The 72,089-nt window shown below is 37.9% G+C and overlaps 1 protein-coding gene and 1 long non-coding RNA gene across 2 annotated transcripts; one reads left to right on the forward strand and one right to left on the reverse strand.

The window, feature by feature from the left end:
• On the forward strand, window positions 233-33,918 carry LOC110262121. Its single transcript, XR_002346694.1, has 2 exons — window positions 233-560; window positions 32,896-33,918. It is a non-coding gene; the product is annotated as an uncharacterized LOC110262121 (long non-coding RNA).
• GC (GC, vitamin D binding protein) lies at window positions 2,848-36,817 on the reverse strand. Its single transcript, XM_003356971.4, has 13 exons — window positions 36,573-36,817; window positions 26,042-26,111; window positions 25,347-25,479; window positions 22,986-23,197; window positions 21,669-21,801; window positions 20,978-21,072; window positions 17,270-17,399; window positions 16,036-16,238; window positions 15,186-15,315; window positions 14,641-14,738; window positions 12,369-12,501; window positions 7,140-7,191; window positions 2,848-3,005 (listed from the first exon to the last, which is right to left on the reverse strand). Exons 1-12 carry the CDS (start codon window positions 36,628-36,630, stop codon window positions 7,165-7,167), a joined length of 1,422 nt encoding a protein of 473 aa, XP_003357019.1. The 5' UTR covers window positions 36,631-36,817; the 3' UTR covers window positions 2,848-3,005; window positions 7,140-7,164.

Consider the following 72,089-nt stretch of genomic DNA (forward strand, 5'->3'; position numbering starts at 1 on the left):
TTTATCACTGAATGGAAATAATTCAACTATGAAGTGATTATGTTTTCCCCTTATGTTTTAAAATTTAAATCTCCACAAAAAGAAGCTTCGTTTTTCAAGAATTTCCAAGTGAGGTAGTAATACACTAATCCTTTGCGGACCATTTAAGGTGCTGGTTCCCAGGGCATGGTTTAAGAACCACCTATGGGATGACGTAGGCATCCAGGAAAATGCAGGATGCTAGTATTGCCACTTGGAAGACTTTATACCTTGTAAAGGACAAGGAAAAGAAAAAGGTTCGTGTGATGGTTACAATTTTAGGTGTCAACTTGGCTAGGCTATGATGCCTATTCGTTTAGTCAAACATTAGTCTGGATGCTTTTATGGGTAATTTGTAGAGGTGATTAACATCTACCACCAGCTGACTTTAAGTAAAGACGATTAGCCTTGATGACGTGCGTGGGCTTCGGCCAATCAGTCAAAGGCCTTAAAAGGGAAAAGTCAGGTTTCCAAGAGAAGCTCACCTCAACGTGGAGGCTCTTTGAGTTTTCGGACTTCAGACACGCCAGCTCCACCACTGTGTAAGCAAATTTTAATAATTAATCTCTCTATTTCCTATTTGCTTCTTTTCCTTGGAGAACCCTGACTGATACAGTTTGGAAATTCCATTTTTAGAAACAAAGTATCATTTTGTTTGTTTCTCTTGTGAGGACCAGTGTTTTTGAAGGAAGGTCACTTGTAAGGGATCCAAGACTGAAAACTGCTTATAAAATAGATGTTAACCGGTAGACAGTAAGTGGAAATTCAAAAGCATTTCTTTAATGTTGGAAGCACTTGGGAAGTAGCCATAAATGTTGGCAATCTTGTCTCAAAAGCTCTCTGTTTCCTACAAAATGGAATAAATGCAGGCATAATTATACAAGGAAAACCTAAAATTAAGACTTGTACTAGAATGATGGGAATATTTGGGTCAGTGATTCTTAATATTAAAAAAGTGGTGGAGGGTATTCAGTTTGTTGGAAAATATATCCAGGGGGAACAATGCTATATCCAGGTTGAACCACTTCAACCAATTTTGTCATATTATTGAATACTTAGTGACAAAAAACACCTGTTCTACCTGGCCAGGCATAAAAATGCTTGACCCAGATGGACAAGTTTTTAAGTAGTTGGTGAACAACTTGTAGCCTCTCAAAGACGGAGCAGAGCAGTTTTTTTTTTTTTTTTTTTTTTTTTTTTTTTTTAATTAATTTCACAGAGCAAGAATTCTAAAGGAAAAGAAGTCTGTGGTTAAATTTAGGTGGAAATTTACCTTATGACTCTTCAATGGACTCATACCATATTATGATTCTGAGACGAATTTGATTGGGGAGCACATGTTAAATGTCCTTGGGTCTAGTGTGGCACTGCTGGAGGTGACAGCTGAGTCTTTGTCCTTCCCTAAGTCTGCTAGCTTGGGCCACTTACCCACTTTTACAGAGTTGTGTTCCCCTCCTATTTTTATCAATGATACTTAGCTTCTCAGAGGTGGTTTTGAAGCTTTAGTAAGGGGATTTTGGAAGTGAAAATAGAACTTTGCAAAATCTAAAATTAATCTACCAACCCCAAACTCCCCATTCATCCCCCAAACCCCCACCGCAGCAACCGCAAGTCTGTTTTCTCTGTTTCTGAGTCTGTTTCTGTTTTGTAGCTAGGTTCAGTTGTGCCATATTTGAGAAAGGATAAGCAAAGAGGCCTTACTGTACAGCACAGGGAACTATATCCAGTCTGCAGGGATGGAACATAATGGAAGATAGTATGAGGAAAAGAATGCATGGGTATATATGTATATATGCATGGCTGGGTCCCTATGCAGTACAGCAGAAATTGTCATAGTACTGTAACTCAACTACAATAATAATAATAATAATAAAACGGTGCTACCTATGTAGTAAGGAGGTTGTTGCTCTTCTACTTCATGGCGTCCTCTAAAGAACTTTCCTATTTGGAGTTAAGTTCCCTTTTTGGGATTTTCGTGGGAAGAAGCTGCAAGGGACAGGTGTTTGATTTCCCAGTTCTTGGCAGCCTTGGGCCCCTGACCCAGGCTTCATTAAGGAAATGTTCATTGTTGGACTTAGCAACCCAAAGCATCCTGGTCCCTTTAAGATTCTATGACTCCAGTTGTACTGGCTATAAAATATGTTTAATCTCTACCATAACACTCTACATCTACCATGAGATGAATTCCAATCCCTCGAAAGAGTTAACTATAAGTATAGAAGGTTTTTTTCAGCTTATATTGCTTTCAGAGCGGTATTTACTCTGAAAATATAATCTTTCAAAGCAAAATCTGTTGAGTTAGAACACCTTCAGTTTCCCTGGGCAAAGCAAGCATTTAGAAAGAATATCATGCAGTACATATATGGTAAATTGAATTAAGGTAGAATCATTGTTTTTAGAACTTTGACTCAATAAATTGCTCTGAGGAATCCTCTTTAGTAACAGTAAACTTATTCAGGCCACAAAGATTTTATTTTTGCAAGGCAGATACTACCTAATTCCATATAACCTGCAGCTGGGAGTAGGACAGTACCCTCAGGAGGTTCCTTTTCCTTTAATTAAAAACAGATTTTGTCTTTTAAGAAGTGAGCTATTCCAGGCTATTGCTGGTGGAAGGCTGTTAACTTTCCTTAATAGTATGTAGTAAGCCTGAGAAGCAATGGAGCTCAGGGTGTTGGGAATTGCAGAGTGGATGCTTAATCCTCTGAATCTTTGAGAAGGTCACAGAGAGATCTAGAAAAAAGTAGGGGCTGCCTCCCATAGTGTCTTTGTCAAGGTCACAGGAATGGTGCTGAAGATTAAAACATTGTAACATCATGCTCAATAGCGTTTATGGTTTGCATTATATTTCAATTTATTTTATGACAAATTGTTACACTCATCATCATATCAGGATACTGTAACTGATAATAAGCAGGGAGTATCTGGTTTTGCTCAGGTTAGGCTGTCCAATGTCATTCCCAGGGAGGTTCCAGCTCTAGAACAATCTGTGAGAATAACAGAAATAAATGTTAGAACAACAGAGCTAATGGGCAACAATCATCATCCAGCTCAGCAGTTTCATCTAAGGTCATGTTTTTCTGTATAAAGATAGACCTGTCTGGTATAAACCACCTATCCACTATGGCCCACCTGATAGATCCAGTATAAAAAAATGTAAGAAATTTCCAAGATCTGAATATAAAGCCATCGCAGTTATGCCAAAGTATATTACACAGCTTTTTTTTTCCCCCCTTGGATCTAATGCTGTATGTAACTTTATGATCTATGAGTCTGAATAATTGCCACCAGAGCCACACACGCACACATACAAATAAAGGAGGCAGCAAGCAAGCAAAGGCATAGGAGGCCCCTCAGTCATACGACTGAGCTAAGGGTTTGGTACTTATTTCAGTAATGCAGTGTGGGTTTTTATCAAGTCACCTACTGCTTGGTGATGAGGCATATGTCTTGCCCCTCTTCTTTTATAAGACACTACCACAAAGTTTATCATAATTCTGTTTGCACGGTACAAGAAATGCCATCCTTCATTGTCCTCACTGAGTCAATGCTTTGGGGTGAGGATGAGGTGGGACTCTACATTTCCCCCATCTGTTTCTAATAGTAGCTTCCATCCAACCCGATTCTCCAGTGAGAGCCAACGCCTCTATCTGTTAGCAACCCAAGGAACATGAATCATTTCCAATGCTGCAGGCAAAAGAGAACTGGCTGTGTGGGATTTATTAACAGACAGAAATTCCCCCACTGATGGGACATACCTCTGTGGCCACAGTCAGTTCGGGGGCTAGAAGAAATTGGTCAAAGGGACCAGTAACTGTCAAGATGACAACTCAAGTTTATTAAGACTTGTTGAGTGGAAAACATGAATTGCATGTGTTCCTAAGGATGGGAATTCCTTGAGACAAAAGCTTCAGCTTCAACAAGCTGTTCAAATCCCTAAAGAGGGGTAAGGTTTCACTGAACAATACCTAGCCAGCCAAAGTTGGTTTAATAATTTTAGGAACTGCATCACATTAAATAACATGCCCCTTCTGTCATCTGGAGCATAACTGTTATAGTAAGAAAAATCATAGAAGAAAATGGATATATTCTAGAGTAAAATATGAAGAAAAGGCTGGATAATGAGGGTGGGGGAACAAGTGCTGGATTCAAAGCAGCTCACAACTTGGACCCTTGTTGGGGGGGGGGGCAATGCTGCTGATAATCGAGTGAAAACAGGGCTGTCTTAAAAACAACAGAATTCTCCCAGGAACCACAATCTGCTGGCTGTGTTCTGGAAACCTAGAATTTTTAGGTTGTGGCATCATTATTTCTAGATGTCAGGTGTCCCATGCCCACAGCCTCATGGACAAGGTATACTTTGCTCTTTCAAAGCCACATAACCGCTTCTGATATAACAACCCTTTATAATTGCAGATAGTGACTATAATAAATAGGCAGTGCATAAAATCAAGTTCAAAAGAATCAATACATGTTGTTGAAGCACATGGAAGGATTACGAGAGTGATTTTTTGGGGGGCTCTCTTCCAGAGGATCAAAATGTTTCAATGGCCAAACAATTGAGTGATGCAGAAATTGAAGGACTGATTAAGGCCATAGAAAAAATAATTGACTTATATGAGAGAGACAAAAAAAACTTGCTGTAGAGCATGAAGTTAATGATTAGAACCAGAGGAATAGGTATGTTAGAATCTTCATTAATAGTCACTAAAAGAAAAAAAACTGTTTACCTGTTGACTTAATTAGCATTAAAAGTATTTCTGAAAGTTGTTAGGTTAAAAAAAACTCTTAATCCATCAAAATAATGTCACCTCTCCTTTTCTTAAAATATCCTCTTTTTCAATATATTCACATTCTTTCAGCTTCCAGAGACTGAAAGAATATGAGTATACATAAGACACCAAGAAAATGCACTGAGTTCCTAGAGAACAGTATAAGCCAGTGAAAACAAACCCAAGGTTGAAGTTATCACATAGCTTTCCAAACAACCCTGAATCTTATTAAAGCTAGAGATACCTTGGAGGGTGGGAGGTGAGGTAACTGTTGTATATTCGGGTTTTAACTCAGTAATGATTACATGTAGATTGAGAAAGGGAGACTGGATTAATTTAAATGAGGAGAAAGGATCATTTCAGCAGCAACAGAGACCACACACTATTTATAACTCTAGAATATTTACAATCAAGTAACTTGGCTTTTAACTTTTTTAAAAATTTTATGGCCATACCTGTGGCATACGGAAGCTTCCCCACCAGGGGTTGAATCTGAGCTGCAGCTGTGGCAATGCTGGGTCCTTAACACACTGCCTGGGCTGGAGATTGAACCGGTGCCTCTGCAGCAACTTGAGCCACAGAAGTTGGATTCTTAACCCACTGTTGCTACAGTGCGAACTCTGGCTTTTAATTTTTTAATCAAGGAATAATTGCTATAACAAATGAGTTGCAGATATGGCTTTTAGCATTTTTTCCCCCCAGAAATTATTCAGTGAACTTACTTTCTTTCCCTTTAGGACTTTGCTAGTATGATTGCTGCTACTTTCTGGGAATTTCCTGTGTATCATATTATAATCATTCCTACGATGCTGAGCAGTATATATTAGGATTTTCTTCACCCAAAAAAGGAAACTGAGCTTTTGGGAGTGCAAGCAACTTGCTCAAGTTCACAAACATAGATACATGGGGGTGGGGTGGGGAATTCTAATCCCAATTGGGTGGTTCCCAAAATGAGTTTCTTTGATCACTCCCATTGTACTGTCTCTTAGAATGTCAATTTTCTTTACTCTTTCTCATGATTCAGATGGTTGATAGTTGAAAGCTTAAATATGGTGAAATGATTTAATGTCATTGGTCAATGGCTTTTGCTGACAGATCATTTTGGGGAAAGTCAGTAAGTTGGCAAAATTAAAACTTTATATCATTGAAAGGCCTCAGTTCAATTAATATCTGAGATAAACCAAAACCATAATTTAAAAAAATCTAAAAACATCATTAAAAAATCTTGGCAGTATCTCTTAAAATACAATTAAGTCTGGAGAGAATTTTTGAATAAATGTGCAGAATTGAAGTCACCTTCAGTTTAAAAAGAGAGGAATGTCTGAAATATTTTATACCTTTAACATCTTCATCAGACATTTTAAAATGGGCAAAAATGCAATATCAAAGAAAGTGATAACATTTCAGCAGTGATTTAATTTGAGGAATGCCTCGGGGTTCTCCTTGTGGCTCAGTGGAAAGGAATCCGACTAGGAACCATGAGACTGCGGGTTTGATCCCTGGCCTCGCTCAGGGGGTTAAGGATCTGGTGTTGCCCTGAGCTATGGTGTAGGTTGCAGATGCAGCTCGAATCTGGCATTGCTGTGGCTCTGGTGTAGGCTGGCAGCTGGAGCTCTGACTCAACCCCTAGCCTGGGAACCTCCATATGGCGTGAGTGTGGCCCTAAAAAAAAAAAAAAAGGCAAAAAATAATAATACTAATTTGAGGAATGCCTTTTTTTCTCTCCTGTGAATTCTGCTGTGTTTAAGACTTGATGGAGTCTATCTTTACACATTTTGTTTTTATCTATTGAATGCATCAAAATTCTTGAAACGTGGAGTTCCCATCGTGGCACAAGGGAAACATATCTGAACCGTGAGGTTGTGGGTTCAGTCCCTGGCCTCGATCAGTGGGTTAAGGATCTGGCATTGCTATGAGCTGTGGTGTAGGTCACAGACATGGCTCAGATCTGATGTTGCTGAGGCTGTGTTGTAGACCAGCAGCTGTAGCTTTGATTGACCCCTAGCCTGGGAACATCCATATGCCACAAATGCAGCCCTGAAAAGCACCCCCCCCCAAAAAAATATTGAAATGATCTCTATGCAGTTGTTACTTAGATGTGAAGTTATGGTGGATATGGTACCAGGCCGTGGATATGGATTCTAGTCCTAAATATATCAGAAGTTGGTTGGGTAATACTTGTATAAGCTCCTTGATGTTGCCATATGCTTAATATTAAAATCTCAAAAATGAGTTTGACTAGATAATAGGTAGAATAGATACCTTGGAAAAAAGTCTCCTTCCCATTATGATTTTAAAAAAACATTGTACAAACCTGAATTCTTTTGCTGCCTTTTAAAAACTACTTACCTAAAATGATACACATGCAGCAGGACTATAGGGTATTCATTTCAGCATCAATCTGAAAGAAAAAAAGTCATTTGAATTATGAAGTATTTTGTTTGCAGACTAGTAGATCATGCAGAAGGTGTAAACAATTTTAGTCTTATTTGGAGGAAAAGATTCTTAGCAAATGCAGTTTTATGTTGAACTTTTTATTGATCATCCTTCGCATTTATTTTTTTATACTATCCCTGCCCTTGAAGTGTTTACAGTGTTCCAGCACAAATAGACAAGGAAAAAAATGACAAAAATTACTATGTGCCAATTATTGGGTGTGAACAGAATATTAGGAATAATCGAAGAGCTTGAGTGCCAGGGAAGGATTCCCAGGGGAGGTGATGTCTAAATTGAATCTTAAAGCTTGATAAAAGATTTAGCCAGGTTATAGAATACAGATAGGGCCATCTGGGATGTTATGTACAAAAGCCTGGAAGTAAGAGTGAGTTTAATGTACTTAAACAACTGCAAATAGTTTAAGAAACCAGAAGTAATTATCAAAGGGTCCACATTCTTTGATTAAAACAACAAATAAGAAAAATGAACTGGACTTAAATTTAGAAGTAATCGAGAACAGTTAGAGTGTTAGCCTGTTTGGGGCTTTACAAGGTTATTTTGCCCTCAGTGGAGACAGGATTAGGTGTGAAGTGGGGGGGGGGGTAAGACTGGAGATGGGAGATCAGCTTGGGAGGTTGTAATCCGAGTAGAAGGCTGCCTAAATTTAAGTACTGATTATGTAGAAGACAGGTATCTACTGAGAGGTTGAGGAGTTAGAATTGATAAGATTTGGAATTTAGGTGAATGTATATAGAAAAGAAGAAATCATGGGTCACTGTTTCCATTTTGGATAATGGGTGAATGGTGGTGATGTTTATAAACTCGGGAAATAAGAAAAGAGAAGGTTTTAAGGGGAAGACTTTAGGTATGTTGAGTTGGAATTTCTTGCATGACAAGAGAACCCCCTGGTCAACTGGATAAAAGTCTTTGTGCTGAGGGCAGAGATCCTGGCTGGAGGTAGAGGTCTGAAGGTTAAAGGTGTATCCACGGATGCAAACACTTAGGGAAAATGTAATGTTATGGAAAGTGAAAAAGATCAAGGAAAAACTCTAGAAAACATAGAAATTTAGGGGATAATAAAAATAATATGAAAGAGTGAGAGGGGAAGAATCATAGAAGAACAAAAGGTAGAATGTAATAATACAGATGACAAAGTTGCTTTAAGAAGAATAAACTTAAGGTTGTTAAGTGTTTTGCAGCAAGGGCTGCTAAATAAGGATTGAAAAATGTTTATTAGATTTAGCAAGAAGATTTTGGTGTGACTCTGTCATTAGTGGTATGGTACTATCAGGAGGCATACTGCAACAGGTAGAGGAATTAGTAGGAGATGTGAGAAATGAGAGTATATTCTGTTCTTTCAAGAATCTTGACTGTGGAGTTCCTATTGCTGCTCGGTGGTAACAAACCCCGACTAGCATCCACAAGGATGTGGGTTTGATCCTTGGCCTCACTCAATGAGTTAAGGATCCGGCATTGCTGTGGCCGTGGTGTAGGCCTGCAGCTGCAGCTCTGATTCAACCCCTACCCTGGGAATTTCCATAGGTAGTGGGTGTGACCCTAAAAAAAGGAAAAAGAAAAAATTGGCTATAAGGGGACAAGAAAGAAAAGGAGTTATGGAGTAGTGTCTAAAGTATCTTAAGATCAGGAGGTGAATATATATTAGAACCATTAAGAAGTGATTGTTCAAACAAAAGAGTTTAATGAAAAAAGATTTCAAGGAAGTGGGATGAATGGAATTCAGAGTAATACTATTGACCTGTTATCATTTTTGCTGTTTTAACAATTTGGGATTTTCTGTCAAAATATAGTCTTCTGGTATTGCTATTTGTCATTATTAGCTAACTTAGCACTGAAGTCTGACAGTGACATGGCATGAGAGTAACAGACCCATATGAAATAAACTCATGATTCCCCTAACATCATATAACCTCTGTGTATCTCAATCCATCTGCAAAAGGGGAATTAAAATGGTCCCTATATTAAATTTAAAATTAAACAGTTAAAATTGTTTTAGATCATTTCGCAAATACATGTAAAACTATTATTCTGTTTAATAAATACTAAAGGCTTAATAAATGACATTGAAGATCATAAAATCTACTTATACTGAAAGATGTAAGGAAGTTTTTCCTGAAGTATGAGAGAGAGAGAGAGTGTGTGTGTGTGTATAAGAAGGGACAGGATGAAAAAGAGTTTCTTCTTGGCCCAGCTTCTCTTGGCCTTTGGCATTTGACTGTTTTTCGAAATTTTAATGATCAACTCCCAGTGTATAACAGTGGCTTTCTGAAAACTTTGGAAAATCCTAATTGATGCCCACTAGCACTCTGTTGGGACATCTTAGGGATAACAGAGTCATGAGTTTTTTCAGAAGAATGAATACGTATGCCCTGTCTGAATGATGGAGACAAAAAAAAAAAAAAATCTAATCTAATTTTGCAACCGTAAGTTCTTCTGCAGTCAATAGGCTCTATGGAATAATAACAATAATAATAAACCAGTTCTGAGTGCCATGGTAAAACCAGAAGAAAATTAACACTGATTACTCTATTTCCTGGGCATTTTGACACCAGGGTGAGGGAGGGTAGGGGTAGATTACTCTGTAATGAACAGGGCTGAATTAGCATGGTTCAGAGGTCCCTTCTACTACTCTTTGAGTGACTGTGCCAAGTGTATTGAGGATGGCAGGTAAAGCTGGATCCCTGGATATAAATGACTTGACAGTGCATGCAGTGGGTAAATGGGACAAATATTCACACCTAGCACTGAGAACTGAAATGGATGCTATTCTAACAGATTTTGTCCTAACCTGAGGTCCGAAAGCAGAGGTGAGCTTGCTTACCTCACTAGAGAACTAATGCAGAAAGACACTCAGAAAGGCTAACAAACACCAGAGGGTCTAACTCCAGAGGATTTCAATCAAATGTTCATGAGTATCTCAACTCCATTCATCTCCCTCTTCTTTAGAAATTACTGAAGGTTTGACTGCTCAGCAGCAGCACTGTTATAAATTTACTGGTTATAAAGCAAGAAAATAGAACATTATAAAACTGCATTTTCATGTTGTTGAAGATCAAGTTTTCAAATGGCAGTATGTTATAATGAAAAATACACTGAAAAGCAAATCAGAGGTGAAAAGGAAGAGGCTTGCTGGAAGGAGGCAAGTGTGTCATGCATAAAGCTCAGTTTGTCTTGTACAAGGTCAAAAAGGAAAATGTGGGAGTTCCCTGGCGGCCTGGTAGTTAAGAATCTGGCATTGTCACTGCTGTGGTGTGGGTTGATCCCTGGCTCAGGAACTTCTGCATAGTGCACCAATACCATCCCACCAACTCCCGGCCAAAAGCCAAAAACAAAATGTGTATATGTGGATGAATGGATAAAGGGACTGGGGATGGATTACAAAGGTGGTATTTTTGACAGAATGTTAAAAAAAAAAAAAAAAAGTAGACTTTTTCTTCCCTTAATGACAGAATGAGAGCCTGAGAGCAAATTCTGCTAGTAGAAAACACCTTCTAGATAGGTGACTTTTTTTTTTTTTCTTTTGGGGAGGGCAACCTAAATCTAGCTGTTATGTTACACAAAGCCACTTGGTAGTAAAGGAGGGAACTACTCTATTTGCTTTATGCTAGATGTTTCAACACTGATAATGACCAAAATATCTTAATACAAGTTTTTCTGTTTCTGTGTAGAATCTCATTTGTTGAGGATTTTAATGAAAAATGAACATGGTCTATTTCTCAGCAGAATTTAAAGAATAGGCTTTTATTTTATTCTTTATGTGGAATTCTTTACAAATTGTTACAACGTTGGCAAATAGGTTTGGGACTGGCATGCATAGGTTGAAATTGGAGGAGAAATCATAATTTCCAAGGGTATAAAGAAGAAAAATGGACAATGGGACATACTTCAATTTGTTAGATGTAAGACTTTATTAGGTGCTACATGGCGAAAAAAAAATCTCACTAAAATATTAAAATCCTGAGTTAATTTGGAGGCATAATGCAAGACAAAGCATAAAACTTCACTAAATAGTAAGAGAATTGGTAGGCATCATAATCCATGACTTATATAGCAAACAAAAATTTTCAGTCTAACTTTTTAAAAGCCTCATATAAAATAGCCTCTATTGAGAATGAAATAAAGATGTTTTCTAGTTGGTAAAGAAAGCCTGACTACATTCAGTAGAAATTGAGGGAATATCATGGTTCACAAAAATGTTTTCATAAATGAAGCTACCCAGTAGTAAAATAGTTACCTCTGGGAGAAAGTAAATTGACTACAAACATTTAAATAGAGGCTGATTGATCTATGGAAAGACTTGAGTGAAAAATCACACTAAATGACCTTATGGTTTCCTTCTAACACAGAAATTTCATGAGTTTTTTTTTTTAAGTTATTAGACATTTTCAAATGTGCTGTAATAGAATAGTAGAAATGGAATAGAAAAACAAAATACTAAAATGAAACCAAGCTTCACTGCTTCCATGGTTTAAAGTGACACAAATTCATGTAAATTCTTAAAATTCTGTAGCTTATAGAAAATGACTTCTAATTGGTGTTAAATCATTGACTTAACTAGTTTTAACTTTTACACTATAATTAAGTTATCTTGATGTAAAAACACAAAAATGAAGGGTCAAAAATGGATCATAACTGCTTCTTTCCCATCCTATGACAACATAACAATAGCACGATCCAGTCGAAAGGAGTACAACTTAATATCATGAGCTTTAGAAAGAGGTGAGCTAAAGAAGAAACTATTTTGCTACAGCATCGAGTTGTTCTTAACTCTGCCTTATATTCCAGCATAGAATGGGTGAGACATCAAAATTCTTGGAATTGTCACTAATATCCTCAAATTAGCCAGAAAGTGAAATGAAATATTTATCTTGGGTGTGTGTGTGTGTGTGTGTGTGTGTGTGTGTGTGTGTGTGTGTGAGAGAGAGAGAGAGAGACACTATTCTAAACAGCAAAATGACTGCTGGAGAATGATGAGTCAAGTGGAGCTGTGAACAAATGGGTTCACTGCATCTAAAAAGGGCAAGAAAACATTTGCCCATGAATAGGACAGGCAATCAGTAACAAATGAGTAAATCTAAGTTCTCTATACTATGCATTGATAAGTAGATGGTTCCATCTTCTTACCTCTGAATCACAGTAGAGGGGAGGTGAGTTTATGGAACAGCACTTGGAGGCAAAGTCTGAGCGCTTCTTAACCAGCTCTTCGAGTTCTGTCTCTGTGGCGTCAGGCCATTTTCCTCTTAGTCGCTCTGCCAGTCTGAAAGGTCAATTTTGTGTAAGGTTTTATTCAGTGTATTTTATAAACACGTCTACTGCAAAATGACAGCTACTTCAAATACCTTGCAACAAACAAAAAATCATTGCCCTTCTTAAGAAAACTCTTAGCTATGGAATGATTTTTTTTTTGTGTGTGTGCCTCAGTTTGAGATTAGAAAGTGAAATCTATGTCTCTTTAGACCATGGAAGTGAATCGAACTTGAATTCCAGCCTCTTTCCTTTCATTTGCTCCATACATCAGTCAACACGGGGGACTTCCTCCTCTATTTTCCTTTCATCTTCTCTCCAGTTCTGTATTTCAAACCCTTCAAAGAATACTTCCCTTGCAAAACTTTGTATTTTCTCTGATATTTTATATACCTTCCCCCTCAGTTCGCCTACTTCTCAACTATCTGTGCCGGAAAATGCAAACAAGGTCAGAGACTTCGGTTCTTGTTTGCAGCTCCACAAACAAGATTAACTAACATTTCATCTTAGTGTCCAGGTGGTGCCAGGATTGAATTCTCCTGATTCTCTCCCAGCTGGAATGGTCTGTGATACTGGTGGCTCTCTAACCTCATGACAGATAACTCAGCCTGATTTTATGACTTTCTCTGAGACATACTTGCTGGCCCAGCAGTGCCCATTGGGAAGTAGTAGAGACCCAAACTTCTCTGGAGTTGGGATTAGCAAGGTGGATGCTAAAAAAAGATGAGAGGATGAGAGAGACTAGCTTACTTACTAAAGCATTACTGAGAGAGTTGGTCCCAGCTGGGAAGGAAAGCAAGTCAGACCAGAAAGAACTCAGAAGACAGAGAAAGGGGATGTGTGGGATTTTTCTGTTTGCTAGTTTTTTTGTGTGTGTTTATCTCTTCCCTCCCCCCTCCCCCACCCCCAGGCTGCACCCATGGCATATGGAAGTTTCCAGGTCAGGGGTCAAATGGGAGCTGAGGCTGCTGGCCTAAGCCACAGCTCATAACAATGCTGAATCCTTAACCCACTGAGCAAGGGCAGAGATGGAACCCACATCCTTATGGGTACTATTTGGATTCGTCACCACTGAGCCACAATGTTACCTCCATGTGTGTGGATTTTAAATACCTACACTACTTCAATCTTCTCAACTTTCAAAGCCCTTTATCAGTTCTAATGCATTAAGATTTTAATGTATAGAGATGATATAAATTATCACTCAATTGACCCATATAACACTAGAGTTTGAAACCATTGGCTGAGAACTTACTCTTGCATTATCTGCAACATTGTACTATATACTGTCTCCATAATATTAATTATACAATTTCCTGGTAACTGGGAGATAACCTTCTTGAACTTCAAGCTTTCATAGTTTTCCTTTTTGAGCTTTGTTACAGTAGACTTCACAAAGAGTCACTGAAGAAGGTGTCCTACTTTGGGATTCTTTAGAAAGGTTTTTTATGGAGTTCCATTTGTACTGACTTGAGATCTATGTTGTGCAAGATGATCTGAAATGGATCTAAGAAATTAATGAAGTTGGGAATGACATGATCTTATCAACAGATATTTTCTGGAAGCTAGTAAAACTTTCGTTATTGTGGCCTATTAGTGTTAATATCCATTTATAAAGAAATGCTTCCTTCTTCAACTTGAGAAAAATGAGTATTGGAGAAAAATGAGTATTGTACATTATTGATTAACAATTCTGTTTTTAACTTATAAAGAATACCTGCTGGTGCTAGGTGATACTATATTTGAAAGTTTGGGCTGTCTTCTTAGATAATACACTATGAAGTTAATATTTTTCAGCAGTTTTTTTAGTTTCTCAGTTATGTGACATCTATAGATAATTTTATGGCAAGAATGTTGATTATGGGCTAAATTTATCTTTTTTGAATCAAATTCCTGTGGATTTTATCATTTATATTTTTTGTGGCTGTGTTCTAATCGATCTCTTGGTGGATATACATGACTTTTTTTTCCCTCAAAATAGAGCTCATTTTTTTCTTAGATACTAGATTGACTACTCTTTAAAACTCTTAATTGCATCTCCTCTTTTTATTCCTCATTTAGCACATCTTAAGTCTTCAACTATGCTTCAAACCACACTGCTGGGCTACTTTGTTGATTAATTTGGAAGAAACAGCCAGAATAAGTCCCTTACTTTTTCTTGTACTCAGTAAATGTATTTTCTGAATAATCCGCACATAGTTCTTGTCCCTTTTCAATGAAAGAAGATAGTTCCTTCTTAAATTGAGGGCCCTGCATTAAAAAAAAATAATAATAATTACATAACTATTTTTCTTAAAACACTTTTCAGGGAGGCATTAAATCAGAATTCCATGCAATTTATCAATATGAGTATTTATTCTCTACATACATCAGATATTGGCTAACATTTCTATACAAGGCAGATAGTAAAAATTTTGGGCTTTGTAAGTGCTATACACTCTGTTGTAACGATTCACCTGTTATGATGGCACAAAAGCAGCCATACACAATGAGTGGGACTGTGTTCCAATGAAACTTTGAGCCCTGAAGTTGGAGCTTGACATAGTTTTCATGTGTAATGAAATAATATTTTTAGATCACTTAAAAATGTAAGACCATTCTTAGATGACAGGCACCAGGCCACATTTGGCCCATGAGCTGCTGTTGTCAAGCCTTGATCAATACCGAGGCTGATAAAGAAAATGTAGCAAATTGTACCTTAGCTTTAAAACAGGCGGTAGAGTCTTCAGAGTGGCAGCATTCATCAAGGCTTTTCAGGGTTGGCTCAAGTATTTTACTGAGGAATACTTCTGGAATGTGGGTCTTCCTACTCAGTTCAAATATATACCTGGCATGAGAGAGAAAGGAGATAACGCTCTTTCACATAAGTAGATTTGTGTATGCATGTCACATTTTGAAATTTGATGTCTATTATTATGGCAGAACACTAGGCTTCATTAAAAATAAAAGGTTTAACTACAACTGACTCCAAATCAACAGACTTTAAGTGAGAATCAATATGCTCATTGAAACACAAGTTATTAATAAATGCTTTGCAACTATTATGACTAGTTAACTTGACTAAATTAAAATTCTATGTGTACTACATAAACACAAATATTTATGTATAAACAGATCTACTTCAAGCACATATAGAACTGTCATTTGTGCAATACAATGGACCCTATGTAAAGCATCAGGTAGTACCTCAAGTGGCTTTTCTGTGAAAGTAGTTAGTATAAATCCATTCATTGCTCATCCCATTCTTTATGCATTTATAAAAACAATGAGTATTTAAACAAAGGTACATTAATTTCAGTCCAAATTCAGCCTAAATTCACTCTGAATACTGGTAATTTTTTCAGGTATGTTAATTGAGAAATATTTTTATACTGTGGGTAGGCGCATACTTATAGTATATGCAGCTCAGTGCACACAACTTGTGTATTTTAGTTTTAGTGGGAAGAAAACCGATAAAGACTTAACATTTCCTTCCATTTTAATCTGTCACTTAATGCCAGTGAATATCAATAATGCAGTGAATATTAATTAGATCAACATGACTTACTGATCCAGGACTTTGGGGTTTCCTTTATCACACACATCTTTGTTTGTGGGCAACTTGACATCTGGAAGCTCAGGTCTTGGGGCAGCTGGCATGAAGTAAGTGCATATAAAAATGTCCATGGGTGTTTTTTCTTGACAACAGTCCGTAAACTTAGAGTTCTTTGAGGATAAGTTGTCACAGATTTTTACTGTGTATTCGGGCAGCTACAAAAGCAATTGTGAGTTTGTACACTGTTAGTTTCTTAGTTGGCCTAATTAAAAATAAGGAAGGCGTACCTAGGCTGACAAGCCCTGGCATAATGTAGATAAAATCAGTGTGAAGGCTCTTAAAAAAAATACGTTGGTAGAATGTTTGCATAAGGAAATTTGTTAACATGTACTCAAAGCCTTAAAAGTATACAATCTGATTTCTAAGACTTTACTCTCAAAATAACTGTCTTCCCTTTAACCATAATTATCAGGCTATGAAGGGCAGCATTGCTTAACATATTAAACTGAAACAACATAAATCCTAAAAGAGGACTGGTTACATAAAAATATGGTATATTTATTTGCAAATAAATTCAGTATAAACAATAGATGTCTATGGTGGAGTCCTACTTAACTATTGTAAGTCAGGCTATAGAAAAATACCTAAGGACACAGACATATTTTCTTAATGGAAAAAGACCAGGTAACATAAAGTATTTCTAAAAGAGGTCCACAGACTCACAGTGATCTTTAAAATAATAGTTGACATTTGTATCTACCTGAAAGGATTATATAATTATACAAATTAAAAAAGGTGAACAAATTGATGGCTATAAAATTTAAATGGATATAATAAAGATATTAGAAACTCTTAATAATACAATGGCTGCAGTGTTGTCCAATAGAACTTGTGATGATGAACGATCTCTATCTGTACTAATATTACTGAGCATTTGAATTGTGGCTGGTGTTACTGAAGAAATGAAGTTGAATTAACTTGAACTTAAGCATATATGGCTAGTGGATACTGTGTTGAGCTGTGCAGGTGGAGTGAGGTCTCACAAATCAGAATCTTGTCCTTGTGCATAGACTTTGCGTGCTTTCAGATTATTGATCCTTGCTAACCTTCTGTTTCATCGTCTATAAAACTAAGTTAACATTATATTTAAATTACATAGGATTCATTGGGATAATGCATGTAAAAAGCAGCTTAGGAGAGTGCCTGCTACTCAGTATGTGGCCCATGAGGGTGATGACTTTCTTACCTCCTTGGCCATGCAGTCCTCAGAGGCAGAGTCACAGCATTTGGAGAGGATTGTGGCAACATCTTCAGCCAGTGGCAAAACATCCTCCAAATTCGCAGTAGGCACTTTTTGGGCTAATTTTATGAGATGGCTGAACAGTTAAAAATGAAGTGTTAGTTTACCCACATTCTCAGTTGTCCTGGTTTCATTAGAAACAAATACAATTTGGAGGAATAACACCATAGTTTCAACTCTTTGTCCTCAACAGCTGCATAGAGCACATCAGCTATGCAATGGATCTTGGGGGCAGAAGTCACTATTCAAAATTCAGTCATTCCCAGTCTTTTCATATTTTCAGTTCTGATACATAGCTTCTACTCTGGCCAGATGTACACAGTTGAAGCATGCTTTTAAAATGTTAGATCTAATAGAGCAATAAAAAAGAAAGCACTAATGTCTATGCAATTTTGTGTTTTGGTGGCTTCTCATGGTCTTTAAAAAAGTTTTCCTATCTTCATTTAGAAATTAAAGATAAAAGGAATAATCAAGACCTACAGCCCTAGACTACAGAGTTAATGTAAATGTTGATGTTTTGGTATATTAGCCTGAGTATTTTGAGTCTTACAAGGTATTTTTAAAATATTATGCTCTGCTATTCTACTCACCTATTTGCTCCTTTCACTTAATATATCACGAATAAGTTATATATAAAATTCTTTTTAACTTGTGGCAAAAAAACACATAAAATTGGCCATCTCAACCATTTTAAAATGTATGGTTCAGTAATGTCAAGTATATTTACTTTTATATAACAGATCTCTAGAAATTTATCCTACAAAATTGACACTCTATGTCCATTAAATTCTCCCCCCTTTCCACTGCTTCACCCTCATTCCTTAGCAAGCAATTGCCTTTTTGCTTTCTGTTTCAATGACTTTTATTTTAGATATTCCATGTGAGTAAAATCATACAGTATTTGTTGTTCTGTGACTGCTTGTTTTGCATAACATAATATCCTCAGTGTTTATCCATGTTGTAGCATGTAACAGGAAGTTTTTAAAGGCTGCATGAAATATATATATTATATGCTTATACCATACTTTCCATTTATCAGTCAATGGACATATAAGTTGCTTCCACCTCTGGCTATTGTGAATAATGCTGCAGTTAACACGGATGCGCAAATATCTCCTTAAGATTCCACTTTGACTTTCTCTGGAAATATATGTGGAAATGAGATTGCTGGATAATTTGGCAACTGAATTTTTAAATGTTTGAAGAACCTTCATACTGTCATAGTGGCTGCATCATTTTGCGTTCCCATCAGTAGTGCATAGGGATTCCAATTTCTCCATATCTTTGCCAACACTCATCTTGTGTTCTTTTGGTACTGACTATCCTAACGGCTGTGAGATGATATCTCCTCTGGTTTTACTTGGCCCTGTCTACAGCACCTGGATGTTCCTGGGCCAGGGATCAAACCCAGCCACAGCAGTGATAATACTGGATACTTAACCTACTGCACCACCAGGGTACTCTTCATTGTGGTTTTGATTTGCATTTCTCTTATTCATGATGTTGGACATCCTTCTATGTGCTCATTTGCCATTTACATAATCACTTTTTGGGGTGTACTGTCTATTCAGCTATTTTTAGTCAAGTTACTCTGAGTAGTAGAAGTTCCATATACATTCTAGATATTAAACCCTTATTAGATAGATGACTTGTAAACATTTTTTTTTTCCCATTCCATAGGTTGCTTTTTCACTTGGTTGTTTTCCTTTAATGTCTATTTTTGTTGTTGCCTATGCTTTTGGTGTCATTTCCAAGAAATTGCCAAATCCAATGTCCTGAAGCTTTCTCAAGTTTTCTTCTAGGAGTTTGATAATTTTAGGTCTTAGTTTAGGTCTTTAATCTATTTTGAATTAATTTTAATATATGGTGTAAGGTAAGGGTTCAACTTCACTCTTTTGTGAGTGTGAATGCATTTTTTTCCAAGCACCATTTGTTGAAGAAACTGTCCTTTCTACATTGTGTAGTCTCTACATCCTTGTGGAAGGTGATTTGGCCAAATATGAGTTTGTTTCTGAGTTCTATTTTATTCCATTGGTGTTATATCTTCTTATGCCAGTACCACAGTATCTTTATCACTGTTGGCTTTTTAAGATGTTTTGAAATCAAAGTGTGAGACCTCCAACTTTTGTTCTTTTTCAAGATTGTTTTGGCTATATGGAGTCTCTTGACATTCCACATGAATTTTAGTATGTTTTTTCTATTTTGGCAAAAAAAAAAAAATGCCAGTAGGGTATTGATAGGGATTGTATTTAATCTGTAGATTGCTTTGGACAGTATGGATATGTCAACAATGTTACTTCTTGCAGCCCATAAGCATGGAATGTCTATTTCTTTGTATTTTTTTTATTTCTTTTAGCAACGTTTTATTTCCATTTCCATTTTCTTTTATAAATATAACTATAACAAACTATATGGCATTCTCTCATGGATATATCCTAATTGATGTAAACACACTCTGATGTGATATTTAGGAAGTCTCTAAGTTTTTCATAGTTTAAAAAATGTTTTTAGCTAAATCTTTGCTCATACTGTGATGTTTCCTTAGAATAAATTCCCAGACAAATATAAATGTGCGATTAAGACATAATAGCTTATAGGTGGTTTTATGCTCTACTCGGCAAATAATCCCAAAGGAAAACTAAAGGGAAGCTCTAGAATGCCATTTAGGATTGGGGTTGTTCTAATGGAAGATTATTTTTAAAGGACTTAAAAAGGTAGTTTCTCTACTCATCGGGGAACTTTAGAATCTGGTGCCAGAATGAATTCTTTTTTATAAGGTTAGTGGAAAAATCTTGAGTCAGAATTAAAGGAATTAGACTAAATACTAAAGATATGAAGCTGGCAAATCTAGATGTCTGAAGAGATGGGAGAGACAGACCTAGAACTGTCAAAGTTATAGTGTGGAAATTAACAATAGCCATACCAAAATCAAAGGGAAGGCTACAAATTAATTTATAATAAATTCATGAAGCTCAAGAGATAAGAAGCTTTGTGCTATATAGTATACAACAAGATTTCAGGAAGTTTTATTCCCCAAGGAAAAAATGGGCAAAGCAAGTCATGGGTGATGAACCAAAAAGGACTGTTTTGCTTAAATGTTTGTAATATACACTAATATGAATATGGAGGAAATAATTTCTAGTGGTTCTACCAGTCTTCCACCAGTCTTCCTAAGTAAGCATGGAAAAAGTTGATGAAAAGCAAATCGTGTTTTACAACAGTATTCCTCTTTATTCATATTTTATGTCAAGAGAAAAAATAACCAGGCCCTATGTTGGAGGATTATTGGAGCATAACACTATGGTCTGTGTCTTTTATTATAAATATATTCTTAGGAGTTCCCATCATGACGCAGCAGAAATGAATCCAACTAGGAACTATGAGGTGGTGGGTTCGATCCCTGGCCTTGCTCAGTGGATTAAGGATTCAGTGTTGCTGTGGTGTACGTCTCAGGCACTGCTCAGATCTGACGTGGCTGTGGCACTGGCCAGCAGATATAGCTCAGATTCGACCCCTAGTCTAGGAACCTCCATATGCCTGAGTACAGCCCTTAAAAAGTGGGGGGGTGGGGCAAAAAAAATATATATTCTTAGAGAATATTGTGAATAGATAGTATAAAAACAGATAAACATGCTAGTGGTGTTTAATCATTACCTGAGCCTTGATTTATCCTTCCCATAAGCAGCATATTGTGAACAGAGTCTATTGGACATAATGGTGAGAAGTGATAGATGTTTAAGCTGAAGTCTCTAGAAAATAAATAAGAGAGCATCTCATTAGATGGTCAGGAGTCATTGAAAGTGCAGGAAGGGCAAAGAAACCATTCTGAATCTTTTTTTTTTTTTTTTTTTTTTTTTTTTTTTTGTCTTTTTGTCTTTTTGCCTTTATCTAGGGCCGCTTTGGTGGCATATGGAGGTTCCCAGGCTAACGATCTAATGGGAGCTGTAGCCACCGGCCTACGCCAGAGCCACAGCAACGTGGGATCTGAGCTGTGTCTGCGAACTACACCACAGCTCACGGCAACGCCGGATCCTTAGCCCACTAAGCAATGCCAGGGATAGAACCCACAACCTCATGGTTCCTAGTCAGATTCATTAACTACTGTGCCACGATGGGAATTCCTATTCTGACTCTTGTGATGACTAGAAAACTGAATTCTGGCCAAAGAAACTCATATTTTTCCCCAAAGGTGGAATGTATGTTTTTCCAATTTACAAACTACAAAAGAGGCATTTTAGAAAACGTTTATAGGTTCCAAAATCTGAATCTTTCTAACATTATTTTAAAGGAATGGCATTAACAGAAGAAGAAAATAAACATAACTATGTAATAAAATGACACCTACCTCTTTTAAAAAGCATACTGTTGGGCTTGGTGAAGTACAGCAGGACCCTACCATAGAGAGGTAACTCTTGGTGTAACTGACTAAAAGTGTCAGAGGAGCTTGTCCATAATTAATGGAATATTCATACATAAATCTGTGGGGCGAAAATGGCAGGATTGGTCAAAACATTCATGGGAAACAATCTAATTTTTCATAAGTACTTGGACAAAAAATACATATTCATAGTTTTATTATCTACAGCACTAGGGATTTAGAGAAAGGGTTATAGTAGTCAGTTTTAATCAATACTTTCATTAAAAGTTTTTTCCTAAACTTTCATGTGGATTACCTTTGCTTTTGTCCCTTTATTCATTCTGTGTCTACCATGTGCCATGTCAGCCTATAGTGCCGCTAATTAATGTTGATGGAAAAGAATTAAATGAAGGTAATAGATTTACCTTTCTTTACTTGTTTATTCCAGGCAGTTGCTCTATATAGGTTTGCTTATTTGTTGAATTGCTCTGTATAGGTTTGCTTATTTGTTGAAATCACTTTAATTTTTAGGAGCATAAGCCCCTAAGTGTCTAAATGGACTTGAGACCTTGGGCAAGAATCTTCTCTGAAAATTTACAGGGATGGGCAAGCCAACCAACTTGTATAAAATCATGACCTTGATTTTCATATTTCTAAAGCCAGTTGAATGGCATTGCTTTTGACTTCTGTGTGTATATGTTTTTTCTACTATCATAAATAAATTTTTCTTGCCATTTCTTGTTTTCATGATCTTCCAAGAGTAAAGGATCAGTATATAGTCTAACTCCTCATGAATGTTAAACAATGAGAAGGTAAAAATGATACGGTCATTGATGTGGTACAACATGGGTGATGCTCACAACTACTTGTAGTTGAGGGAGGTACTATAGGAATAGGGGAAAAGCTGTTTATTTCTTAAGCTCTACTTGAAATTAAGTACTTGGGCACAGCAATAAAATTCTCTCCGCTGGAGTATACAAGGATCCCTAACTTAAGGGGAATCACAATGGCTGCCATCAAATATTTGAAAATGTCAAATGAATAGGGACCCAAGTGATTCTGCTTCAGGGACTAGAACTAGGATGAGAGAAGAGGCGTTTGGGAAAGTTGATTTCCTCTCTGTCTGAGAAAGGCCTTTACAATAATATTCAGACAGAGATGGGCTGTTTTGGGTGAAAGTCACGTTTTTGTTAGCGGACATGGTCCAGGTTTTGGTGTAAGAGGGGTTTATGGAGGGGGGGGGTTAGATTAGACATGTTTGCTGTTTTATGCTCTGAAGTTTTATGTAGGATGAAAGCAGCTTACTGATTGGCAAAGCCCTTGGGGTCTTTCCTGAATGCCTCACAGATCTCGTCATTTGTTGGCTCCACGTAGGTAGGGAATTCTTGGGGCTGATGCTTCAGGGCAGCCATACAGAGTTTCTTTTCAAGGCCCTCTTTGGTGCAGCACTCAGCAGTTCCTGGGTGTACTGGGAATGGGGAGTCGCTTTCACAGGACTTATCTGACAGTGCTGAAGTCTAGAGAAAGAAAAGGAAAACAAGTAGATTCCAAGGTATCCAACTTTCCAGGCTTGCCATTCTCCATTTAGTATACCTTCTTAGTCTTAAATTTTAAAATTCTCTTTAATAACAAACCGTCTGTGACAAGTTGCATAATTCTAGTTCTAGGCAAAGAATAGCTGTTAATAGATGATTCAGAGCAGGCCAAAAAAAAAGGCGAGTGTGTGTGTGTGTGTGTGTGTGTGTGTGTGTGTGTAGCCATTAGAGGTTTAATCCTCTAGCTCAGTGTTTCTTCTCCAAGGGGATGTTAACATCTCTGAGGATGAGGGAAGTTATTTGAAACAACTCCATTGATTTTTGATAGGATCCCCCATTTGCATTCTGCTAGAAATACTCCATTGAGAATGAAGACCTCCCTCTGCCTCCTGCCCCTCCATTTCTTAAATGAACGGATTCTCAGTTCTTGACTGCTTTGGTCTTTCGTATTGATTTGCATTCTCTTACCCAGTGGTTCTTGAACCTGCTTTTCCATGAGGATCAGGTGAGTAAAAATAAGAAATGCCTGGGCAACACAATGCAGAAATTCTTATTCAGTAGATCAAAGATAAGACCTGAGGAGCTGTTTTTTTTGTTTGGTTGGTTTTGGTTTTGGTTTTGTATTTGTTATTCCCCAAAGCGCTGAAGATTTATTCTCAAGTGCATCACAGGTTAAAGCACTGGTACAACTTAACTTACTGCCTCAACATTGATATACTGATACATGTAGGCAGACCAAAGAGTACCACCAAAGCAGTTGTAGCAACAAAATGTTTTCGGAAAGAATTTGATGTCTGGAATAAAAATGCAGAGTGGAAGTAGTCATCACAGAAAAAAAATTGGCATTTATATGGGAAAAATACCGTGGACACTTTTAAACTTATTTTACAAGTTATCTTTTTAAGGCAAAACTTTGATCTTTCCTATCAAAAGGAGAGCAATATGATGAATTGGTCATGTAAACTAAAGGTGAACATCTTACCCTCTTCTACACCTACTTTCCATGAACCTCTTGAAACTTAGGAATCCTGAGCAAGTTTTTTAATCCTTATCTCTTTTCAGTGAAGATTTTCCCATTTCTTTCTCTGGCAGCTTTCCCATTTTTTCCTTTTCTATTATCTACTTTCAAATAAAAAAGAGGTTTAAAAAGAAAGTAATAATACATTTGGAAAAAGTGCTTTAAATAGCAGGAGGGAAAAAAAGATGCTATGCAAAAAATTTCAATGCTGTCTCTGTTCTTAGGACCTGTCTCTAACAATCCTGGAGCCCATCTCTGGTCAAGGGATGGGTTAGCAAATATGTAAAAATAAAGTGGAAATAAGAATGTGTTCTGTTAGCTCATGGTCGGTAGTTGGCTTGTTTAAGATAGTGCAGAAGATTGGGTTGAAATAATATGCATTTGTGGAGTTGTTCGTGGTAGGGGAAAATGATACAATTCTTAGAAAATAGGTTAGAGCCAGATAAAGCAATTAATGGGTAAGAGTCATGGCATAGAGTATATTCTCATCGGATCTTTGGGGAATTGTTTCTGCGGGCTAATTGCTGCAGTCTTGAGCAGGAAGGCATTTGCCTGTAGAGTCCTTGATCAAGATGCACATAAATGTGATTTTCATTCGGTCCAGCGATGCCATTAGTAAATTGCTAGAAACACCTGCAGTTTCATCTTTTTCAGCTGTTGTCTGTATTGTGAAAACTGTCATTCGAACATTTTAAATTTCTGCATATATACTCTTAAGTGAGAAAATACAGAACGGTGTGTGTGTGGATAGGGGGATTTTTGAACTCCAAAATAATTTGAAACCAATACTAAATTTTTCTAGGGCAGCTGGTACCAGTTGTGGCATGATACAGGTGTGGGTATTAGTAGGCTTCTAAGATACATGGAATATATTAGAATTATTCCTAGAGGTTCATAAATTCATATACACCCCAGTTTTACCACTTGAACCTTGTAGAACTAATGGGCAAAATTGACTTACTATGCTAGAGTAAACTTGGGCACCAGGACAATAGGCTTCATATTTCTCCCAAACCTGGAGTAGGTGGGTGGCTATCCAAGGTTGCCCCATGACCTTTGGGCCTATCTTGATTGCCTTCTATGGAACAGACATGGCCAACCATAGAGCCCTACCCTGTTGTCATAGCAGTCAGGGTCGGCCCCCTCAGCACAGCAGGCTTCTGTCAAGGACACAACTTCATTCACAAGATGACTGATCTGTTCAAAGGTGCCACTGGGAAATTTCCTGCTGTATAGGACCATCGACCTGAGGGGAAAGACACGTCAAGAAATGCAGAATTTTAGATTTTCACATTGGCATACTTTTTAATATGAAGTGTGTGTATTTTAAAAAATGGAATATTGCAGTCATACTTTTGACCAATGAACACATAATGTTGACTTTAGTCATTGTTCTAGGCAACCCTAGCTTAATCCTGTAAAGCAGTAAAAGTTTGATCTGTGGTTCCATCAGACTAGTCTCCTGTTGTGTTCTCTCTCAAGCTCCCTATATGAACTTGTTCTGTATCTTGTTGTCTTTATTTGCCAGAGTCCTAGCAAGTCCCATTTCTTTTAATTCACCTTAGGAAACTATGTTTATACTCTGAACTCATTAATAGATTTGTGACAAATTCTAGACTATAGTGACAATAGTTCAATCTTTGGATGTCTTCCATTTGCCTGACATCTCTGCCCACTTTGGCCCTGGTCCTTTACCCTCTTAATCTTAAGAGATGAGTTTAGCCTCTGAGGCTGAATTGAAGTCCCCTCACACTAAACTTCATTTACGGCCAGGTAATCAAGAGAGTGAGTGAATACCTCATACTTACAACGATGTGAAGTCATCTTTTCCCAGACTGGCAAGTTCCTTGCAGACTTTATCCTTCTCATAATCTCGACCTACAAATCAGATATAGAAAAGCTATCTTTTTGCTTTAAATGAATGTTACATTAAATATATATTTGGGATCTTCCGCATGATGCAGCGATAGTGAAAGCATTTCCTCAATATCTATATGAAATTTCATTTTTGGTGCCTTTTTTCCCCCACAATGGATCAGAATTTGATGGCATAATAAAAATTTTAATGAAAATTAAAGAATTAAGAAAAAAAGCAAGCTAATGCCGAAAGGAGGTAAGTCAAAATATACATGCCAGCTAGTGAGTCAGAAGCTTATTGATAGGGCAATCATTCTCCTAGGTCCCTTCTTTGTATTAATACTAAAATAAAGCTTTTTATCCCTTCCCTTCTTTCTTTGCTTCAATTTCACCTAAGGCCCTGAAAGAAGCAAGAACAAAAAATAAGCACAGTGTGTCTACATTCCAAAGTGAAAGAAGGCCCACTAAGGCACAACTTCAAGGAGGGGTGTGAGGGATTCCCAGTGTGGTTCAGTGGGTTAAGAACATGACATAGTATCTGTGAGGACAGGGGTTCAATCTCTGGCCTTGTACAGTGGGTTAAGGATCTGGTGTCACAAGCTGTGGTATAGGTTGCAGGTGCGGCTTGGTTCCAGTGTTGCTGTGGTGTAGACTGACAGCTACAGCTCCAATACAACCTCTAGCCTGGGAACTTCCACATGCCCTTTAAAAGGAAAAAAAAAGTGCGTGCCACCCTTGCTCTATTACCCACCCCAAGACTCTCTAAAGCAAGGCTAGGAATTCAACTGGGGGAAAAGATGAAAATTAGGCAAAATATTTTTTGGAGAAAGTTCTCAGTGTGGTGGGTTTGAGAGAATGGTGAGTGCTTCCCTTCACCTCAACATAGTGAGAGGAGCGTCCGAGAAGACACTCAGACCTTGGTAAGTGACCCTTGGAAGTTGGTATCTGATTGAGACTGGAATAATCTACAAGGCCAGGAAGATGTTAGGAGGTGACGAAGGAGAGGGCTGTGAGTGGGAAACTCTGCCTGGCCTGTGGCCCTGATGTAGATGGAGCCGGGAGAGCAGGATGGCCTGGAATTCTCTACCCACCTCAAGCCTTTTCTGAGCTGGAGACCTTGAGGGTAGTAAGCTACCAAGAGCGGGACACCTCTGGGCAGAAGCAGGCAAGTTGAAAATAAAAGGGCCAAAGGGAGGGCTTAAGGTGCCAGCTGAATGTGAGACTCCCCAGGGATGACAAAGGATCTCCAAAGAACCCCCAAAGAGAAAATATCCCCCCAAACCTGAGAAAATAGTACTATCTCACCAAGCTGCCCACTTCCTGCTGCTTACCTTCCTGCTAGCTTCTCTTCTCCCTGTTAATCCTGGAAGAGCTAAAGCAGCTACAGAGTAGAAGAAAGAGAACAGGTGGAGAGCAGAGAGGAAATTGTGCACCTCCCTTTGCCACCATAGGCAACAGGAGCGAAACATTCCTGATCTAGGGGGAGGAAGTTCAACTTTAAATGAATTTGCAAATTTTGGTCTATTAAGCTAATTAGACATTCCCATCACTATTATGAGGTTGTTATTTTGAGGTTTGAATGGGCAAGACACCTTATTATTGGAGTGATCAGAAAAGTCATAGAGGGAGTTCCTGTTGGGGCTCTGGGTTACAAACCCAACTAGTATCCATGAGGATTGTGGGTTCGATCCTTGGCCTTGCTTAGTGGGTTAAGGATCCAGCGTTGCTGTGAGCTCCAGTGTAGGTCACAGACTCAGCTTGGATCACATGTGGCTGTGGTGCAGGCCATCAGCTCCAGCTCTAATTTGACCCCTAGCCTGGGAACCTCCACGTGCCGCAGGTGTGGCCCTAAAAAGCAAAAGAGGAACAACAACAAAAAAGCCGCAGAATCTACCCTTGAAGTCCACTCAAGTGCCTGGGAAGAGCTGGTTCCCACAGGAGATGATTCTTTATTGATGGTGAGACCCACTTGTTCAACATACCTATTACATATGGAATACAGTAGACACATGGAAGGCAGCCAGTGTTTTTCTTCCCTCGTTCATCATTTATGAAAGTTAAGTCTAGGAAATTTCCCAATACTTTATGATGCTACATCTTGAAAAAAATATAAGAAGTATTTAAGTGAAGTCAGAAAAAGAAAGATAAATACCATGTGATAGGTTCATTTGTGACGTATATAAGGGCTATTGTGCTATTTATAAGTGCTATCTGCAACACAGAAACAGACTCAGAGATATAGAGAACAGACTTGTGGTTGCCAAAGGGGAGAGGGGAAGAAGTGGGATGGACTGGGATTCTGGGGTCAGTAGATGAAAGCTATTACCTTTAGAATGGATAAGCAATGAGGTCCTACTCTATAGCACAGGGAACTAGGTCCAGTCTTTTGGGACTGACCATGATAAAAGTTAATATAAGAGAGGGAAAGTATATATATGTCTTGACTGAGTCACTTTGCTGTACAGCATAAATGAGCACAACATTGTTAATCAACTATCCTCTTGCATTTAAATATTGGGAAATCCATCTTGGATAATAGAACTGCTGTTCTATGCCTTTTACCCTTAAAATGTCCTCATCTCAGCCCCGTGGAAGAGTGAATACACATAAGACAGGGTAGAAAGTTTTGTTTTATGGTTTGGAGTGGAGGTGAAGTGGATGGATTACAGGCCGAGGAGGGTTTTCTTTTTCCTTTTAAAAAATTATCTCTAGGATTTATTAGAATCAATGGTAAAAATGTCTGATTTTGATGAAAATTGCCTATAGAGGAAGCTGTTGCATCCTACGTCTTTCAGGTGGATTATTGAAAATATCTAACTGAGCTGACAAGAGTCAGAATTGAGGGACAGAGACCTAAAGCATATTTAGTGATAAGGGACCAACTCAAATGCCATCAAAATCACACTGAAGGTGGAAAAAAATGATCAAATATCACATTATCTCAGAAATGAAGACAAGACAGTAGGATTAATAAGGCTAATAGTGGAGTATAAAAACCACTTAGAGTGAAACTGTTACCTGAGAGCCTTCATTATCTAGAACACTTTCTGTAATGTATTGACTCATTTACAAAGTTGGATATAGTCACAGTTTCAAAAGGTCAAAAAAGGCAGAAATTTTCCATTAATCATTAATGGTATTCAGTGGGACTGAAAATGAGGGTGCAGAAAGTATTAAGGGTGGTACCACGCTCCTGTCATAAGATGTGGTAGGATGGCAACAGTTTTACGGTGCTTGTAGGTAGAGCCTGGCAGTAGATTTTAGTTGATTGTGAGGGAACTTTATGGTATCTGTGCCTAAATAATAACTGAAATGATGAACAGCTTGTTGAAGTAAGTTTTTCTTTTTTTTTCCTTGGAAACATTCAGACTTTAACTGTGTATTAAAAATGCCCGAATTAAGTACAGAATTATATCTTCACGACCTTCAAGTTCACTTCTAAAAGGTGATAAAATAAAATGTGTAATAAACCTTTCTAGAAATAGTAAGAATTTACAGAATTTTTTCCCTCTAAAACTATGGTTTCAAGCCACAAAAAATAGCTCTAAAGAGAATTCTTTTATACAAAGCAGGTAACTTTGTTTAATAAACTCTCCCTAGAAAACTGCAGAGGTCATATGTATTTTGTTGGGACTTACCCAATAACATGCAAAATGGGAGGTACCTCTGATGAATGTTGAGGAAATGGTTTTGTTTCTAGCTTGCCAGAGTCAGTTTTCTCACCTCACCAAGAGAGTAATGTGATTCAGTGTGTTGAGAAAGTGAGTACATGTGAATGTGGTATAAGTGGGCCCTACAGATTGTCTTCTGTTAAATAACTTTAATTCAACCATGTTTGCACAGAAGTAATTGGGATCCCCAGGTGTTATGTACTGCTTTAGTTAGAATGTAAAATGACAAAGTAGGAATATGGAGAAAAATACTCAGGTCTTTCTCTTCCTCCTGATCGTCTGCCCATTTTTGCTGGAATCTACTCGGCCTTGGGTAAGACAGAGAAAGAGAAGCCCCAAAGATTCATGAAAGAAAATGAGTTAAAAATGGTAAATGTGGAAAGATAAATGTAGACCAAGCCAGAACAAAGATGGATTTTCTTCATAAAATGATCACTTTTGAAATGTTACTATATGATTTTCATTTATATATTTATTGCTTATCTTCCCTAATAAAATATAAGCACCAAGAAAAAAATAAAAGAAATCGAGTTAAAATAGAAGGATGAAACTGCTCTTATAAAAGTTACCTACAGAGGAAGCTGTTGTACCATGTATCTTTCAGGAGGATTAGTTAAAATATTTCTGTTTAAATGAATGGATGAAAATTTTTTTATAAGAAAGATCTGTAGCATAACAGCCTAAACAAAATGGGTTAATTGCTTTCTCATTTTCCAAAAAAAAAAAGACTGAAGTTAATTTGCAATGTGATTGTTACAAATTGATTTCCTCATTCCACAGAGTACTGTTAATGTTTTCCTACCAGTTGAGTTCATTTAGGATTCAATTACATGAAACAATCTCAGATGAAATGTAAATGACATTTTCTCGTTTCACGTCCTGTGTGGTTATGAAGAGGCTGATCTGGACTTTGATACAGCTGTGGTAAATATTGGCATAATCCTAGTGACACCGGTGAAATCGTTTTCACATCGTGACCCCTCAGCACTAAATGTTGACAGATGTCATGAACAGAATTGTTCTTTGCAATCACATGTCCCTTTTCTATCTGTATTGTGAAACCTTCTGGTAAGTTGTGTCTAATTCTGGACTTTTGAAAACTTTTGGTTTACTTTTGGGACATCTTTACTGCTTCATGCCTCTCGCCTCTCCCAACACATGCATACATGCACTAGTTATGTCTTTAAGACTTACTCTGTGCCAGGCAGGCATTAGATTCGGTGCTGAATGTATAAATGGGAGCAAAATAGACACATCTTTGACCTCACGGGACTTTCAGTATAGTGTGGCTAGACAATAACATACTTACTGTCTTGGTGCAAAGTTTACTAAAAAGCATATTTAGAATGCTTCAACTACTTATGGATCTTTCTCTAAAACCAGTTTGGTCCCCTACTAAAGCTGTTTGTATACAAGGAGCAATGGATAGACAATAACATTAAGTGGAATGAAGGCTAATACAAGATGCTAGGAACTGTCTTAAGTTGCTATGTTCTATTAGCTTCTGGAGAATCATGGTCTTAAAGAGCTGTTGGGTATTTATAGTTTTGCAATTTTATTCCTTTGGTATGTTTATTTCTATAGTTATTCTCATCTATATCAGAAAATATCAGTATATTTGTTATTATAATTTTAAAATATGCTTTGTACTATTCATTTAAACTAATCAGGCTACATATTCAAAGTAGCAGTTTTAGTTGAGAAAGTAAACATTATTGGGCTGGTTTAAGAAGCTGCCCTGATTATTGGAATTAAAGAAAACTGATAATGTCATTAAAAAATGTCATAGGGGAGTTCCCGTCGTGGCGCAGCGGTTAACGAATCCGACTAGGAACCATGAGGTTGCGGGTTCGGTTCCTGCCCTTGCTCAGTGGGTTAACGATCGGGCATTGCCGCGAGCTGTGGTGTAGGTTGCAGATGTGGCTCGGATCCCGCGTTGCTGTGGCTCTTGCGTAGGCTGGTGGCTACAGCTCTGATTCGACCCCTAGCCTGGGAACCTCCATATGCCATGGGAGCGGCCCAAAGAAATAGCAAAAAGACAAAAAAAAAAAAAAAAAAAGTCATAGAAGTGGCAACAAAATTAGTACTTGTATTTCATTTTTTTCAGGCTTTTGGGGTCTCATTTCCATTGACATTTTAAATCCTAAAGCATTGATCTTTTATATATCATATATATATGTATATATATATAAATGTTTCCTTTATATGTACAGATGTTTGCAGGCAGGTATGCAGTTTCGAGTCTGAGTCAATGGAGAGAAATTCAACCCTTTTAATACTAAACCTAGAGTTCTGCATGACATCTATAAATTAATCTAGAGCAAATTAACTGTGCCTCTTAGGATGTCATCTGTGGAACATTGCAGATTATGAAAATTCAGAAACAGAAGAAGATAAAGGGGGAATGGGCCAGTTGCTCAGGAACTATGACTGTGGTGGCAGATGACCTCAGAGACTCACTCAAATTTGTGTCTTTGGATTCAACTCGGGCAGAAGCCTATATAGATAGTACACTCACCAAAGTCCCAAAGGAGGCATTCTTCGTCCATGCATCTCATTTCACCCCCTTCCCTTCAGAGGTTGAGCATCTTATCATTTACAAATGCTTTTGCCGGGGTGAAGATAAGGGAGCACGTTTCCCTCTCCCACCTTTGTGGCATCCTGACTTGGGAACTTAGAATTCATTGCAGGGCTTAGTTGTTAAAGTAATAAAATTTAAGTAACATGATAAAGCATCATACAGACAGCTTGAAATCCACCAATGCTTAAGGAACTGAGGTCTGATAGTAGAGATTAAGAATAAGAATAAAACACTAAGAGCATCAACAGTGATCATTGCCATTGAAGAGATTGAAACAAAGCATAGGAAACCATAGAATGGAAGAAGGCATTTAGTCTCATGAAAGGAACTGAACCGTTACTTGAAGTAGAGCATGGATGGTAGGTAGGATTTTTAACAGGAGTAAATGAATTGGGAGAGGAATTTAAGTGGAAGGAACAGCATGAAGAGATACCCCAAACTAGGAAACTAGAAAACCACAAGTCCTATCTGGAAATGATTAATCCACTAATGAAACAAGTATGGGACTTAAACACTAGAAGACTTGGTGGCCAAGGTTTTACTTCTTTTTTAGGTAATGGGACATCTACTGAAATAAATTCACATAAGGGGAATGACCAACTCATAGCTGCATTCAAGGAAGAGTAATCTTGGATCTAAGAGAAACAGTACTTGGTAAGGCTGCTCTATGAAACAATGTTAGCCTATATACAAATGCTTAGCACATCTCCTGCCTAACATGTGCTAAAAACTCAGTGAATGATAGCAACTCTTTTGTAGTAAAATTCAGTGGTAAATTCATATGATGAACTACAGTTCATCTGTATGACAGTATCCCATGTGGCTTGCTCTAGTCCTTCTCTCAGGTTTTGGGCTAAATTACTTCTGGTCAGAGGAATATGGAAGAGAAGATAAAGTAGAAAATTTCCAGGAAGCAGGGAAAGGAGGTAACATATCATCTACTGGCCAGTTCTCCCTGGATCTGGCCAATAGCATTGTAGTTAATCCACAGTGAGATGCTTTCACTCAATGGTCCTTTCCTTTGGTAAGCCTCAGCCTGTCACAGGACCCAGAAGGTTACAGTATCAGATTTCTATTGCTGCTGTAATAAGTCACCATGAATTTAATGGCTTAGGTCTCCATTGGGTGGTCTGACACAAGTCTCAGAGAGCTGAAGTCAAGGGGTTGGCATGGCTGTGCTCTATCTGGGGGCTCTGTGGAGAGAACCCACATCCTTGTCGAGAGCAGCCTCTAAAGGTGGCCTGCATTTCTAGGCTCAAGCCCCCTTCCTCTGTCTTTAAAGCCAGCAACTTTGTATCTCTCAGTGCCTTTCCTCCTTAGCCACATCTTCCTCTGGTTCTGCTCTGGTTCCTTCTTGAGATGACATTGCCCTTGTTCGGTTAACCCAGCATTATTTTTCTCTTTTGTCAGCTGACTAGCAATTTCTATTCTATCTGCAACCTTCATTCCTCTCTGTGGTGTAAGCCATCCTATTGGCAGGTTCTAGACATTAGGATGTTGACATTTTTAGAGGGTTCTCACTCTGCCTACCGTACACTCACTACTATTTAAGCCTGAGATTGTACCATCAGATGACTTCTAAGACCTGAATTGGGGTGGCTTTATATCAGACAGTCTGATCACTGGGACCCCAACAGCCAGCTATACGTGTTCACCCCTATCACTTCATTAACCTCCCAATAGGGTACCTAATTTTTACGTAATTCACTTTTAGATTTTACTTTACCATATTTGTATCAGTGTTGGCATATTTTTGTTGTTGTTTGTCTGGTTTTTGTTTTTGCTTTTTAGGGCCGCACTCGCAACATATGGACGTTGCTAGGCTGGGGTCCACTCGGAGCTACATCTGCCAGCCTACACCACAGCTACAGCAATGCAGGATCTGATCTATGTCTGCCACCTACACCACAGCTCATAGCAACTCCAGATCCTTAACCCACTGAGCAAGGCCAGGAACCGAACCACAGCTTCTTGGTTACTAGTCTGATTCTCTTCTGCTGCACCACAATGGGAACTCCTGCACTGTATTTTAATACGAATTGATTGGGAAAGGGATGGGTGAAGGAAGCCAGTTCAACATCTGAAACAAGGGCTAGGGCAAGGACGGTATAAAGGAAATGCAATGTAGTAGATAAGAGAAGCAGAGTTCCCAGACTTTTGAGAAAGGGATGTATGCAGGGGCTAAAGGAAGTAGACAAAAGGGATATACTGAGGGTGCTCTGTGCAAGGCTGATGTATTTCAGGGCTGAAATTTGTAGAATATCAAAATGACTGAATATAGATAACAAAAATGAGTAACAAACATGATTTGGAGGTGATCATTCCAGGAAAATAGGGAAGTTAGTAAACAGAGCTGGTTTCATGAAGTAGGAATGAACTGGGGTTTGGATCAGTTGTGGCTGATCACGGGGTGCAGGCATTTTAGGAAAGAGCCCATATATTCGGGAAACTCCAGGTAAAATTTTTGTATTCTGATCTATATCTCAGAACACTTAGGACAACAAAAGCATTGACGGTGAACCAGCGAAGAAGGACTAATGTATGCCTTATTTCTTAAACATGTTTGGCCATAGAAACTTGTTTCCAAAATGAGACTTGATGGAAATGCACCTTGGGAAAGGGGTTCTAGACAAAGGCTGTGGGTAGTCAGTCAATTCCCTAGAACTATAAAAAGCAGAGAGAATGGCAGCCCAAACTAATCTTTCAGCAACCAAAATTCTTCCAACGTCTTTAATGTGTACTATGTAACCTTCCGCCAGTAATGATCGCACCTAGCTTTCGGGTAAATCACTGACTTTGTATTTCGGTCACGTTCAGATATTATAGAACAGAGGACTGATGGGTCAGGACTACTCCTCCAAGATACTGGACATTTAATATGTAGATAACTATTTTATGTCTCAGGAGTCATTATCTGACCTACGGCGCACGAGTAATCAAGTTCATGTGAAGTTCAGACCTTCAAGGGAGCCGACTTGAAGTTTTTAGCATACACGTCATCAGAGGCTGAGAAAATAAATACTAAGAGATGTTGAAATAGAGGTTGCAAAATTTTGTTAGCCCCCAAAGCACTGTAATTCTTTGGCTTGAAGTCAGTGTATACTTACTGAGTCAATAGTTCAAAATGGTGACTCACAATCCACATTATGGCATCCACATATACTCCCAGGGTCTACTGGACTTTGTGTGTTTTGAATATTCACATCCGAACCTACTCTAGTAGGACTTTTCAGATTCCTATCTGCTCCATGGAAACCCTGGGCAAAGTAGTAAGCTTTCAGAGTTCCTGGGCCCTGGCCTACTCAGAGGTCTTGCAAGGGACACAGATAAGACAGCATTGAAAATAATTTGAGTGAAAGTGAGGTTTTTAAAAGAAGTGAATATAAAAAGAATCAAAGTCAGGAGTAAAATTGTCAGTTAATAACTGGTAATTCTTGGGATACACACATTTTATTCCACTGGTTAAAGGTTATTAATATGAATACTGATGTATGACTTAAGTAAGGCTGTTAACTGGCAGCCCTACATGAAACTAAAATTTTCAAAGCAAGATGAATGCAGCTTCCTTTTATAAGCATTAAAAAATAAGCCAGAAAGTAAATGGAACCTTATTGTGAATTTTGCAGCTTGGGAACTTTCCATAAAGCTACGTATTACTCATAGATGAAGATACCATTTGATTAGTAACATTAATGAAAAATAGAGCTCAAATATGGTCATGTTTCATAGCTATCAAATTCTTTTATGTGAGGTATTTTAGAAACTGTAATGCATTTTCAAATATTACATACAGAGAATTCCTTGAAGATCAAAGAAATCTCAGTTGACTTTATGCATCACTGACATGGTGTGTTGTGTTCTTAATGGCAATAAATATTTGAAGTCTGAAAGAATGCTCAGTGATGGACCACAGCCCCCATTTCCATTCCCTTTTATCAAATAAGTTCTAATCGTGATGTATTCTTTCAGATATTGGTTATCAAGAAAGCAGGGAAGGATAAGTAACAAATTATATATTTTTTTTCTTTAATGAGATTCTTATCTTGATTTCTTGGCTATTCTATTTGAATAGTATACGTCACATTTGAGCTAGGTGAACCCCCTTTGAGTCTTCTTCCTCTCTCCAACATATTCACCAATTGTTTTTTACCTTGTGTATAATTTTTTTAAAATGGTTATAAAATTAGATGAGTGAGTTCTTATAGATGGTCACAGCGCTGGAAGTCTTACCTCTTTCTAAAGCATGCACAAATGCTACAGCAAGCAGGAAAATCAGAATCCTCTTCATTTTTCTGCTGGCAAGTCCTGCAGTACCCCCTGTCTCCTGTAGATTACAGAGTAAAAAATGGCAGCCCAAAGTAACCAATTCCCTTTACTAAGATTCCTGACTATGAACTAATAAATTATTAATCTCTACACGGAAGCAAGGGTGGTCATCCTTGGCCCACAAGAGATAAAATGTCATCAATCAAGGCAAACAGACAACCTGGGGGATGTAGTGGAAAAATCTAAGTGATTTTAATCATTAACTTTGCTGAACTGCAAAAGAGTCAGAGTATATGTAGATTTCTTTTCCCCCTACTGCTGCTGTTTTTCTAAAGCTTTAATATTAGTGGGCACATTTCTTTCCTTCTTTGTGTCCTCTTTGGACATTGCTTATCCTTCTCAAGTGTATAAATGGAAATTTGGAGGTCTTCCTCTTTGTTTAAACCTACTACAAATATGGTTCATCTTAAAATATTGAAGACTAGATGTTTAATAGCCAATTTATCACAATTACTCAAATTCATAATTTTAATGTTACAAATTTTATTGATGATGAGATAGTACTTTATATGCCATATTACACACATGCATTTCTCAAGTGCTGACATATGTATTAGAAACAACCTTTGGGGAGTTCCCGTCGTGGCGCAGTGGTTAACGAATCCGACTAGGAACCATGAGGTTGTGGGTTCGATCCCTGGCCTTGCTCATCGGGTTAACGATCCGGCGTTGCCCTGAGCTGTGGTGTAGACTGCAGACGCGGCTCGGATCCCGCGTTGCTGTGGCTCTTGCGTAGGCAGCTCCGATTCAACCCCTAGCCTGGGAACCTCCATATGCTGTGGGAGCAGCCCAAGAAATGGCAAAAAGACAAAAACAAAACAAAACAAAAAAAACCCTTGGGAGTTCCCACTGTGACTTAATGGTGATGAGCCCAACTAATATCCATGAGGATGCAGGTTCAATCCCTGGCCATGGTCAGTGGGTTAAAGATCCGGCATTGCTGTGAACCGCATTATAGGTCTCAGATGTGGCTCAGATATGGTGTTGCTGTGGTGCAGTCCAGCAGCTGCAGCTCCAATTCGACCCCTGTTTGGGAATTTCCATATGCTGCTGGTGCAGGCCGCGCCCCCCCCCGCCGCCCCGCTTTTTTTTTTTTTTTTTTAAAGGAGAGAGAAAGAAGCCTTGAAGTCAGGTAAGTAGTAACTGGAGAAGTTAAATGACTTGACCCAAATCACAAAAGTTAGTGGCAAATCTTGGACGCTCTCCAACTAATTTAAAGTTCTTTTTACTCATACTATACAGGTAGTACATTTTAGGGTAATATAACTTGACAGCTCACAGGTGGTCTTGTAGAATGCAAAATCCAACATCTTCACTTTAAGAAGGAACTAAGCCCCAGTGATTCACTGTTCATCCCATCATTGGAATCAGGTCAGTCCCTTTTTAGGAAACTTTTTTTTTTAGTCCCTTTTTAGGAAACGGGGTCAGATAAGGATCGGGTGGGTACACAAGCTCTAGAATCAAATTCCTACTAGGCTCTTATTGGCTGTGTCACCTGGGGAACTCATTCTGTCTCACTCAGCCTTTGGAGATAACTCTCAGTACCTTTGTCACAAGGTTGTGAGCTAAACCAAGAGAGTGTGCAGGGTCTGCCATAACATCAAACACATGGTAGCATCCATCAATCTTTTTTTTGGGGGGGGGTGCCCTGGTGGCATATGGAGGTTCCCAGGCTAGGGGTTAAATAGGAGCTACAGCTGCTGGCCTGCAACACAGCCACAGCAATGCCGGATCTGAGTCACACCTGCAATCTACACCATAGCTCACAGCAATGCCAGATCCTTAACCCACCGAACCAGGCCAGGGATTGAACCCACGACTTCATGGTTCCTAGTCAGATTCATTTCCGCTGTGCTACAAAGGTAACTACTATGCATTAATCTTAACTCCTGCTCTTATTATAGTTCTTGCCCACTCTTGTCACTGGCTCTCCAAATTTATAAGATATGAGAAGGTGACTGAAACTAACAAGGTCTGGAACTCAGTGGAAAACCTTGAAACCGGCCATATATCTTGGGTCTAGGACCATGATAGATAAGAGACCTAGAGTTTTGATTTTGGTTTAGCTAAGGACTAACTGCATGGGAAGATTCCATCAAAATATCAAATTGCACTAAGCAGCTACATTTTTAGTTGGATTCCCAGTCTATATTGAAAATAGTTGAATGTTAAATTCAGAAGCTAGACTCCAGCTAGTTGGAAAAGGATAACTAAGTATGATTCAAGCAGAGAGATTGCTGTAAGGCCAATGAAATCCATATGGTAAAGGAGAATAGAAGACATTCCCAATAGTGCTAGAGACAATACGGGAAAATAGTCTTATTGCTTAAGGACCAACTATATGCTATCCTGCCTGCTGCAAGTCTTCTAAAGTTCTTTAGTTAAACTGCTGCCTTTACAAGTTAATTTAAAAATGTGTCTTAGGGAGTTCCTGCTGTGGCGCAGTGGTTAACGACTCCGATTAGGAACCATGAGGTTGCGGGTTCGGTCCCTGCCGTTGCAACGATCCGGCGTTGCGGTGAGCTGTGGTGTAGATTGCAGACACGGCTCGGATCCCGCGTTGCTGTGGCTTTTGCGTAGGCCGGTGGCTACAGCTCTGATTCGACCCCTAGCCTGGGAATCTCCATATGCCGAGGGAGCGGCCCAAAGAAATAGCAAAAAGATAAAAAAATAAATAAAAATGTTTTAGTTTTACTAGAAACTGTCTGGAAATAAAACTCTAAACAAGTGCCAAAACACTTAAAAATAGCAAACCCAGAATTCAGAATAACTGAATAATTATTAACACATTATAGTTAACTGTTTTTCTTTTTTCTTTTTTGCTTTTTCTTTTTTCTTTTTTGCTTTTTAGGGCTGTACCTGTGGCATATGGACATTCCCAGGCTAGTGTTCCAATCAGAGCTACAACTGCTGGCCTATGTCATAGCAACAGCAACACTGGATCCGAGCTGTGTCTACAACCTACCCCATAGCTCATGGTGATGCCGAGTCCTTAACCCACTGAGCAAGGCCAGGGATTGCACCCATGTCCTCATGGATACTCATTGGGTTTGCTACTGCTGAGCCAAAGGCAACTCGTATAGTTTCCATTTTTAAGGTGATATAATATATGCATTTTTATAGTTTTTTAATTAATATTTTATCTTCTGATTAATTCATTCAAAGATACATTGGATTGTTTTCCATTTATTTTGCTCCAGAGTTTAAGATCAGCCTGTTCTTTGATTTTTTTAAAGTTAAAACTTTATCTCTAGTTTTGCAATAACATCTCCCACTTCTGTTTAATGATAAACTACATGTAGCAAGAGTTGCAACATCTCCTTTAGGTATCCTCTTGAGAAATCCATACACAAGCTGCCAAATGCATTCTCTTGGCTGAATTTTTTTCTGACTGAAAATTGACACTGCTAATAGCTAAATGCATGAAATTTTTCTCAGTCTTATTTATGCAACCCCCCTCAGTTCTTTCTTTTTTCTTTTTTTCTTTTTATGGTTACATCTGCACCATATGGAAATTCCCAGGCAAGGGGTTGAATTGGAGCTGGGGCTGCAGCTGCCGGCCTGTGCCACAGCAACACTGGATCAAAGCTGTGTCTGCAACCTATGCTGCAGCTTGCAGCAACATCAGATTCTTAACCCACTGTGCGGGGGCCAGGAATCAAACCCACATCCTCGTGGACACTATGTTGGGTTCTTAACCCTCTGAGCCACAATGGGAACTTAACAATTCTTTCAAATGTTGATTGCTTAGAATGATTTTACTGGAAAAAAATGGGCTTAAATGAGATGTCTCAGGTTGCCATGACTACTAAATCAGATGGGGGGGAAGGTTAAAAAAACCAGGTGAAATCTTCTGAAGCTGTTACAGCAGCACTTTTAGCAAGTCAGAAATTTATAATAGATATTTTAAAAGAATTACATATTAAAACATCACAGGACTTATTTTGCCCGTTGAAGAATCAAATAGCACATACAGAAGTTGAAATAAATTATTGTACACATGAAATTCATATATAAACCAGTTAAAAATCTTACTTGAAGTAATCTCCCACCTCTTATCTTGCTATTGGCTTTAGAAGAAATGTACGTTTTTCTCTAGACAAGGCTAGTTCTAGGCAAAATTGGGAGACAAAGCCCATCTTTAGTTATTTCACTATCACAGTCTGTTCTTTCAGTAACTTAAATCTTATACTTGTTACCAAAGGAGTATCTTTAGCATTTTTACACTTTTATATGCTGCTTAAAACTCTTCCAGTAGAAATGACCTTTTTCAAATTAAAGTCATTTGCCAGAGTGTGGGTTTTTTTAAATTGTATTTATCTCTTTATACTAATAAAATGCATTATCAGTATCTTTCCCTGATAAATGACCTGATGAAATGGGTGTGAGTAGCATAAAGTGGTATCCTTAAAGTTGATTGCAGCCATGGCCACAAGGACGTCTAGATGGTAGGGCGCTCTCATACGCCAACCACTTTGCTTTTGTTTACTCCCATGGGAAATTCCAATAGCCTATTAAATCTCCCTTTTTATTTAAACTTATTTAAGCTGCATTTGTTTGCAATTAAAAGCATCCTAACTAATGTGCTTGTAGACCAATCCTCCCTATGTGGCTGTCATTATTTACATAAAATGCAAATAGGACTGTTATTATCTCCCCACCTAAAACCCTTCAGTTCAATGCCTGTGTTAAAAGTTCTTGATTTCATCCTACCTACCTCTGTAAAATACTGTGCCTTGCAGATTCACATTTAGTACAGCTGAGCTGTTTGTGGTTCATCGAACAGACTGCTGCTGGCCTCCAAAGGTCTTTGTTCACACTCCAAATTGTACTTGGATTTTTATGCAAATCTGTGAATAATTCTGCCAAGACCATCTCAGAAGTTGAGCGCTGAAGAACAGGCTCTGTGAAACTTAAGAAAAGGTTAACATAAAACAAGACACAGAGACATTTATCCTGTTCAAAGTTGGGAACTGGGGGACTCAAGGTCTCAGGCTGTTTTTCGTGCCTGCTCTGGCCCTGCAATAGACAAAGGCTTTCAACATATATTTGACACCACTGGCTGCCAGCTATGGTGCAAATAGTGGGTGGTATAAGGGCATGCAGACCTTGACAGTCCTTAAAAGACCTTCTAATCCAGCTAGGAAGGCTGATGATAAAAACAATGACTGTGCTGAGTGGCAAGTGTGTGGAAGGTAGCAGGGGAGGAGGCAGTAAAAGTAGATTTAGGGAGACTGGTTTGAAGGCTGCTTTGAAGTACAAGCAAGGAGTGAGAGCAGCTGAGCCTGTGGTACTGGCAATGGGATGAAGAGACTCAGACCACAGAAGCTTGGGATGGTAACTGACCTGATATTGGGAGGGAGAAGGAGTCAGAGGTGACTCCCCAGGTTTTTGGATGAAGCAAGCATTTTCTGGAATAGAACACCCTAGAGAAGACCGTTTGGGGGAAGATGTATTAGGAAGAATTTTGACTAGACACCCAAACATAACAGTTGATTCTCTATAGCTGTGGGTTCTATATTCTTGGAAATATTTTAAAAATTGGTTGAAAATATTTTAAAAATTCCAGACAGCTCCAAAGAGTACAACTTGAATTTGCTGTGTGTGGCAGCTATTGACATAGCATTATGTTGTATTTACAGCTATTTCCATAGCCTTTACATTGCATTAGCTATCATAAGTAACCTAGAGATGATTTAAAGTGTACCAGAGGATGTGTGTAGCTTATATGCAAATGACACACCATTTTATATGAGACTTCAGCATCCTTGGATTTTTGTATCTGTAGGGATCATGGAGCCAATCCCCCAGGATGTAAGAAATATATCAATATATATTACTTACTGCCCTGGACTGTAGGAGAGACCAGAATTTTCAGGCTACCCTAGTCTTCCTTTCTGGGATCTGCCCTCCCATAGTCTCTGTGACTCTAAAACTCATTAATCTAGGCATTCCCAACAGATAGCACAGAAATTCAACATGGTAAATCCTGACTAATAATCAGTTTAATGGAGGAATTTAAGTATCTAGTAAGTTTGTCAACTCTGCTTTTAAAATTAAAGACTAGAAGTGTATAATTTGTTTTTGCTCGTTGAAATCCAGGTAAAATTTGAAAGAAAAAAATCGCTTTGTTGATGAACAAGCCAATGCATTCATAAATTGTACTTGGATTTTTATGCAAATCTGTGAATAATTCTGCCGAGACCATCTCAGAAGTTGAGGGCTGAAGAACAGGCTCTATGAAACTTAAGAAAAGGTTAACATAAAATAAGACACAGATACATTTATCCTGATCAAAGGTCATTTATCCTGACTCAAGGTCTCAGGGACCAAGAGCGCCACCTCAAGAAACCACAGTTTTATTGTGTTCTTTAGTATTACGTCAAGTGAGGATGGGGCTGTAGGTGCAGGATACAGGTTTAAAATTTTTTTTTTTAAAGTCACATAGCTGGTAGCTGGTCGCACTTTTACTCTGACCTTTAGGCATTTAACAATCATTAGCATTGAGGAAGCCTGGCAGCAGCTGTCTAAACATAACATCTAGAGAATCACCATTGTGCTTCTGCAGACTGTATGCCTATCTGTGGCAACCCAGCACGCCTAGGTTTGCACGTCCTTCTCCTTGCTGATGCATATCCTGCTAGACCCCGCATAAACCCTTTGGGGCCATGAGGCTCATCTTGCTCTTATTCTTAACAGGACATATCATGCTGTGCAAACAGCTTGCCAATCTGCACAGGTCCAGCATACACAGACCAAAGCATTACGTCCTCATTTAGCTGATCACATGAATAACTTATGCCTTTTGGTCTTTGTTCTTAAGCGTAAGTTATTTACTAGCACTGTGACTGTTTTTCAAGCAGGAATATAGGGTAAAGGTAAAGCAGGACAAGATGAAGTTTTCAGCATAGAAAATAGAAACAGAGAGGCTAAGAAAAGATTGTAGAAACATATCTCCCAACATAATTCCTTTGTATTTAAAACAAAGGGGCTATGGCAGAGATTCAACAGCGTGCAGAAGTTAGACAATCTCACAAATGTAAATGGTTTAAGCAAAAATGGCTTCACCTGTTTTAACAGGAAAATTTAGGCCAGAATTAGAGAAAATTGATTCCTATTATGGCTCTGCCTACCAAGACTGCAGTAGTTAGGAAATCTCACTTGGTAAACTGGCAAATAATCAATTTCCCAAGAACACTTTTGTAAAGAAATAAATCATTAAAGAAAACCATAGATATTTAAGAGAAGTATTTGTTCTGACTGGAGAAACAAGTTTATATTCTGCTTTGAAAGACAAAGAAAAAACGGAATTCTGAAATAAGTTTTCTATGAGATTTCATCAATAATCTTAGACAAACAGCTACATCTTTCTGCCTCTACTCTTCTCTGATGACATAAGGAATTCCAGTCACCACTGTGAATGGTATAGTCATAAATTGTAAACGATCAGATAAGTATTCTTAGTATTACTGGGGAAAAAAATGTCTTGGTTCAGTTAAAAAGAAATCACTTTCTAGCAATTTCTTGCTCAGCTATTTGCCAAAACAAACTAAGTGATTTGTGAAACAGATCTGAGTCTTAAAACTTTTTTTATATAATGATTTTTATTTTTTCCATTATAGCTGGTTTGCAGTGTTCTATCAATTTTTTGCTGTACAGCATGGTGACCCAGTTATACATACATGTGTACATTCTTTTTCTCACATTATCATGCTCCATCATAAGTGACTACACATACCTCCCAGTGCTATTCAGCAGGATCTCATTGCTAATCCATTCCAAAGGCAAGAGTCTGCATCTATTAATCCCAAACTCCAACTCCATCCCACTTCCTCCCCCTTCCCCCTTGGTAACCACAAGTCTATTTTCCAAGTCCCTGATTTTCTTTTCTGTAGAAAGGTTCATTTGTGCCCTATATTAGATTCCAGATATAACTGATATCATATGGTATTTGTCTTTCTCTTTCTGACTTCAATTAGTATGAGAGTCTATAGTTCCACGTTACTGCAAATGGCATTATATTGTTCTTTTTTATGGCTGAGTAGTATTCCACTGTGTATATAAACCACTTCTTCCTAATCCAATTATCTGTTGATGGACATTTGGGTTGTTTCCATGTCTTGGTTATTGTGAATAGTGCTCCAATGAACATGGGGGTGTATGCGTCTTTTTTAAGGAAAGTTTTGTCTTGAGATATGCCCAAGAGTGGGATTGCTGGGTTATATGGTAGTTCTATGTATAGATTTCTAAGGTGCCTCCATACTGTTCTCCACAGTGGTTGTACCAGCTTACATTCCTACCAACAGTGCAGGAGAGTTCTCTTTTCTCCACATCCTCTCCAGCCTTTGTTATTTGTGAATTTTTAATGATGGGTATTCTGACTGATGTGAGGTGGTATCTCATGGTGATTTTAATTTGCATTTCTCGAATAATCAGTGATTTTGAGCATTTTTTCATATGCATGTTGGCCATCTGTATATCTTCTTTGGAGAAATGTCTATTCAGGTCTTTTGCCCATTTTTCAGTTGGGTTGTTGGCTTTTTTGATGTTGAATTGTATATGTTGCTTGTATATTTTAGAGATTAAGCCCTTGTCCACTGCATCATTTGAAACTATTTTCTCCCATTCTGAAAGTTGTCTTTTTGGTTTCCTTTGCTGTGCAAAAGCTTGTCAGTTTGATGAGGTCCCATTGGTTTCTTTTTGCTTTTATTTCTGTTGCTTTCAGAGACTGACCTGAGAAAACATTTGTAAGGTTGATGTCAGAGAATGTTTTGCCCATGTTCTCTTCCAGGAGTTTGATGGTGTCTTGCCTTATATTTAAATCTTTCAGGCATTTTAAGTTTATTTTTGTGCATGGTGTGAAGGTGTGTTCTAGTTTCTTTGATTTGCATGCAGCTGTTCATGTTTCCCAGAAATACCTAATGAAAAGACTTTTTCCCAATTTATGTTCTTGCCTCCTTTGTCAAAGATTAATTGGCTGTAGGTGTCTGGGTTTATTTCTGGGTTCTCTATTCTGTTCCATTGAGCTGTAGGTCTGTTTTGAAACCAGTACCACACTGTTTTGATGACTGTAACTTTGTAGTATTGTCTGAAGTCTGGGAGAGTTATGCCTCCTGCTTGGTTTTTGTTCCACAGAATTGCTTTAGCGATTCTGGGTCTATTGTGGTTCCATATAAATTTTTGAATTGTTTGTTCTAGTTCTGTGAAAAATGTCCCGGGTAATTTGATAGGGATTGCATTGAATCTGTAGATCGCCTTGTATAGTATGGCCACTTTTTTTTTTTTTTTTGTCTTTTATGGCTGCACCCACGTCATATGGAGGTTCTCAGGCTACGGTCCAATTAGAACAGTAACCACTGGCCTACGCCACAGCCACAGCAACTCAGGATCCGAGCAGGGTCTGTGACCTACACCACAGCCTACGGCAATGCCGGATCTTTAACCCACTGAGCGAGGCTAGGGATCGAACCTGCCCTCTCATGGATGCAAGCCGGGTTTGCTAACCAATGAACCATGACAGGAACTCCAGTATGGCCATTTTTATAATACTAAATTTTGCAATTCAGGAGCATGGAATATCTTTCCATTTTTTGGATCCTCTTTAATTTTCTTGATTAATATTTTATAGTTCTCAACATATAGGTCTTTCACCTCTTTGGTCAGATTTATTCCCAGGTATTTGATTTTTTGGGGGGTGTAATTTTAAAAGGTATTGTATTTTTGTATTCTTTTTCTAATATTTCATTGTTAGTATATAGAAATGTGATTTCTGAATGTTAATCTTACATGCTGCTACTTTGCTGAATTTGTTGATCAGTTCAAGTAGTTTTTGGGTTGAGTCCTTAGGGTTTTCTCTATATAGTATCATGTCATCTGCATATAGTGACACTTTTACCTCTTCTCTTCCTATTTGGATGCCCTTTATTTCTTTTGATGGTCTGATTGCTGTGGCTAGGACTTCTAGCACTATCTTGAATAACAGTGGTGAGAGTGGGCACACTTATCTTATTTCAGATTTTAGTGGGAAGGCTTTCAGATTTTCTCATTGAGTATTACATGTGCTATGGGTTTGTCATAAATGGCTTTGACTAAGTTAAGTTCTCTCTATATCCACTTTGGTAAGAGTTTTTATCATGAATGGATGTTGGACTCTCAAATGCTTTTTCTGCATCTATTGAGATGGTCATGTGGTTTTTGACTTTTCTTTTGTTAATGTGGTGTATGATGTTGATTTATTTGTGTATGTTGAACCATCCTTGTGAACCTGGGGTGAATCCCACTTGGTCGTGTAGTGTGATCTTTTTTATATGTTGTTGGATTCAGTTAGCTAAAGTTTTGTTGAGAATTTTTGCATCTATATTCATCAAAGATACTGGCCTATAGGTTTTTTGTTTTTGTTTTGCTTTTTGGGGTTTTTTTTTGGTGGTATCTTTGGTTTTGGAATTAGGGTGATGGTGCATCATATAATGTCTTTGGGAGTGTTCCTTCTTCTACATTTTTGAAAAGTTTAAGGAGGATAGGTATAAGTTCCTCTTTGTATTGGTAGAATTTGCCTGTGAAGCCACTTGGTCCCAGACTGTTATTTCCAGGGAGTGTTTTTTGTGACATATTCAATTTCATTTCTAGTGATTGGTCTTTTCAGTTGATCTATTTCTTCTTGATTCAGTTTTGGCAGGTTGTAAATCTCTAGAAAGTTGTCCATTTCTTCTAGGTTGTCAAATTTGTTGGCATACAATTGTTCATAGTATTCTCTCATTTTTTTTTATTGCTGTTGTATCTGTTGTGACCTCTCCTTTTTCCTTTTTTTATTTTGTTTATTTGGGTTTTCTCTCTCCTCTCCTCTTGGTGAATCTAGCCAGAGGTTTGTCAATTTTGTTTACCTTTTCAAAGAACCAGCTCTTGGTTTTACTGCTTTTTTTCCTATTGTTTTTTGAATCTCTGTTTTATTGATTTCCTCTCAGATCTTGATAATTTCCTTCCTTCTGCTGACTTAAGGTTTTGTTTATTCTTCTTTTTAAAATTCATTTAGGTGATGGGTTATGTTGTTGATTTGAGATTTTTCTTCTTTTTTGAGGAAGGCCTGTATTGCTATGAATTCCCCTCTGAGCAATGCTTTTGTGGCATCCCATAGATTTTGAATGGTTGTGTCTTCATTATCATTTGTCTTGAGATATTTTTTAATTTCTTTCTTGATTTCCTCATTGACCCATTGGTTTTTTAGTAGCATGTTGTTTAGTCTCTATGCAGCAGTCTTTTCTCATTTCTTTCTTGTGGTTGATTTCTAGTTTCATGCCATTGTGGTTAGAAAAGATACTTGAAATAATTTCTATCCTCTTAAATTTGTTGAGGTTAGCTTTGTTCCCCAGTATGTGATCCATCCTTGAGAATGTTCCATGTGCACTTGAAAAGAATGCATATTCTGATTTTTTTGGATGTAATGTCCTGAAAATGTCGATTACGTCTAACATTTCTATTGTGTCATTTAGGGTCTCTGTTGCCTTATTGATTTTCTGTCTAGAGGATCTGTCCATTGTTGTGAGTGGGGTGTTAAAGTCTCTGCTATGATTGTATTCTCATCAATTTCTCCTTTTATATCTGTTAGTATTTGTTGGAGGTATCTGGGTGCTCCTATATTAGGGGCATATATATTGTTGCTTGTAATATCCTCTTCTTGAATGGATCCTTTAACCATTAAATAATGTCCTTCTTTGTCTTTCTTTATGGCCTTCATTTTAAAGTCTATTTTGTCTGATATGAGTATTGCAACTCCTGCTTTCCTATCTTGTCCATTTGCATGAAATATCTTTTCCCTTCCCCTCACTTTCAATCTATATGTGTCCTTTGCCCTAAAGTGAGTCTCTTGTAGACAGCAGATTGAAGGTTTTTGCTTTTGTATCCAATCTGCCACTCTGTGTCTTTTGATTGGAACATTCAGTCCATGGCCATTTAAGGTGATTATTGATAGATATGTATTTATTGCCATTTTAAACCTTTTTTTCCAGTTGATTCTGTATTTCTCTTTTTTTTTTTGGCTGGATGGTTTGCATTTATTTTATGTTTGAGTTCTTTTCAGTTTTTGTGAATGCAAATGTTCAGTTTTGATTTGTAGTTGCCCTGTCTTTTAAGTATGTTAACCCCTTCCTATATCGGCTTGCTTTAGCCTGATAGTCATATAGGCTCAAACACATTAAAATAAAAAAAGAATCTATATTTTCTGATTTTCCTTCCCCACATTGTATGATTTTTTTTCTTTTTAATAACATTTTCATGTTTAGATCTGTATGCTGGCTTATTTAAGTGATCACTTTCCAATTGTGGTTTCCTCCATCCTAATTCTTCTTACTTTTTTTTTTTTTTTTTTAACTCTTTAGAGAAGCCCTTTTGGTTTCTTTTAGAATGGGTTTAGTATTGCTGTACTCTGTTAGCTTTTGTTTGTTGGAGAAGTTCTTTACTTCCTCTTCTATTTTAAATGATATTCTTGCTGGATAGATTATTCTAGGTTGCAAATTTTTTCCTTTCATCACTTGAAATATATCTTGCCACTCCCTTCTGGCCTGTAGTGTTTCTGTAGAGAAATCATTGATAGACGTATAGGGGCTCCTTTAAATTAAAGCTTTTCTTTTCTCTTGCTGCCTTTAGAATCCTTTCTTTATCTTTAACTTTGCCATTTTTATTGTAATATGTCTTGGTGTGGGCCTGTTTGTAAAACTTTTTTATAGCATTGCTAATGGTGGTATATATTTTTTTGTATCACTCACAGAGAAAAACAGAGGTGGAAGAAAAAATGAGAGAAAAAGAATAAAAGATGAAAGAAAAGAATGAGAAACTGAGTCTACTTATAGTAAAATATCAGTTATGAACATTATAGATATTTCCCCAAATCTACATATTTCTATTCCACATTTATTTTTATTTATTTATTTATTTTTTGTCTTTTTGCTATTTCTTGGGCCGCTTCCACGGCATATGGAGGTTCCCAGGCTAGGGGTCTAATCCGAGCCGTAGCTACCAGCCTACACCAGAGCCACAGCAACACAGGATCCGAGCCTCGTCTGCGACCTACACCACAGCTCACAGTAACGCCGGATCATTAACCCACTGAGCAAGGGCAGGGACCGAACCCTCAACCTTATGGTTCCTAGTCGGATTCGTTAACCACTGCGCCACCACCGGAACTCCTCTATTCCACATTTAATATTTTCTTAGAATCAGGTTTGAAAATTATCAAATTTCTAATATTTATAGTCTGTGTTAAACTTCGTTAAGGGTTTCTAATGATGTTTCTTTTTCATTCTCTAATAAGGAAGACTCCAAAGAAGGCTGGAAATTTGAATAAATTTAAGTGATATTTAAATTGGATTATATGGGTTTAAAGTTTTCAGGAGCATACTGTAACACTAGTTAATCTTTAAAAAATCTAATAGATTCTACTCAGGGCAAATGTATTATTTTTTTTTTAATTTAAAGAAAAATTTTTTTTTTCATGGCTGCACCTGGGATAGGGGTTGAATTGGAGCTGTGGCTGCTGGCCTGCACCACAGCCACAGCAACACTAGATCCAAGCCACATCTGTGACCTACACCACAGCTTATGGCAATGCTGGATCCTTAGCTCACTGAGCAAGAACAGGGATTGAACCTGCATTCTCAAGGAGACTACGTTGGGTTCTTAACCTGCTGAGCCACAGTGGGAACTCCTTATCTTGGTTTTCATGAATTTCTGTTTAGGTGGGTCTGGAAAGTCAAGGAATAGGAAATTTTGTGTAGCTAATTGTGATAGGCAGAACAACTCCCCCTCTGCCTCAAGTGTCCACATCTTAAACCCTGGAATTTGTGATTATTATGTTACCTGGCAAAGGGGAACTAAGTTGATGATGAGATTGCTGTAAAATTGGGACTTTTTCTTGGCTTGTCATGTTGGGCCCAATTGCAATCACCAGGGCCCCATAAAGCAGAATCCAGTTAAATGTAAAGGGCCAATCTAAACACTGGCTATCTGAGGCACTTCTGCATTTGTGCAAAGAAAACTAGGTGTAAGGTCTTGGGTCTTAAAGTCTTTTTGACACTATGAATGGATATAGGTAAGTGCTATTGTGAGCAATATCATAGGCACCTCAATATGGCTTACAGCTTATCAATTGCTTTCCTATACTTTTTCTTGCCCCTGTTCTAGACAGCAATTTAGTTATGGATAGGCAGAAAATCATACATTAATTTTACGAACGAGAAAATCTTTTCCTCCTATTATGAGTTATTCCAAACATGTTGAGAGGTACAGAGAGTTACCTAATTTAAATCCATGTACATGTCACATAAAATTTTGATGAGAGAGAAGTGATTCCTTCTACCTTTGAGGTAGTTAGCATATTTTTTTTTGCATTTTTTTACTCCAATGAATACCAATATATTTATGAATTATTTACTGAATAATATTGTTTTGCATGTCTCTGTACTTAAATGCTACTTTTCACAATGTGCCTTTTGTTCCCTCAAAAACAATGCTTTTGGGATTCTTGAGTTGATAACAGAAACTCTACTTTATTCATTTTCTCAGCTATGGTAACAATTACATGGATATGCCATATTTTATTTATCCATTCTGTCAATAGACCCTTAGGTTGTTTACAGAAGTAAGTGAAAGTTTGATCTATTCTGATACTTTTTCTCTTGCTTGCCAAAGTAAAGAGCTTTGTAGTTTATGTCCATTAAGGAGAATTGAACTACTTACTTTTTATGAGAGTTGCTGCCTTGAACTATTGGGCCAGAGGCCAAACTGCTATTGAAGTTTGAGTCAATAAGAGGCAAGGAAGAGAAAAGGGCCTGATAAGAATCGTGAAACATCTCTCTGAGTTATCGGATTTTCAGAGTTTGGAAATGCATATATGTGTTAGGAGACTCTTTGGCCAAATATAAGAGGATGCTCCCTTCTTATTGATTTCCTAGGCACAGGCTATATTTTTAGAAGGTTCAGAACTCTTAAGAGTCATATGTCAGATGGTTTTGTGACAGTGTTTTTATTTTCTATTTAAAATCACATTAATCATCAAACATTATTTCCATTGAGTTCTCAGGGTTCTGTCAGGAGTTCTCTTTATTTGAATGGTTTTAATGATTTGAGCATACATGGAAATCCTTAACTTCCTTTCCTAGCCTTAGGACAAAAGAATAGAGAGAAGTTTGGAGCTCCCACTGTGGCTCCACGGTAACAAACCCAAGTAATGTCCATGAGGATATGAGTTTGAGCCCTGGCCTTGCTCAGTGGATTAAGGATCTGGCATTGCCATGAGCTGTGGTGTAGGCCAGCAGCTGCAGCTCTGATTCAACCCCTAGCCTGGGAACTTCGATATGCTGCTGGTGCACCCACCCCCACCATCCATAAAAAAAAAAAAAAAAAAAAAAAAAAAAGGACAAAAAAAAGTTTGTATTTCATCAAACTTTGTGGACATGGCCTGGTCAGTGTTTTTCCACAAGAAGTAACTAGTCTTCCTTTTATACTCACATTGGCAGAAATGACTTCTTATCTGAGACACTGATGGGTGGACTTGATTTGATATATCTGAACAAGCATGGAGATATTCCCATGGTACAAGATGTAAAGACCAGGGACAACCTCATATGCTTTCCTTCTCTCTCTTTCATAAATGTATATAATGATCTCCTAGGAGTGGAAGGACCCAAGCCTTGCTAGAACCAGCATATTTTTTACCAAGTTCATACACAACGCTATTTGTCAAGTGACAAATGGCCAAGAAGCCTCCATTTCCAGTCCCCACAGTATTGTCCTAAATCCCTGGACACTTAAAAATTGTTTGTTCTTTTTAAGTACAAGCTTAATGTAGGTAAAGCAGAATAATGTTTTTTGAACTGTGAGAAGAGGAGCAAGGTGAAGTAGATAGTGGTGCTTATAATAGAGGAGATAGAAAGGGTTGTCAGTAGACATTTTCCCCTCAAACTGAGAAAGTTTCTTGGCATTATATGGAACAGCTAATGTGTGAATTCTTTGTATTCTCAATGGAGCATCCCAAGGAGGCAGCAGAACCTTGGGTGAGATGGAGAGCTGCTTACTATGGACCTAGCTCCCCTATTTAGCAGGGATCATGTTACCCAAGATTCCCAATGAAACAGCAGTGCTTCCTTCCTAGTGACCATCGAGTTTTCTTGTGTGGACTTATGGAAGGTACTTGCTGAATGTTTTAGAATAAAACGCTGGACCTCTTACATAATCTTAGAGAAGGGCTCTCCAAACTACAATGAGATTGAAGTGTTGGTTTGTCAGAGTGTGGAGATTCACAACAGATTTAATTCAACCTAGAGAAGCAAAACATATCATCCTTTGTCTCAGAACTGAGAAATAAATTTCAACCTGCAATAAGGTTTTCAATGAAATGCATGTCAATAAAGAGCTGAATATACATTCTGAGGCATCTCATAGAGGATAACTAATGGGCCTTATGCTGCTAGATTCTAACTAGTTAGTCATGTTGGCATAACTTCTGATGATAATTATGCCCAGCACAGAGTAGATCATATATTTTTAAAAAAGCTATCAAGTCCTGTCATTTCTACTTTCAAGATGATCATTATTATAATGACAGCAATAGATAAACTTTATTGAGCTCTTTTCTGTGCCAAGGCTGCTTCTATACACTTTGTATGCATTATTAGATCACTGGTCCTAACAGACGTGTTATGAGGAAGAGTATAGTAATACCCCAATTTTTCAGAAGGCAAAATCGAGGCTCTGAGAGAAACTTGCCCACCTCCAATCCATTCACACCCCTTTATATCCTTTACCCACTTTAATCTGGACACAGTCATTTCTTTGATTACTGCGAGTCTCCTAATGGCTTTCCCATATACCCTCTTGCTTGACTTCTCTCCATTTCCCATTGGGCAACTAAAGAATTTTTGGAAATCTCATTGGATCCTATCCCTTTTCTGATCCTTCAGGAGCTTCCTATTGTTTTCCTCTTAAAGTGGTTGTCATTTTATATCCCCAGTGTATATCACTAGTATATAGTCCCCAGTATCTAGGCATCCTATAGTAGTTCTTCCTTTGCTTACTGATTTTCAGCCAAACTAGTCTTTTGATTCTGAAAGTATAGAATACTTATCATATCCACGTCATTTTAAAAAAGTGTTTTGCTTTCTGAGTAACCTTGTAGAACATAAGAGTAGGTGAATCAAGAAAATAAGTCCCATGAAATAAGTTAAAATTTTTTGGAAAAAAGAAAATAGGGCTATGTTCTTACCTGAAAAACTGGGCTCCCTTCTTGTTGAGTATTGAGCTGAAAGACACAACCAAGCCAAAGAGCTGGAGAAGAATTTACTACTTGCAGAAAGTTAGGAAAAGACAAGTACTATTTTCCAAGGCAGTGTCTCCTGGAACAGCAAAATTGGGGAATTGTAAACTAAGGGTTTATGCACATTCATGAAGGGGCTTGGGTGGTTTAGGCCTATTCACGAACGGGCTTGAGCAGAAGAAAATTCAGCATAGAATTGGGGCAAAGGTTGACAGAGTCTAAACTTGAGTTGATTGAAGTCAGGAGGGTCAGAAAAGGTCAATGTCATCACTCTTGATGTTCCCCCAGGCTGGGGTCTCAGTGCGTAGTTACCATCCTCCACCTGGTTGGGGCGGTGGGAGGGCTTGGTTCTTGCAGAACTCAGATGTGTATCAGATTGTTGTGAATATCCCTCAAGGAAGAACTAGCACTGTTTTATCAGTGTTTCTTGACTACTGTTTTTTCTTGACCACTTCTCCTTTGTTCTTGCTTTTAAAGTCATTAATTACTGAGACATGTTCAAGGCAAGTATTGTGGCCATGCCTAGATCACAAAGCAGCCTTGCCCAAAAATGACTGCTCTTGTGTCAGGGAAGTCATGGCTGGTTCTCTTTTCCTGGGGATCCAATACCCTATTTGCTTACAATTTGGGAAACAATATTGTTAAGTTCAGAGAGTTGGATTTTAAGAGATCCTGATCTCTTCAGAGGATTAACTTTTTGCCTAGATAAGGAATGTCCGAATGGCAGAGGGAAATTTGCAAAAGGAAAATTAAAAAACTTGAGATAAGGACAGCTAAGTAAAAAGTTAATGTTGTCAATATTATAAATTATCTGATTAAACTGCATAAAATTTATCCATTTTCTATCCTGATAGTTGCTATAGGATGTGGTTACTAGTTTCTAAAATAGTGGCAAATATCACAAATGCCTAGAAAGGCAGCATTATTGTTTCCTCAAATGTCTTTCAAGTGAGTATATAGATAAGGTGATGGGAAATAGCAGCCACTTCACTGAACATTCAGTTATTAAAATGCTAATGAGGAAACCTTTCAACGAATTTTACACGGGGAAGTTCATGTTTAATTTTTTGGCTGTGAGGAAGACAATACTTTTAGGCATTAACAGAAAGTTTCGTTTCATTCTTTTTTTTTTTTTTTTTCTTTTTATGGCCTCACCTGCAGCATATGGGAGTTTTGGGGCCAAGAGTTGAATTAGAGCTGTAGCTGTGGCCTATGACACAGCAGCACTAGATCCAAGCCTCATCTGTGACCTATGCCATAGTTCGCAGCAAGACCAGATTCTCAACCCACTGAGCCACGTCAGGATTGAACCTGCAGGTGAGGATTGAACCTGCATTCTCAGAGAAAAATGTTGGGTCTTTAACCCACTGGGCCACAATAGGAACTCCTGTTTTAGTCTTAAGAGAATAAAATGTGTTTTTAATTTGATTGCACTTATTCACACATTTCATGGAAGACTTTGTTATCTTGGTCGCTAAAGAAGGCATTATAAATAATTGAAGAGGGCCTCTTACATACGAGTAGGAGATGCGATCCAGCAAATGGAGCTATTAACATTTTTTTTAGCATCTCTCCCACATTTTGCCATTTAAACTATTGGGGGAAAGTTTTCCATTTTTACTACTTATCCTGTAGTGTTAGGGATTGATTAAAATAGAGCAAAACTTCATTTTAGAAGGGATGTCTAAAAGCCCAGCAGTTAACTTACTCAGCTTTGGGTAGAAGGAGCAGGTATCAGGAGAAAAAGAAATAATACTCTAGACTTTCTTAGATCTCTGTGTAATTGCAGATTTGATTCTATTTCCTATACCTTCTCAAATCTATACATACAATTTTATACAATAAACACTTCTTTCTATAATCTTGAAAGTGGAAAAGACAAACATGCCAGGCAGTTACAGAGATAGTTTTATTCAAGCTATTGTAATAAAGAGTATGTTTGTTCATGAGTAATGTTAAAGACAAATTACACCAAATGGAATGAAGGAGGCAGAGAAGATGGTTCAAGACCATGGACATAAGACAGAGAGGCTGAACTCAGGTCCACTGAAACAAAAGGTAAGCATTTTTAAATGCTATAGTGAGCTAATGGAAAAATACTATGGAGGAGCTTAGGAGGAAGCTGATGAGTGTGATCATGCCAACTCTTTGCAAACTTACTTAGCAAATTTAGGTTCCTACTCCCACAGAGACTAGGAAAGAGGGGGACTATCTTTCTTGATGATTACGTTTGAAGGGGATGGCCCCCAGGTCCTTGGGAAAAACATTCTAGATCATAAAACTGGCTAGAGACTGGGAAAAAAATATCTCAAATGGGCACAGAAAAAAATTTAAATTTTAAGTTTTCTAAAATAAATGTCCTAAGAAAAAGGAGCTCAGGGGCCTATACAGGCAGGAAAAAAACTGTCTACATTTAGTCAGGCTGAGGGGAAGATTAAAGCCATCTTGATCAGGAAAATTGCAAAGAAGAGAGATAAAATTTGAGGTTTCATCGACAGATGATTGGATTCGGAAGATGTGGTATATATACACAATGGAATACTACTCAACCATAAAAAAGATGACATAATGCCATTTGCAGCAACATGGATGGAACTAGAGAATCTCATACTGAGTGAAATGAGCCAGAAAGACAAAGACAAATACCATATGATATCACTTATAACTGGAATCTAATATCCAGCACAAATGAACATCTCCTCAGAAAAGAAAATCATGGACTTGGAGAAGAGACTTGTGGTTGCCTGATGGGAGGGGGAGGGAGTGGGAGGGATCGGAGCTTGGGCTTATCAGACACAACCTAGAATAGATTTACAAGGAGATCCTGCTGAATAGCATTGAGAACTATGTCTAGATACTCATGTTGCAACAGAACAAAGGGTGGGGGAAAAATGTAATGTATACATGTAAGGATAACCTGACCCCCTTGCTGTACAGTGGGAAAATAAAAAAATTATAAAAAAAATTGAGGTTTCATAAAACATCAGACTCGTTGAAGAGAAGAGGTGGGTCTTAACTGATTTAAGGAGAGGTGAAGGTAAGACCAGAAAATATGTATGAACCATTTCTCAGAACACACAGGGATAGAATTTTTAAATTTCTGGCTTCCTAAACCTTTCTGTTGAAGGGAGCACAAAGCTCAGGTCAAGTTCAACATTGTCAAACCAGTACAAGATCCTCTTTCATCAAAAGATGGTGCATAATGCAGTTACTGTTACAATACTGTGCTTTTTAGACAAGGACCTTTTATCAAGATTTCAATCATAATGGTAACCTCATTGATGAGCAGGTAACAGAGTCAACCTAACCTAGGTAAAATGTTCTATTCCCAAAGCATTCTATTAATTAAAACATGATCAGTTCTATGGCAGGGCACCATGAGTTCTCTTTATGGTATAATCTTTGCTTGTTAAGTGTTTAGTCTTTTCTGTTGGCCTTTTTTGTATGTTACAATCCCCTGCTTATTCCCAAGAAGACTAACCCCTCAAATTTGTATTGTGTGCTTCAGATTGCAAAGATTTGGTTACATTATTTCATTTGATAATGACATTCACTCTGAGGTAGCCAAAAGCAGGCATCTGCAAAGTTCCTATAAAGGACCAGATGATACATATTTTAGGCTTTATATGTCATAAGGCCTCTGTGACAACTACTCAACTCTGCTTTGTAGCTTGAAGTGGCTATCGACAATATGCAAATTAACGAACTTGATCGTGTTTCAGTAAAACGGTATTCATGGACACAAATTTGAATTTCATATAACTTTTCCTGAGTCGTCATATATTATTCTCATGATTTTTTTCCCTCAATTACCCTTAGTTTGTGGGCCATACAAAAAAAAACTGGTGGCAGGCTATAGAAGGTCTTAGAGGGTGATATAATATAAAAGTTTAAAAATCGTCTCTACTTCTCACCAACACTAAAGTCCTGGGGACATTTTATTTTGAGCTGCCATTTCCGTATTTTCCTATAAGAAAAGGCAACTTCATAGTTCAACTTTAAGAATGAAATTACATGAGATGTAAAGTTTCTGTCATCAATAAGTTCTCAAGTGGTTTACTCTTTATATTTATTCACATCTCAGATATTAAGCGGTCTGTCCAGGATTATGGAATTGTCACTGGTAAAGCTGAGACTTAAAAAGTCTCTCTAAAGTTGAACTTTGACCAAACTGTCTTCCTTTCACATGACAACTATGTACAATAGATTTCTGCCCCCTTAACTTTTTCAGACATAAGTTGTACAGCTCACTGGCTTCCACTCCTACTATCTTATTCATCACTCAGTTCTTAGTATTCTACTTTTTTAAATGATTTTTATTTTTTCCATTAGAACTGGTTTACAGTGTTCTGTCAATTTTCTACTGTACGGCAAGGTGACCCAGTCTTACGTACATATATACATCTTTTTCTCACATTATCCTGCATCATGTTCCAACATAAGTGACTAGATACAGTATTCTAAACTAAAAGATTTTGTTTGTTTTGTTTTGTTTTTAAAAATCCAAGCCAAAACCACAAAACCTAGAAATAGGGCTTGCTAATCCAATGACTGTTTCCCTAGGCTTTTTCTCCCTAGAGACCACCAGGTTTCTTGGAATAGAAAAGGTCATTTGTGTCAGCTCACGAGGTGTTTTGTTTTCTATTATGAGGATTCTCCTCTGGATTGTATAGTGGACAGCTGGCAGTGGAAAATGGGAGACAATTAAGGCAATGTTGTAGTAGGGTATAAAATGGTACATTTTGTGTGAAAGTGCTAGCTCAACCTTTCAGCAAACTTTTCCCTAAAATAGGAAAAAGCAGTTGGGAGACAGTGCAACTCAGTTCAGTGTCAAATGGGGTCAGATGTATAGTCCAGTGTTGAATACGATCTAGCTCCTGCCTGCTCTAGTCCAGATGATTTAATTGATATTATTGCAGAAATATACTGATGAATTGTTATTCAGAGATGAGTAGCAATATTTGGTAACTATAGCAAGAAATCTAAACCATGTACAGTTGAATTAGACTTGTAAGAATGAAGTGCTATTAAAAATTTCAATAGCTTATGTCTCAATTTCCCCCCTTTCCCTCTCCCTTTGGCTCACATTCCTTCCCTAAATGCAGGAGAATATTAGCTAAAGTACCACAGATACAGGTCAGCTGAGTCTAGCTTCTTTATAGGGGTAGGAATGATGATGTTTCTAGTTACAATCAATCCAAATTTAGGTAGGAATTTGTGTGTGTGTGTGTGTCTTCTTAGGGTCACACCCGAGGCACATGGAGGATCCCAGGCTAGGGGTCCAATTGGAGCTATAGCTGCTGGCCTACCCCACAACCACAGCAACGTGGGATCCGAGCCGTGTCTGCGACCTATACCGAGTCACAATGGGAAATCCAGTATATCCTTTTTTTGACTTCTTCCACTTGGCAAAATTAACTTGAGATACAATCGTATTGCAATAGTTTATTCCTTTTATCATGTGCTTTTAAAATTTATTTATATTAAAGATGATTTACAATGTGGTGCATTTTAGTTTATTCCACTTTAATGCTGATCAGTATTTCATAGTATGGGTATACCATAATGTGTTCATTTTATCTATTGATAGACATCTGGGTTTTTTTTTTTAAGTTGTAGACTGCTGCAAATAAGGTGGCTATAAATATCCATGTACAAGTCTTGTTATGGACACATGCTTACATTTTTCTTGGGTATAGAACTGAAAGCATAATGGCTGCAACATACAGCACATGCATGTTTAACATTTTAAGAAACTGCCAGTCTGCTTTCCATAGTAGTTGTACCATTTCTGTTTTCATCAGCACTGTGTGAGAGTTCCTGCTGCTCTGCATTCTCACCAATATTTGCATGGCTAGTCTTTTGGCTTTAGTCATTCTAATAGGTGTGTGGTGTTACTCCATTGTGGATTTATATTGGATTTCCCGCATGACTGAGGTTGCATTATTTCCATGTGCTTATTTGACACGTGTATCTTTTCTTTGGAATGTCTGTTTAAATCTTTACCTAACCCAAGGTGACAAATGTTTTCTGTTAAGTGAGACAGGTTTAGGCTTTACATTTAGTTCATTGAATTGGGTTAATTTTTAGATAAGGCTATATCACAGGGATTGAGGGTTTTTTTTACAGATGGCTATCAAATTGTTCCACAACAATCTATCAAACACTCTTTGTTTCTCATTCAACTGCCTTTGCACTTTTGTCAAAAATCAATTGGCCATGTATGTATGGACATATTTCTGTCTTCATTCTGTTCCGTTGATTGTCTATGTTGATGGCAATACCACACTGGCTCGATTCCTGATTCTGCAGCTTTGAAAGAAAACCAAAGTTGACTTGGCTATTCTGATTCCTTTTGCATTTGTTTTAATATTAGAGTAAATTTCTTCAAAAAATTCTGGGATTTTGTTTGAAGTTGCATGTAATTCTGTAGGTCCTTTTGGAGGAATTGATACTCTTAACTGTATTGTGTCTTCAAATCTGTAAACATGAAATGTCTCTTGATTTCTCTTTTCAATTCTAATATTTTATGGTTTTTCACTATAGAGGTCTTACATATTTTTGATTAGATTTATTCTTAAGTATTTTATAACTTTGATGCTACTGTTAATGGTATTGCTATTAATTTCAATATCTGATTGTTACAGCATATTAAAATGTATTTTAAAAATTGCTCTTACAGCCTACAAATTTGCTAAAATATCTTAGTTCTAATAACTTTCAAACATTCTACGGGGTTTTCTATACAGATAATCATGCTGTCTGCAAACAGACAGTTTTACTTCTTTCTTTCCACTCTGAATTGCCTTTTGCACCTCACTGGCTAAAACCTTTTTCCAGTATAAAGTTGAATAGAAGTAGTGAGAAGACAACATTCTGGCATTATTTCAGATCATAATAGAAAAATGTTTGTGGGTTTTTTTTCTTTTTTTAATCAGATGGAGCAAGTTAAATTCTATTTCAAGTTTGCTGAGTATTTTGGCAATGAGTGGGTAGAAATGGATGTTGGATTTATCCGATAGTCTTCATTTATTAAGATGCTCATATGTTTTCCCTTTCTAGTGTGCCAATGTGGTCAGTACACCAATTGAAATTATAAGGTCAAGTTAACCTTGCATTTCTGGGGTAAAGCTGATTTGGTCATGATGATATATTATCCTTTTTATAGATTGTGGATTCAGTTTGTAAAATTTCAAGGGTTTTTGTCTCTATATTCATGAACTCATCTCATGTGTTATGTATGGAACGAAGCAGAAACAATACAACGTTTTTGTAGGATGTTGGGACATAATGAATTTTTACCTTGCTTGGTTCTGGACCTATTTCTATTCTTAAAAATAGTCTTGAGCTTTGTAGGGGACACAATTATGTTACTAGGAAAGAGTTGGACTTTTTTCTTTTCCTTTTTAGGTCTATACCTGAAGCATATAGAAGTTCCCAGATAGGGGTCAAATCAGAGCTGCAGCTGCTGGCCTATACCACAGACACAGCCACACCAGACCCAAGCTGCATCTGTGACCTACACTGCAGCTTGCAGCAACACTGGATCCTCAACCCACTGAGTGAGGCCAGAAATCAAACTTGTGTCCTCACAGGCACTAGTTGGGTTCTTAACCCACTGAGCCACAAAGGGAACTCCAAGTTGGATTCTAAGATCTTGCTTTTAAGTTTTGTTTTTTTGGGTTTTTTTAGATAGATATCAGAATGGTGTTTAGTTTGGGGCTCCTTTTCCCTATTGCTGCTGCAAAATCCTTTGGAGTCCTTTCCTGAATAACTCACAAGTGATGGGATTCTTGTGCTATCTGGGAATAGAATTCTTCTTTTTCAGTCCCATGTGGACTCTAGGTATTTTTTCCTGCTTTTAAATAATTTCCTCAAATGCACATGTTGATCAACACTCAGTGAAGAATCAAGGCAGACCCTTTACAGCTCTTAACAGTGTTCTCTGTGAGCAACTCTTTTCTTCTTCACTGTACAATCTAGCTGCTTTGATCTCCCCATGTTGAATTTGGTAATTGTTAGATAGAAGCGAGAGTTCAAGTTAGATGATTGGATTAAAATACAAAGTTAGGCACCGTAAGCATATACAGTCTTATACAGTTTGTTTGAAGTCATGGGGCAGCATGGCATTATCAAGGGAGGTAATGTTGTTAGAAGACTAAGATGCTGAGTCCTGGGTGGCTCCAACGCGCAGAAGCTAGCGTTAAAGAGGAGAAGCCAGCAGAGAAGACCGAGAAATGCAATTATCCTGGCTTTTTAATGTTTTCCATACTTTACTGCCATCTTATATTCACAAAAAAAGGATTTCTGTTATCCAGAATTTTTAGACAGCATATAAAATAAGGTGTTTTGGCAGAAAAGAAAATCATGGACATGGAAAACAGACTTGTGGTTGCTAAGGGGAAGGGGGAGGGAGTGGAATGGACTGGGAATTTGGGATGAATAGATAGATGCAAACTGTTGCCTTTGGAATGGATAAGCAATGAGATCCTGCTGTATAGCACTGGAAATTATATCTAGTTACTTATGATGGAGCAAGATAATGTGAGAAAAAGGAATGTGTATGTGTGACTGGGTACCTTGCTGTACAGTAAAAAATTGACAGAACACTGTAAAACAGCTATGATGGAAAAAATATCATTAAATAAAAAATAAAATAAAATGTGTTTCAGGAGTTCCAGCCATGGCTCAGAAGTAACAAACCCAACTAGTAACCTTGAGGACTTGGGTTTGATTCCTGGCCTCTCCATGAGCTGTGGTATAGTTCACGGATATGGCTCGGATCCAGTGTTGCCATGGCTGGACCAGCAGCTGCAGCTCTGATTCAGCCCTCAGCCTGGGAACTTCTATATGCTGTGGCTACAGCCCTAAGATACCAAAAAAAAAAAAAAAAAAAAAAAAAAAAAAGTGTTTCTTTACATGTAAAATTCATCACGTTGCCATGAATGTCATCTTTTACCTTTTATTTGCTTATTTTTAGATTGAGAAATAGGCAGAAATTGTCTCTGAGATAAATGGTAAATAGCATATCCTCTTTAGGTCTCACTTTTTAAAAATTTAGTTTCGCATCACGGCTGCTCCCAGGGAAGTATATTCCTGACATGATTTAATGATCACATCCACTTGCACCAGAATTATTTATAGTTGATTAAGAGTGTTGATTTAAGAGCATCTATAAAATTTTCATCAAGTTCTTCCACTGATTCTCAGGTTCCCTGTGATGGGGGAACATTTGCCTCACCCTGCCGGTGGTTCTGAACTGCTTCTGGGCACTAAAATCCTCTGGGGTTCTTTAAAAAATACTAATGCCTGGGCCCTGGGCCCTATCTACAGAATTCTGATTGAAACAAGTTGGCTCGAGGCCTGGGCATCTGCGTTTTAGGCCTTTCAAGTAATTCTAATGCACAGCTAGAAATAAGAACCATTATGTTAGGGTGGAGTGTGAAGCCACGAAGCTGGGGCAGGAGGATGCTATCATCCCATTGTCTCAAAGGATTCTGCACATGAGTTCTGAATCTGTGATGTCATAGAGTCAGAACACCCTAGTGAATAGGAAAGGAAAATCTTACTGCTGATTTCAAGCTAGGCTTTTTAAAAAATTTTTTTATTCCACTATTATAGTATTTGCTGTGTGAATGGCTCAGGGTTCAGAGATTTGTTTTTATACCAGAAACTGTCAAAGCTCCACTCACTGTAAGTGAAGACAGGGGCAAATGTGCATAGATTTGTCAAAGAACACAATTTTTGATTCTTTCCATTTTCTTTTTCTCCTTTCTTCCTAACATTTTTTTCTTGATTAAGTATATTCTCTTCATGTACAATATTTTTTAAAGCTGTTTTTGTGAAAAGTAAAAGCCTTACTTTTTTAAAAATTGTTTTCACTTTGATGATAGACTTTTTATCAAATAAACATGTCTCAAGTAGCTGGGGGGATCAGATATTTTTTAAAGGATTAGATTTTTTTTCTTGGTGTTTCTGAAATCATATCACACACAGCATAGATAGTGTTTGTACCCCAATTCCTGCTGAAATCCTAAACCCCAAAGAGAATGGTGATAGAGTGTAGCCTTTGGGAGATGATTAGGTCAGTGGGGTTAAGCCATCATTAATGGGATTAATGCCCTTATAAAAGTCAGGAGGGAGCTTGCCTCCCCTCTCTGCTCCTCTACTATGTGAGGGTAAAATGAGTCAGCAGTCTAGAAACCAGAAGAGGGCTCACACCAGAGCCTGTCCATTCTGGTACCCTGATCTTCAACTTTCAGCCTCCAGAAGTGTGGGAAATTTCTGTTCATAAGCCACCTAACCTATACTAATTTCTTATAGTGGCCTAAACAGACCAAGACAACACCAATCTACTTTAATTACCCGTATGGCCATCTCTTTCTCTTTTTTTCCTTTTTTTAGGGCTGCACACATGGCGTGTGGAGGTTCCCAGGCTAGGGGTTGAATTGGAGCTGCAGCTGCCAGCCTACACCACAGCCACAGCCACACAGGACCTGAATCATATCTGCAACCTACACCACAGCTTGTTGCAATGCCAGATCCCAAACCCACTGAGCGATGCCAGGGATTGAACCCACATCCTCATGGATATTGAGTCGGATTCTTAACTCATTGAGCTACAGTGGGAACTCCATGGCCAGCTCTTTATTTACATACTGTACACATACATGCACAGTATATTTCGCTTCAGGGGAGTGTTAACTAGATGGATCCATTGTTAACAGCTGGCTTTCTTTGAGCCCCAGTTGCTGCTGGCCACACTGGTGGCTCAACCACTTCCCCACCTTGAGCTCCACTGTCTGTGGTACAATCACTTCAATACAGAGCTCTCACATCTGAAAGCTTTGCCTGTTACCAACCAGTACTTTGATTACGCCTTGAGTTCTGAAATGACTTTTGTGGTGTGCTTGTTTATAAAGTAAGCAGAAAAATTCATTTTTATTTTTCATTTGAAGACATTAATTGCCATACAGAAATCATCCCAGCTTAGTTTGGCTGTGCAATCGCTCCATTATCTCTGAAGCAACTGCACTTCAGAAACTGATTCCAGATGATCTGAGTCTGCAAGTTGAAAGGGATTTTTAACAAGTAGGCAGCATTGATGAAAGGGCCTCACAAAATAAATGCAGTGTATAAAACTGAAAGCATTCTATGTTGGACTTCATTTAGACAAGACCAATTTGAAAAAGATGCCCATTGACTAAAGGCTACTTTGGTTTTCCAGAAAATAAAATACAGCAACATGTCAAAAATTTAAAAAATAATCTTTATGTAATTTTATGTGATATTCAAAGTATATTATTATTCTGTTAAAATTAGTACTACCACCCTAAAGAATATTTGAAAAAACAAAAGAAGAAAAAATGTTACCACCATTAATTTTTATTGTATTTACTTTATTAACTCTCCTAGGTGTATTTGTTTCTTTTTAATATATTGTTTTTGTATCTGCATCTTGGCATCAATACTACATCAAATCAAGCAGATTTGATCATATCTTATTTCTACAAGTTAAATTAATGCTATTTTAAGAATCTACATGCCAGTTGGAATAGGAGGTCTATGTCCCTTCCTTATGTTCCTTAAGTATGGGGCTTACTCAGTCTAGAAGAAAGTACATGTGAAAGCCATACTCAGGTATAAAGATCCCTAGTTCATTTCTTTTTTTAAAAGAATTTAAGTAGAGTTTATTCACAATGTTGTTAGTTTCAGGTGTACAGAAAATTGATTCAGTTATACATACATACATATATATATATGATTCTTTCTCCATATAGATTATTACCAGGTATTGAGTATATTTCCCTGTGCTATACAGTAAGTCTTTGTTGTTTATCTTATATACAGTAGTGTTTATCTGTTGATTCCAGACTTCTAATTTATCCTCCCCCCTTCCCCTTGGGTAACAAAGTTCGTTTTCTACGTCTGTAGGTAAAAGAGCCCTAGTTTCTAATGTATCACTTTTTTGCCACCACTTGTGGTGTGGTGGCCTCATTCTGTTGCACAGTGTTTTCTTTGATTGACAGTCATTCATAGTATGAAAATCTTGCTAATTGTGTCTTGCTGGCCCATCTCCCAGTGCAGACGAGTGTGGTCTTTTGAGGTATGTGATTGTAAGGAGTGTCTCTCTTTCAATGCTGGACATAAGCTCAGCTGCTCCATATTGGATCTCAGGGTGCCATCTCAGAGCCCAGACACTTGAGTACAAACCACAGTCATCACCTGTCCAAAGGCCAGTCTATCCAAAAGCACTACACCTGCAATGGGCTTATGATGGCATGAGCTGATCCAAATCATATCCTATTCAGTTTCTGGGATTGTATAGGGTCAGACAACTTTCCTTTTCAGTTTCTGAAAGCAAATAGTTCACTCCACTTCCTTCTTGGACAATGAAAATACTAAGAAGGCTACTTGTGCAGTCATCAGGGGAGATCCTTCCATATCCGCCTGGTAGAGTCTCCTTTTTAACTTTTTAAAACAGAGTGGAATTCCCTGGTGGTGCAGTGGGTTAAAGACCTGGTGTTGTCACTGCTGTGGCTTGGGCTGCTGCTGTGGATTCGATCCCTGGCCCAGGAACTTCTGTATGCTGTGGTCATGGCCAAAAAAAGAAAATAAAAAAGCCACAGGGATTTTTATTATGTCCTTTTCAGAAAACAGTCAGAATTACAAGGATTCAGAAAAAGCTGGTTTATTGCCTGTGGGAGGGACAACAGCCTGCTACTGTATCATCTGGATGGGTCACTTCCCAAGTCCCATCAGGGTGGCTCTGCATGTTCTCCTTAGAGAGTTAAAAACATGAAATCTAACTTAACTTTTTATCTTTATTTTGAAATAATTGTGGGTTCATATACAGTTGTAAGGCATATAAGAGATCATGTACTTTTGATCCAGTTTTCCACAAGGGTACCATCTGACAAGGATATCCTACAAGGTCACAACCAGGATAGTAGTATTGATGCCGAGATGTAGAATGTTTTCCTCATCACAAGAATCCCCTCACATTGCTCTTCGATACCTAAACCCACTTCCCTCCTATTCCACTTGTTCCTTTTTTCAAAAATGTTGTGTAAATGGAAACATACATTATATAACCTTTGGGATTGACTTTTTTCAATGGACACAATTCTGGAAATTCATCCAGCTTGTTCTTTGTATTGAACAAACATCCAGTCTTCATGGCCAAATAGTATTTCATGGTGTGGATATACCGCAGTCTGCTTAATGATTCATCTGTTAAAAGACATTTGAGTTTCTAGTTTTTGGAAATTATGAGTAAAGCTGCTCTAAGTATTCATGTACAGTGTTTTGGAGGAACATTTGTTTTTTCTCTGAGAAATGCCTAGGAATGCATTTTTTTAGGAAATATGGTAATTCCATAAGAATGTAAAATTGACAGTGGTGTTTATCATTTTGGAGGTCCTTGATAATCCTGGTAAGTACTGTTGTGGTGGAAAGCAGGGGTAGAAACCTCAGAAGAAGTCTAATATGATTTAGAGAGACTCAAAAAGGAAAAAAAAAAGTGGAGTAAATAGAAACTATATAGGAAAAATAAATCAGTATTTTCAATGTACAGAACTTACAGGCAATGCATACATACACACATGTGAAATTGGCTTACACAGCTATGGAGGTTGAGAAGTCCCATATTCCACCATCTGTGAGCTGGAAAACTAGGAAATCCAGTGGTAGTATAATTCATTCGGAGTCTGATGGTTCAAGAACCAGGAGCTCCGACATTCAAGGGCAGGAAAGACAGATATCCCAGCTCAAGAAGGAAGAATCTGCCCTACATTTGCGTGTTTATTCCATTCAAGCCCTCAACATGTGGATGATACCCAGTCACGTGTGTGGGGTAGACTTTTACTCAGTCCACTGAATCAAATGCCAGTGTCTTCTGAAAAAACTTTCATAGGCACACTCAAATATTTCACTAGCATCTATCCCTTAGCTCAGTCAAGTTGAACATAAAATTAATCATCATGAACACATAATATTCACTGAGAAGTCAGAATATTTGTATATACAACGATAGAACTAAAGGAGAATTGAAAACTTACAGAACTAGAAAATGCTGTTGAAAATTTAAAAATCAGTTGTGTTTTTAAAAAATCAAGAAGGAAAATGAAGTTAAGGAAATCTCACAGAGAAAAGAACAACATAAGATAATTACAGGAAAAAAGATCAATAAAAGTGATGCAACATGTACCTAATAGAGACTTCTCCAGAGGTTTTATGATCCATGGCTCTTTATTTGTATTTAAGAACCAGGAACTAAAAAGCTGTCCAAATGTCCCATGTATGTGTACAAATCTTGTTGTCTCATGGGACATAGGACAATATGCATAAGAACTGCAAAATATCTATAGGTTCTCTTTCAGGAGTATCAGTTTCCAGAGGGAGAAAATTTCTGGTTTCCTATTGAGGTGGTATTTTCTTCTTCTTCTTCTTCTTCTTCTTCTTCTTCTTTTTTTCTTTTTTTTTTTTTTTTGGCTGCCCCTCAGCATACAGAAGTCCTAAGCCAGGGATCAGATCCAAGCTGCAGTTGTGATTTATGTCACAGCTGTGGCAACACTGGATCCTTAAACCCACAGTGCTGGACCAGCCAGGGATCTAACCTGAGTTCTTGGTGCTTCGGAGACCTGGCAAGGTTAAGGGTCCAATGTCGTCTGAGGATGCAGGTTCAATCTCTGGCCTAGGTTAGTGGGTTATGCATCCGGTCTTCTGGCAGCTGTGGTGTGGGTCACAGATGCGGCTCAGATCCAATGTTGGCCATAGCTGAGGCATAGACCACACACAGCTGAAGCTCTGGCCTGGGGAACTTCCATATGCTGCAAGTGCAGCTGTAAAAAGAAAAAAAAATTATTGCCAATTTTCTCATGCTATCTTCTCTCCTAGTATATTTGTCCTCTGATACTTAAAACGTTTTGATTTTTTTCTTGGTGAATAAAGGGTGAATCACTACCCATTGTGGTGATTCATGAGGTCAATCTATGTGTTCAACCTCTCAAATAACTGGAAAATATTGTTGTTAAATAGACCAGTGTACCACAACTCGAGCTGCCTAGTAAAATAAGAGGATAACTTCATTAAACAGCCACCTATTTGGGGGCAATTTTATAAAATACATGAGACTCAAATCAGATTTAAATCCCATAATTTGAGCTGCCAATAATGAAGGTTTTTTTTTTCTTTTTTAAAAACTTCCCTCCAATAGCTCAAAGCAACATAGACTTAAGGGTTTTGGTTTTAATACAGAAGAGATGTGCAATTTTGTCTAATTAATCTTAAGCCAAAACATAGCTGAAGAAATCTGATAGTGGAAAACGCGTGAAAAATACATAACAATTGCCAGGTATTAGATTTTACTAACTCATATATGTCCTATGACTGGACAAACATTATCCCTATCTTACAGATAAGGGGTCTGTATTAGTCAACCAGAGCTGCCATAACAAAATAGCACAGACTGGGCATTAAATACCTGAAATCTGTTTTCTCATGGTTCTGGAGGCTAGAGGTTACAGACTGAAGTGCTGGTCATTTTGTTACTGGTGAGACTCTGGTTGGTTTGCAGTTGGCCACTTCTCACTGTCCTCACATGGCCCTTTCTCTCCTCACATGAGGAGAAAGATTTGTCTCTCCTTCTTTTATAAAGTTACCAGTCCTGTGTGATTCGGACCTTGTCTTTGAGATCAGCTACCCTCAATTACCTCCCTAATGCTCAACTTCCATTGGGGGTTAGGACTTAATCCCCAATAAATAAATGAATTTTAGGGGGGAACAATTTAGTCCACATAGAGTCTGAAGCCAAGGAGAGGGTCCCACAAAGCATTAAGTGCATTAAGAGCATTTTGGCTTCAAGAGTTGAAATAATTCAAATAATTCAGCTATAGTGCCTCAATAAAGACTTGATTGGTCAAATATTTTTTCAAAAAAATATTGTTGAGGGAATGACTTAATCATTACCAGTGGCATTTTCCTATCTCAGCGTGCAGCCTGTGGAGGAGGTTTCTTGCCAGCCAGCACAGTAGCTTCCTCATTTAATCAGTAAGACAGAGCATATCTAAGGCCTTTGATCATCATGATGTGAAAATGTGTTGGATTTTTGGCAAAAAGTTTTATTATGCAGAAAGACTCAGGCAAAGAAATCTTTTGTGTGTGTTTATGTATCTGTTGGGAAATCAAGTACATGAATGGATGAATTACCTTAATACTATTTAATGGTTTAGGAGAATGGGATAATATTTTCCATTTCCTTCCAGTAGGTTGGTTATTAAGAGGAATGTTCCAAATTGAATCTTTTAAAATGAAATTAGCTTTTTTTTTTGAATAGGTGATATATCCATGATGGAAAAAACCTCAAAAGATATAAAAAAATATAGAGTGAAAAATAAAATTGTATCCTATCCCTGTCCCCCAGTTAGCGAGTTTCTGTCTCCAGAAGCATAGGGGTTATAGTTTCTTAGTGCCTGGGTTAATTTTTAATTGTATAATTAGTCAAGCTGTTATGTCACAGTCCTAACTTTAAAAATATAAACCTAGTCAAATAGATTGCAAAAAGAAGAGCATGATCATTCTGTCTCTGTTAGGATGTGCCTGGTGTAAAAAATAACAATCACAAAACTAAAAGTGAATAAACCCTTAGTACTTAGTGATGATTACTTAAGGCATGACTGATGGTAGCTGTTAGTCATGCTTCCTTGATTATCTCCTGGATGATACAGAGTTTCCCAGCTAATGTGTTAGAATATAGACTTTTTCAATACAAGGAGACAAGAGCATAAGAGATTTTCACTCAAAAGGAATTGTTTAAATGTTTCTAATAAGAAAAAGTAACATTTCCTTGCTTCTTAATGCAAGTAAGAGAAGGTAGAAGAGACTGGATAAACATCATGAAGCCACTTGTGTTAATATTTTTTTGTTGTTGTTGTCTTTTTGCCATTTCTTGGGCCGCTCCCGCAGCATATGGAGGTTCCCAGGCTAGGGGTCTAATCGGAGCCATAGCCACCAGCCTACACCAGAGCCACAGCAACGCGGGATCCGAGCCGCGTCTGCAATCTACACCACAGCTCACGGCAACGCCGGATCTTTAACCCACTGTGCAAGGGCAGGGATCGAACCTGCAACCTCATGGTTCCTAGTCGGATTCGTTAACCACTGTGCCACCACAGGAACTCCCACTTGTGTTAATATGATTCTGTTTTACTTGGCAGTCTTTGGTGGCAAGTAATAGAAACTTTTAATTAAAACATTTATGGGATTTCTGGTTGTGGCTCAGTAAGGTGAGAACCCAATGTAGCCTCCGTGAGGATGCGGGTTTGATCACTGGCCTTGCTCATTGGGTTAAGGATCTAGCATTGCCACAAACTATGGTGTAGGTAGCAGATAGCCTTGGATCTGGCATTGCTGTGGTGTAGGCCAGAAGCTACAGCTCTGATCAACCCCTAGCCTGGGAACTTCCATATGCTGTGGGTGTAACCATAAAAAAACAAACAAACACTTATGCTGCTATATGAAGTCTAAAAAAAAATGTCCATCAGGTAAGGCTTCACAGTGTAGCTCAGTAAGATATATAGACTCGTATGTCCTTCAGAGACATCTGAAATATTGTTACTGTGGTTTAAGGGGAATCAATGCTGGATAGTAAATAATCCAGGCTTATTACAGGTTAATATAAGATACTGCTATTCTCATATTTAGTCTTGAGTGGGCTAGACTGTGTAATACAGAAATACTTTGAGTAGACTTGTGGGTTCAAAGCTGCTAAGCTTCTATGCTTTTCTCCTATTTATTAGGAAGGATCTGAGTCCAGATTTTAGTAGCTATTATCCAAATTTTTGTGAGCAAAAAGTGAATTTTAACACCATTTCCTATTGTTGACATGATATTAAATGAAATACTGGATATAAAGTGCTTAACACAAAATATGAATCCTATTAAACTTAGCAATAACATTGTTATTATCATCCATACAGTTATTTTAATTTCATGGCACGGTCAGGACCTTCCTCAAAACTCTCCTGGTCATGTACTCCTTCTCTAGGTTATCTGCTTAAGGAAGTCCAAGTTTATACCTTCAACTTAGAACTCTGTCCTGTGTGCTAACCTTTCTCTCA

The sequence above is a fragment of the Sus scrofa genome, chromosome 8 (genome assembly GCF_000003025.6).
Source record: "Sus scrofa isolate TJ Tabasco breed Duroc chromosome 8, Sscrofa11.1, whole genome shotgun sequence".
Taxonomy (NCBI): Eukaryota; Metazoa; Chordata; class Mammalia; order Artiodactyla; family Suidae; genus Sus; species Sus scrofa.

Coding starts and splice junctions, on each gene's coding strand:
- GC (XM_003356971.4), bottom strand. CDS start 36,630: ATGAAGAGGATTCTGATTTTCCTGCTTGCTGTAGCATTTGTGCATGCT. Junction 17,400..20,977: donor AAGGATAAATCAAGGCTCAG/GTAATGATTAAA, acceptor TTAACTGTTCAG/CCATCTCATAAAATTAGCCC. Junction 14,739..15,185: donor CCGCCTGTTTTAAAGCTAAG/GTACAATTTGCT, acceptor TTTTTAATGCAG/GGCCCTCAATTTAAGAAGGA.